This window comes from Chiloscyllium plagiosum, chromosome 8, assembly GCF_004010195.1.
Source record: "Chiloscyllium plagiosum isolate BGI_BamShark_2017 chromosome 8, ASM401019v2, whole genome shotgun sequence".
Lineage (NCBI taxonomy): Eukaryota > Metazoa > Chordata > Chondrichthyes > Orectolobiformes > Hemiscylliidae > Chiloscyllium > Chiloscyllium plagiosum.
In genome coordinates this window covers 43735506-43807594 of record NC_057717.1, presented here as the reverse complement: position 1 = coordinate 43807594, position 72089 = coordinate 43735506, and the positions used below count along the sequence as shown (strand labels likewise).

Genomic DNA, 72089 nt, shown 5'->3' with positions numbered 1-72089 from the left:
CTCTCTGATTTGAAGAGTCGGAGCAAGGAGGTAAATTGCCTCATTGTCCGCAAATGCCTAATATACATCTGTTCATCCAGGTCTCTCTTTTTGTCGTTGAACACATATTGTGCTATTATTTGGCGTCGGTGGTCATATACATCATTCCTGCCACAGTCACTGCTTTTTATTGACTCTCTAGTGTTTAATAAGCAACAGCAGCTGTCGATATTTCACCAATTGGATAATGTTTTATACAGTATTTCCAACTTTTAACATCCTTTGGGAATTATGTCGTCGTTAAAGTTATCATTTGAACCTCTGATCCACAACCTCTCGCAGATTTTAGTGCACCTGTCACTTGTTTTGTTAACGAGGCAGTTGAATACTTTATGTAAAATAGATTAAAGTGGCTTCCTGAACTTCTCTTCGGAACCTTGGAAGAGATAACACAGACAGTGGCGCTCGTGCAGCAAATCAATTTCCGCAGCATATATGCAACCTGTTTAGATGTATATTCACCATCACTATCTAAATGCTCATCAACATCAAATTAATATAAATAATTCTATCAGCTACATAAAAATGAAGCTGCCAGATGTAGCGATTATTAAAACCACACAATGCAGTCTCAATCTCTGGATCACTGCATCTATTTCCTTTAATCTGACCCTTCAGACCCTTACTGACACGATTGGTGTTTCACTATCAGAGCATTGAAGAACATAAGTAAACCAATTGAAAGTATTGGGGTTAGGATCTTCTCAAATTTGTTAAATCCTCTCCACACAGGGTCATTATAATATGCATCTCTATTTGAACAGTACAATGGTACATTGTTAAAGATCTAAGAAATTTCAAATCAAAATTAGATAGGAATATTTTTAAACACAACAGACTGACGGTTGTTGCGAAAACCACAGTTGCAGTTTTGTCAGTGCAGTATTGACGTTGATTTTCTCACAACAAATGGTGACATATCAATCGAAGGTGAAAGTGATGTTGAACCAGACAGAACAGTCTATGAAAACACGGTGCAGGGCAGAGCGAATACGACACATAGGATTGATGTCCAGGAACAATGGTGGGAAGTAATCATTCTTGTTTTTGCTCGGTATGATCTCAATGTTAACGAACAAAACATCTATTGTTGCCAGAGCCTGAGGTAGAGAGTGATGCAGACTGCGATCCCACACCGTCCGCTCGCCAGGATTTCAATTGCCACATCTTTCCAATAACAAGGCACCGAGACGTGAACACAATATTCCAAATGTTGTCTCACCAGGGCTTTATAGAACTACAGCCTAACATCGCGACGCTTAAACTAATCCTCCTGCGAATGAAAGGCAACACACCGCACGCCTTCTTAACATAATTATCAAACAGAATTACAACGTTAAAACGAAGAAATTAATCCAATTTGATACATTGCCAATGCATCATTCAGATAAGAGAATCATGAAGTATAACACAGTGAAATCGCTTCAAATTGTTGAGGCATTTGGGAGCTGTACCTGTTCATCACATGTAGGCATGTGGTCGCTTGAAATTCTCGTGCCCATGAGTGGAGGTAATAAAAAAATTTCCGAAACAATTGAAAACAGAATGTCATTTGCTCAAAGGTTGCGTAATTATCAGTTGAAGTAGGGAAATGAGAACATTTTGCGAGAAGGTAAATAAAACCTTAAAGAATTCTCCATGCTGTGGGAGCAAAACCAAAGACAGCCATTTTTCGACAAGATCAGCGGTCCGGCTATATATTTGGAGGGAGATCAGAGTTAAAATTTCAGATCCAGTAAACGTTCATCAGAACTGAAGAAGACAGGTATTGATCATGAGGGATATCGGAATGGCAGGAATCGTTCGTATGGTTGGAAGAGCTAGAATGGCGATAGAACTGAGTGGAGCATGAAGACAGTCATAGTGCAGTTCATCCAGTGGCATTCTTTATCCTGTGATCACATCAACGTTTGTCATGAGGAATCACGCATAGTGTATTCTGTCATACGTAGTTTCATTCATGGCACAATGATCACCAGGTCTTTGATCAGGAAATAAGATTATACAGCATCACGTCCAAAATGTAAATCATTTCAGTCAGTACAAAGCGTTGCACCACATCGATGCAAATTGATCCTGAAGGATAGTCCACTGAACACACAGACACTGGGATCAGGGGTCACAAACCAATGAGACATACAACTATGGTCCTCATATTAAACTGGTGTCGTAAGCTGAAGTATTATCATTTACTATCATTTGTGAGGCATGCTGTACTTATGCAGTTGATGATAATATTTAAAAACTTCGGATTTCAGAGCCAAACTGTCTGCGTAGATCACAGATTTTATTTTTTCATTTTAGATTTTGATGTCGAGCCAGTCAGTGGGTGTGCTCACAGGAGACTGGAAATCTACGTTCAACAATACAATACAAAAGATCCTACCACAACAATATAAAAAAATATTGCGTGCAAGTGCCTTTTTCTTGAAATAAACACAACGCAAATATCAGGTGGAAAGTTTCAACATTTATACAGTGCAGGCGTACAGGTACATCAACCGAAGTGAAGAGTCAATGTAGTTTTTATGCTGAAGCCTTTTGTTCATCAGATATATTCACAAAAGTTTAACATTTTGTATAATTTACACAAAATCCCAATGCTATTTTCCAATGTCACTCATTGAAGTCTTTAAATAGGTTGCAACTAATTTCATATATGCTTTTTCACCTTGTACGTTTAACAGCGTTGAATGTGTAGGCTTAGCTCATATAAATTCTGCTTTTTAGGACCACTTCTCACTCGTGTGCTTCTGTTTGAATTATCCTGTTTATCTTCGTATTTCTGCATTCTAAATCTCAAGGCAACAACGACTGGTGCAACGTTCTGCTTCGTCTAATACCTACTCATTTATTTACATTCTCCAGATGTTTGCATGCGTCAAATAAATCAAATCTAAATATACTCATGAATCATCAAGAACTGAAATCCGAAATTGAAACAAAAGTCCCATGTACGCTTCCATGTTGTCCTTACAATAACATTTGCTTCTTTTGTTTTGATTGACTAGTGATATATTAAGCGTACAAACACGAACTGGGGAGGCCTTGAAATAGTTGAAGCAACAGAAAATAAGCACACAAACAGCTCAGGGACATCTAAAATGAAACGTTGCTGCAAGTACCGTTATTACTCAAAGTTTAATGGTACAGACTAGGTTAGACATAATTGAACAGGCTGCAAGTTTATCACCACTTACCCGGAAAACGAATTGCGCCTAGGACAATGGAGAATATTTTCCATACAGTTTGAACTGGAAAATGCAATTGTCAGTGTGAACGGAATTGTCCCTTTCAACTTCAGACAATCCCCCTAACTTTGATTGAGTTGGTCGATTTGCAAGGCCTTAATTTTATACCCGCCAGCAGCTCCGCATGGATATTAGTGTTGCAATATCCAAGTGTTGCTTGTCTTGAAAAAAATGGTCAAAAAAAAGATAATCCCCTAATGCAGGATTATGTTTACCGTGAGGAGTGAATTCGAGAAAAAAGAACAACCCTTCATGATAGGACAAAATTAGTCCCATAAGGTTACGAACCAGAAATGGCATCGAGATTAAAACAATGTCAGTGGTCTGTGTATACAGCCATTCCGTACTCGGGACAACGTATTGGATCTTCCATTAATCACTATTGATTGAATGAATTACTACCATCAGAGAATATACTGAGGGCTCTTTACTGAATTCAGGCGAGTCCCGGCTCTCTTAATCTGCAGCAAGTCCGTTGAAAATTTCGCAATGTCATGGTGAGGAAGACAGAATGCCGTCTTTTGCACGGTCTCGTTCAGATCTGCGTTCGGGCAAGGCAACCAATCGCTCGCCTGCAACTCCTACCACCCACACCCCTCACCTCTCCAACATGAGCTTGCTCCCTTCTTTTTACATTTAGAGTTCACTTCGTGTGATTAATTATAGCTTCGCCATTTTCCCAGTATATCATTCTGAATTCTCAACATCTGCTTCGTGTATGTTAGCTTTCCAGCATATTGCTGTTCACTGTTACTAATCTTTGCACGACCTGTCTTCCACAATTAATACCAAGAACAATACAGAGTAGGACAAACTAGAAATTGTGTGATTAAATTTACGGAATCGCAGAGGAAATAATGTGCTGATTGGAGTTACGCACAGGACTCCCAACAGAAGTCAGCTTGTGGAGAAGAAAACAAATCAGTATATAGGAAAAGCATTTATGAAAAACAATATTGCAGTTATCATGGGTGACTTGAACGTGCAGGTGCAGTGGAAAAATCAGTTTGCTGGCCAGGCTAAAGGTATTTTGTGGAGTAAATGTGTGACTACTTTTGGAACAGCTTATAAATACTAAGAAACATGGAATTCTGGATTTGGCATGAGAAATATTGAATTAGGAATTTAAGCTAAAGGAAACCAGAGATGGCAGAGACCATAAGATGATCTCATTCTGTTGGAGACGGGAAAAGATCTCAGATATCACAGCATGACGTTTGAGTAAAAACATCGACAAATATATCATTGTGGAGCGAACTAAAGTATTTTGGAAGCGGAGCTCGGCAGAAGGAAAACGTATAGTACAGCTGTGTTGGAAATTTTGTATACATTAACCCAAAGGAAGAAGAAACAAAATAAGGGAAGGATAAGTCATTCATATCACACAACGGATGTCAGGGGCAGTACAAAATAAATGAAGAAGTTTATATTGTCTTACAGTTTAGTAGGAAGTTACACAATTCGGAAGCTTTCTAAACCAGTATAGGGTAACTGTAACAATAAAAGGGAATAACATGATATGTGAGCAAAAGCTGGTTAGTAGTGGAGAAGAGAATTTCAAGACTTTTAGATATTTTAAAGGAAAGAGAGAGAGAGTGATAAGAGTACGCCACAGGAAAATGAGACTGACGACGTCTTCCTTTGGAAAAAGAAACAGTAGGGCAACTGAACAGGCATACTATTCAGTTTTCATGGTGGAAGACGCCAGCAGCAAAGAGCGGCTTCGAAAGACTGACAGACGGATGCAAGTGCAGGTCAACACTAAACAGAAAGTGATAGTCAGTTAAAATGTCCGAAGGAGAATAAATCCCCATAACTGGACGGATTGATTCACAGAGTTCTAAACGAGATAGCTAAGGAAGTTGTTGAGGCATTGCTAGCGATCTTTTAGGAGTCATTGGAGTGGAGCAGAGTGCCAGATGATTCGAAAAATGACTAACGTAATAACCTTGCTTATGAAGGGATGCAACCAGAAGACAGGAAATAGCGTAGGTTAGCGTGACCTTGGGTTGCTTACATTTCAGAGCCTCTTATTTAGAATAAGATGTGGGAGTACTTGAAATTGCCTGGTGCAATAGAGCTAAGATGTTACGGTTTCAGTGGGGTGTGAAATGTTTGACACGTACATTAGAATTATTTGAGAAAGTGACAAACAAGTTAAATAAAGGACAGCCAGAGGACGCAATCTCTTTGGACTTTGCGAAATCTTTGACAGTGCGCCACACAAGAACCTGCCCTATAAGATAAGATACCATGACGTTCGGGGCAAGATACTCTCCACGTAAATGGTTAGCTTAATGGTTAGCTCAAACGGTTTTAGGCAGAGATGTTTTGGATTTATCTTATAGTTAACTCGCAGGCTCAGCTGCTCGTTAACAAAACAAATTGAATGACTCGGTTCATTGCAAGAGGGCGAGAATGCAACAGCAGAGACTACTGACGACGTTGTTTAAAGCTCTGTTCTGACTGCAATTAAAATGATGTGAGCAGTTTCGGGCCCCATACCTCAGGATTTGCTGGCATTGCAGGGGATCGGGAGGAATATTTGCAACAATTATCCCGTGAATGATGACCTTGTAAAATGAACATTAGCTGAGCACTCTGGGTTTGTACTTGACAGGGTAAAGCAGGCAAGGCAGCGTTCTGATTAAACATTGCCAAACGCTAACAGATTATGACAGAGTCAGAAAGGTATGTATCAATTCGCACAGCCTCGGAATGAAGATAAATACTTCAAATTTGAGATGAGTACAGCTTTCTTCAGCCAGAGCGTGCTCAATCTGTAGAATACATTGTCATGGAGAGTTTTTGGCTTCCAAGTTATTCCATGTATTTTAAACTGAGACAGAGAGGCTCTTGATGATTAAGGGGATTAAAGCAAGAAACCAGGACAATCAAATTGAGAAACACATCAGCCAAGTGGCAGAGCATATAGGAGGGGCCCAGTTAATTAGCTTGCCCTTACGTCTTATGGCCTTATCATCTAAGGTAATTTGCCCACCTAAGTGAACGGCATCACCTTAAAAAAAACTCTCTGAACTTTTAATGACTCATTCATTTTCAGTTATATTGGCAAGCCTTGAACCAAACAGCATTTTCAATGTTGCTCGATCTGTGCTCCATCTGATTTCCTCAGATGCTCGATGCACCTCATTATCTGATGGACTCATGTTTAATGCCTAGGGAAACATAATTAATTATACATCGACTATCTACCTTTATCATTTGCAACCTCATAGTGAATCTTCCACAGAACGCAATACCTACAGTATGGAAGTATAACATTCGGCCCAACAAGACCACATCAATCATCTGACAATCATCCCACCCCGACTCATCCCCTTTCCCGTAACCTTCATTTTCCGATGACTAACATAATAAATACAACTTATCGAAAAGACAGGGAGACTGTCAGAGGTGGCGGGGTTGCCTTGTCAGTTCAGAATGAGATTAAATATATGGCAAAGAATGACACAGGGTCAGATGATGTCTAATGTGTGTGGGTGGAGTTGAGGAAAAACAAGGGCAAAAAAAGGAGTTATGTACACACTTCCTAACAGTGGCCAGGGCCAGGGATGCAAGATATACCAGGAAATAGAGCGTGTCAGAAAGGCAAGGTCATCGTCGTTATGGGCGACTTCAATATGCAGGTGGACTGGGTGAATAATGTTGCTGGTGCTTGCAAACAAAGGGAATTCATGGAATGCTACAGGGTGGCTTTTGGAACAGCTTGTGATGGAGCCCACAGGGGAGCAAGCCATTCTGGCCTTAGTGCTATGTAATGAGCCAGATATCATAAAAGATCAAAAAGTACGGGAACACTTAGGAGGCAGCAATCATAATATGGTAGATTTAAGTCTGCATTTCGAAAGAGAGAAGAATAAATCGGACATAACAGTGTTGCAGTTAAATAAAGGTAATTAGAGGGACATGAGAGAAGAAATGACGAAAATTGACTCGAAGCAGTGATTAGTGGTGAAGACAGTACAGCAGTATGGCAGGAGTTTCTGGATGCAATTGAGGACACATGGACTTTTTTTAAACGGTGAGAAAATTCATAAAGGCAAATTACAAAAAGATCTGGGAGTGGTAGTTTAGGATTATCTAATGATTGATTTGCAGTTTAGTCCGTGATTATGAAAGCAAATGTGACGTTGTCATTCATCTCAAGAGGGTTTGAATATGAAAGCATCGATGTGCTTCTGAGACTTTATAAAACGGTAGTTAGGCCTCATTTAGAATACGCTTTCCAATTTTGATCCCCACCGCTCAGGAAGGACATACTAGCACTGGAGCGAGTCCATCATTACTGAATCAGTTTCTCCCCTCCCCAGCCCAATCTCTTTCTCTCTCTCTCTCTCTCTCTCGCTCTCCTTCACACACGCATGTATGGCAACATCCAACTTTCTGCCTATCTCAGATTTTTTTTACATTTTCGTTTAATCGTTGCTTGTCAGGGAAATGTGCATTCACATTCCAGCACAGTCAATGTTGGAGAGTTTAGGCATGTACATTTTGGTTGTGAGACATAGCCAAAACGAAAAAAAAAACGAATTAAAAATCTGGGCAAAATCTAAATACCTCTGAACTGTTCCAATTGTAATTCAAATAACATTTTAAAGGCAAGGTGTTCATGCCTCTGTATTAGACCATACCTGGGGAAATAAAAAAAGTCTTTAATTTTGCCCAATGCGTTCTGTACAGTAAATCCATTAAATTTGGGACATCCTGAAGCAAGCAACTATAATTACTGCAGGTATGTAATAGCCAATTAAAAAGCAATGTTGAGCATATGAAAGAATCAGGGCCATCTTGAAGCATGTCGTGGACCTCAGAGTGGGTGAAGGGCTTATCAAATTGGCTTTCAATGGTAATAACCCTCGGCCAAGCTAGTTATTTAGCATTATTTTTGTAAAACATATATGCTTTAACGACTCTTTCACTCTCTAGGACATTTTTGAGTACTCACACTAGTATCTTCTGACTGAGTAGTGAACAATGCATCAGCATTTTCCGCGGCGTAGGTGTCCCTGGATTGCTTTCCTCTTTCATTTGGATAAGACAAATGCAGCAAACACCCTCTATATTTCACCGCACAAACAATACCGGCTGGTAAACTCGCAGTGCCAGGTATCACTGCTTTTCTCTTGCTTCAAACTGATTTACCACGGCGCTTCTGCGTTTTCCTCGAGATAGTACACAGAAGCTGGACGCTCTGCTCAGCGAGGCAAGATTTACTTGTCCCCAAATTCAGCCATTCTGCCGGGTGTTTGGAACTCACTGATCCCATCAGAACATGATTGACCTCTGGCGCGAGTATGTATTCTGTAAAACGAATGCAAAGATAAATAAGAGTGGGTGAATCTGTCAATAACTCAAGGTCACCTAAACTTAGTATGTATTCTTTCTTACCAATACCGTCTAGCCACAGCGTCGTTGCATAGATCATGTCGACCCCTACTCTCCTCGTTGATCGATGACTGCAATCTTTCTGCAAACTGTCTTGCCGCAGTATTTTTACTGTAAAAAGCAATAAGCATGTTGCTTCCGGTCCACATTACGCAGCCGGTCAATATTTTAACACTGTCGTTCTCCTCCTTTTTTAAAACAAAAAGAACCCATAAAAACGCCGATCAAACTCAGGGCCTAAGGGGAACCTTAATCAAGCAGATTCGGTGAGGAACTCAAAAAATAGGAACAGGTTCAAGAAAACCTCGTAAATTAGATATCCCCGTCCCCCATACCTTGGCTACGCCAATTGTTGGGGAAAAGGAAATCTCATGTCACATCATTTAAAACAAAGTAATAGGAGACAAGGCCTTGAATAATGAACTCGTGTTTAGTCATGGCCATGCGGAAAAGTCAAATGTATTCCAATGAAACAAAGAGTGTTACAAATTATATTGTATATCACAAAGCTCATTGCTAATTAACTACGCAGCCTCGGCGTAGTCGTTAGGTCGACATCCATTGTCCACTCCTACATTTCTTAAAGTCCACAATACTGAACGTTATTGTATACTGCAGGTTTAGCTGGGCAGAAACAGAAAATGATAAGGACTATGAATGAAAAATACTTCATTATGAAGCAGAACTGTGTCTCAGGGGCCAGAGGAGCAGATAAAATTTGCAACTGGAAGGTCATGTTAACAAAACAATGTTCTCAGTTTTGACTCAACAAAACAGGTCGACATTTTGCTGCAAGTATCATGTGTTAATATGTTTTCCACATATGTTTTGTGTCAATTCCGGTCAAATCTCTTCTGCAGACACGTTACAGTGATAACATGGTTGTCTTTTATAATTCAAACTATTGTTTCTATACTAGTTGACGAGGGGCATCTTCCATGTTGAAGTGACCTCTGTCAAATCCCTTTTACTGCAGCAGGCCTATTTCCCTAAATCCGGAATACTCTGGGTTTGACAGCCTATCCATGCCCTGACCCTATACCTATCAGACCTAAAACGTTTAGAAAATGCGGAATTGGCGGGCTCCGACCTCACGCAGCAAGTCAGGCTGAAGGGAAAGGTCGGACGACTGCCTGAACGTAGATACGGAAGGGAGACAGATTTTTTTTAAAAACAAATTGTCCTGTATTTCGGCACACGTGCATTCCTTGCCTGAATTATTAGCCTCGTCCTTACAGGACATAGATGGCAAGGTAAAACGGCAGACTGGCGGTTTCTAAACCTTCTGTCAAACCTAAATTTCACTCAAACGTCTATTACTCTGCGTCATCCATACCTGAATTAGTGAGCAGTTGTACAGAGAAGGCATGTGCCTAGCAGGATGGAAAATTGCAAAGACTGCTGTCTCGAATTTATTGACATTAAGGTCATGAGGTCGTGCAAAATTTACCAGGACACTCTGCTTGTTTCATTCCTTTGTCTAGTCTTCTGCCCCGTCTGTCAGTTCTTCCAGTGTATATTTGGATGTAACTATTTGCACTATTTGTCTCTGTCTTTATCAGTGCTGCAGCCTGCCTTGCATTTCCAGCTCGGGCACTTAAATGTACATGGGTTCACGGAACTAGAGATCCTGCGAGGACAAGCACACAACAGTAACAGCTCTGCCTCGTCCCATCAGTGAGAAAGGACCACAGCCACTGATTTTGTCACGGAAAACATATACGTAAAACGTGTGCTTCAAGACTACGGTAGGAGATTCTCTTTTTACAACTGGTTCACCGGCAGACACAGTTTTAAAGGAGACACGGAACAGCAGATATGTAATCTGCTTTTGCGGGGCTATCTACATGAGGGCCTATGGGAACTGGGAAAATGAGGGAACAGTGAAAATTGATAACATTAATTATTGGACCGCGACAGTTACGGGTGGGCATTGACATCCCGCTTGAGAAATTGCCTAAGTCCTACACTGCCTGGAGAAGTTTATGAATTTTTCCATGGGGCACCAGACCCATAACTTTAAAGAGTGCCATGATGCCTCAGACACAACTTTTTCATTGGAATCCCTGCCCACTGCCCTGTGCTGTAAAGTCTCCCTTGTTGAGAAGGTGTTGCTGGAAAAGCAAAATAGGCAGCATTGGATGAGCAAAGAAATCGACTTTTCAGTCCAGAAACCTCGATGTATTACCCCACTACAGGTCAACGCTTCGAACCCAACTCGAACTCCAGGTCCTAAATCCCACCCATGCTGTGTCTTCACCTTTCGCTCAGACCTCGTCCTCACTGAGGATGAATGTTTAGTCCTCAGTAAATCCTCACCCTTATCCCTCTACTGACCTTGAACGTTTCTTCCACTGCCTCTACCTCCGTGAGTATCTTTTACAAGCAAGACATGCACCGGCTCACTGAGGACACTTTCTCCCACCACCAACACACCACATTAGCGAGAAACACTGCGCTGGCCTGCGACCCGCCCTTGACCTCATCATTTCACCAACCACCTAAATCTGTCCAACCGCGTCACCCTCTCCAACCTCGCTCCCTCACAACAAGCAGCACTACACTCCCTCCGCTGCAGCCCCAACTTCACTATCAAACCAACGGACAAATGGGGTGCAGTGGCAGTTTGGTGCATAGACCTCTAAACCACTGAATCCAGGCGCCAATTTGAAGAAACCTCTACTTATCGTCCCCCTTGACCATGACCCCACCTCCCCATCACCAAACTATCAACTCCCAGACCATACACAAGCTCATTATCTCAGGGGATCTCCCACCCACATTTTCCAAGCCAATTTTCAGTACCCTGGCGCTGCCCGATTCTATCTCCTAACCAATGACAAAACAGACCTAGAGATCAATTTAGTGCCTGCGCTAAGGAAGACCACTGGATAAAAAAATTGCTGGGCAACCTCTAGCCAGCAACGACCAAATTTGTTTAATGTCCCCCAGCCATCTCACACACAGCAACATTGGATCGCTCCACGGTGGCAGCCTCAACAGGCCGCCAACACTATGGCTGAGCCATTTCCCCGGGCTCGAAAAGCCTCGGCCTACCACGTAGAGGAAATTATGCAGGCTGCCCCCATATGCCTCTCCCAGTCCGTGTCGGAAAACTCAAGAATGAGCGTGGAATTGGACGGAGTGGACTTTTCGTTTAAGTCTTGGTTGACTCCAAGACCACCAACTCATCTCTGCCTTCCTCTGTGGCACTTTCCCTAGTTCGCAAACGTGTTGCATCATGAGTGTCACTGGAGTACCCATTTTACAGCCACAAAGTAAACCTGTCAATTTTAGCAAAGATTCCGTCACTGTTCCGGATACAGCGATATTATGTGCATCGTGGTCTGGCAACCTGTGTAAATTAAATGCGAGCATTCATTGCTCTCCCCAAACTTTCACCCTAAAACTCCCTGACGCACATTATTCCATGATTCAGGCTGCCGTTCACCAAAGCCCAGTGTCCTATACCCCAACCACGTAGTGATCACGATCGCAAGCATTTGTCCATGCTGTCCTTGAATCCCTCATTTCCCTCTTGCCGATGGCCTCTCCAACCCCTACTGTATACTTCCTCCGCTGAGAGATATTGACAGACAGCTTCTTTTGTCCATTTAATTACACTGCCTCAGGCCCGCAGCAGCAGACATCATATTACAGTGCTCTTTTGGATTCCCGACTCGCTCTGACATTCTCGTTGGCGCTGACTGGACTGCATTTAGTGTAATGACAAGAATTTGCAGCAGAAATCCAGCTCAATGAAGAGCAGAATGCTCTGTTCTGTCACGACCGATCATAGAATCCGCATGTTCCTCTCATTGTCAAGATCAGTCGCCCCCCAAGGACTTAGGATCTATTTCAGAACTGCTACTACAATTACAACTGGTATTTGCGGCCCTCGACCCTGCCAGTGCTCCCTCAGTTCAGATTGTCCATGCCGCACAGAATGAGTTCTGCGCAGTCTGCACTCTGATATGGGTGCTGGCCACCTTCAACAAACAGAGACCAGCTACCGCCCCCTCTTACGAAGAATCCCTGCTGCTGACCAACTTTCCAGCGTCGGTTAAGACACAGCGCTCCAATCATGCAGACGAAGTGCTATCTGCCCCACCACATGCCATAACGCTCAATCAGGGAAATGTCCTGCCGTTAGGACAGCAATAACAACTGTCACCGGCGGCAACAGTGGGAGTCAAACCAGTCATTGCTTCCGTCTTGAAATAGGGCCTACGACCGGTGCCTTCAAAACTCCTATTCTGCCTCTCCCGAAAACCACAAGGTGAGGGAAATAGTGGTTAGTTCAGGACCTAAGGACAATCAATTGTATCGCTCTTCTCTGCTCTCCGGTGGTCCCTGCAACTAACATCATTCTTACTAGTATCCCTGCCTCAGATACTTGCTTCTCTGTAATCGACTACTTTCACCCTTTTTATCCATGAATTCGTCCCGAGAGCGAGGACCTTTTCACATTTACTTATGGTGGCCACCAGTATACATGAACGCGACTGTCGTACACCAGATGCTTCCAACCCTCCACGTGCCGTGCCAAAGCAAGCTCCTGCTGTAGGTTGACGATTTATTAATGGTCGTTACCTCCACTGAATGATACAGACAAGGCATTGTTACCTTGTCTCACTGCTTGGCTCAGGGTAGACACCGAGTCTGCATGGAGAAAATGCAAATCTGGCAGGAGAAAATAGAATACCTGGGATATGAACTGCCGCGTGGAATCAGAGCACTGTCCCAGGAGCAGGCGACAGCTATCCCTAAGCTCTCCCCACCTGACAAATGGACTCAGCTGACGGCTTTTCTGGAGTTGATTCAGTTTTGCAGGCACTGAATTCCTGATCACCGTGCCATTGTTGCACCCATAAGCGTGACATGCTCACCATAGCACCACCAAAGGTGCACTGAATGCCTACGATGGAACAGGCACTCACAGACCTCAAGTACCAGCTAATCTCCGTTCATGCTCTGGGGGTTCCTGATTATACACAGCCATTTCACCTATATGTCACGCAGAAAGAGGGATATGTGTCCCCCATCTTAACACAGGCTCATTGGGATCTCCTGTGCCCTATAGCTTTGTACATTAGCCAACAGCTGTAAGGGGAATACAGTTCTGTTTGAGAGCTGTGGCGAATACTGGGGTACAGATAGAGAAAGCCAGCCCAATTGTGCTGTACAATGCATGCACTGTTTTGGTTCCCCATTCGGTCCCCCCTGCAGTCTTACTCAGCAGTAACACAACATTTCATAGCCACTCCGCGAACAGGTTCCGACGTCGTATGACACCCTTCGACCAACCAAACCCTTCAGTGTGCCCCTGCCTTAAAACATTTATTCCTGTCACCCAGAATCTCTAAAGACACCCATGATTGATTAGACTGAGTGCAGCAGGCTGTCACCCCGGGCCCTGAACTCTCTGAGACTCCATGAAATAAGCCTGACCTGTTCTTCTTGACAGATTGATCTTCTTTCAGACCCTCAGGCCATCAGACACTGGCAGGGTACGCAGTCTGCATTCCCTGTGAAACCCTCCTCTCTGCCGCGCTACCGGACAGGATACCTACACAAGCTGCGGCAGTGTTCGTCCAAGCCAGAGTCTGTATTATCGCTGAAAGCACTTCAGCCAACATTTATGCGAACTCCAGGTATACCTTCGTATCGTCCACGACTTTGGCACTAGTTGGAAGCACCGAAGATTTATTAACTCAACAGGGAAGCCATTACACCGCACTCAGTTAATTATCATAGCGGTAAAAGCCATTCTCCTAGTCTCTGCCACTGCTTTTATATAGGGCACTGCCAACATCGTTACCAGTGACTCCATCACTCGCGGAGATTCCTCCGGTGACACAGCGGCTTGAGAACTTACTTTCAACTCCACTACATACATCTTACAGACCCACAGGATACAGAAAGCTCCAGAATCACCTTGACGTCGTTGACACAGCATGACCAGCCAAACAAGCTGCTCTACCGGTTGAAATGGACAGCTGGATCCGCGTCGGAGCTTGGGAATCACACTTTCAACAACTAATGATGCACTGTAAGGCGGTATTATCTATCCCAAGGCGTAATTCGATGTACTAGACCAGGCAACGCAGGGCATTGAACACACAGGTAAGAGAGGGATGATACATGCAGGCAAGCAATCTCAGTACACGCTGGGATCTGCAGCCGTGGCCCCAGACCTACTGTCACGCTATGTCATTCGGCTCCAAAATAATGCTGGCAAGCCTATAGACAAGTATGACCACTTACGTATACGAGAGCGACATTTGACCCATCTACAAATCGATTTTTTTTTCACATGCCCGCTAGGCAAGGCTTATACATGTTTTGGTGATTATCGGTATGTTTCTCATGAGGGTGGAAGCATTCACCACGAAAAAGGATAACACCAGGGCAGTGCGTAAATATCTGATGAAATATGTTATTCCCAGATTCAGAGTCGTGGTTAACATTTAAATGGACAAAGGGAGCAATTTCTAGCCAATATCACAACTGGCATCAGCGATTTTCTGGGAATACCATGCTAACAATACATTCCAAATCAGCACCCACCATCAGGTGAAACGAATGAATGGCACGCTTAAATCTACCCTTACAAAAATTAGCCAGGAAACAGATCTGCGCCGGCCAGGTGCCTTGCGAAAGCTCTTTTTGCAATACATGTCAAAGTAAACAAGAGCACGGGCCTCACGCACTTCGAGGTTCTTATGGGAAGACCTATGCAGACAGTGACCAGGCCCACAAAACTCTCCACAGGTACAGCGCTACTCCTAACGCAAGAGGCTCTTCTGGATTACGTTTGAGCTATTCGTAGGGTCATTAATCTTAACCATGAATTTGGAAAGACAGGGATGTCCACACTCCACCATTAGTCACTTCATCCATTCCATCCTGGGGTGTACGTAATGATCAGTTCACTGGACACAGATTCTCTCTCTGAGTTGGAAAGCCCTCTAGGTGGTGCAACTGACAACCGGGACAACTATCGAACTGAAGGGAAGAACAGATTGGATGCTGGGACCGACTGCACACGAGCTCCACCTCCAAACTGCAAAAACCAGGAAGCACATCCAACGATAGCTTCACTCATCGAGGAACGCTCCAGTTGACCACCGGAATTCTCATTATCTTTGTACTCACCCTGATCATCCTGCCACGGGATGAATGGAAGCGGGGACATGGAGCGAGATACCTTACAATTCGCGAGTTACGGCTCAAGCAGACTAGCTGTTGGGTTTCTGCTCATGCCTCCATGCACTCCCAGAGGGTATTCCCCTGAGACCCATCCCTTCAATGAATCAGACATGGCTGAATGGCGGCTGGAACGTGACTACTCCCCTGCAGTAACCACTGTCAGCTTATTACCGCGAATGGTAAGTTAAAGGCTTAAATTTTCGGCCCGCAGGAAATCCGCAGGGTACAAATTTAAGGGATGTTTCTATGCCTTATGCAATTATTCCAATGAACCCCCTGCCCTGTTCTTCACAGACACGAAAGAACAGGGAGCAGCCATCAGATCTGCCATCCTCAAAAGCAGCTATCCATCCAGATGGAATGCTGCCTGGCGCCAGTGCACTAACTCTTTGCACCTCACTCCCGCAGCAAGTCGTCCACAGGTGAAGGCAGTATACTAATCCTTCACATCCTCAACGTTACCAGGCAAGTCACCACACCTGGACTGAGACCGAGACCGACAACTTGAGAATTCATAATGGTACCTATTCGTGTTGTGACCACACAGCCTACCTTCACTTGCATTATCCGCGACCACGAGCTGCTATGTTGAGATGTGGTCCCGTCCCATCTGGATGTCATTCCTAGTCTTCTCCTTTCACGACGCCAACATCTTGCAGGAAGTGAACTCTCACCAATTTTGACCAGGTTCTTTCTACCTTTCACCCACATATGCAACCATTCGATTCGAAATCAATCCAACAGCTGGCTACCACCTTGGAGGAGGCAGCCAACGACCAGATGAACGCTGGAGCTATTCCCATCCCACTGTGACCCGACCAAACAGGTTGGTCCAGGATTATTTGCTTGTCCCGAAAGTGGGCGTCTGCACTCTCATCGGTTCCATTGCTGCACTTACATTCCCGACCACAGTTACCACATCAGTAATCTAGCCCGGTCTATCCAACAGACTAGCTCTGCACTGCTCAAAGAAAAATCAAACTGGGACCTCTGGATCTGGGCAAGCTCCAGGCGGTTTTCCTGGGGCACAGCCTTGCTACAGGGACTCACACTTCTCATTACTATCATTGTCGTTATCGCGGTTAATACCATGCTATTAAAAAGTGTCATTGGCGGTTGTGATCCATGCTGCTACCCCTGCTCACTTAGCATCCACCAATGAAGGCCCACCACGACAATAAATTCGCCTCCGACACGGAATATAAGGCGTCAGACTCAAACTCCGAAAACAACCCCACAGATTCTATCCGTACCGCGCCAGACAAACCTCAGGTTTTGGCAACAACCCCCTTATCCTCAACCCCAATCTCATCAGTTCCCAGACAAAAAGGGAAAAAAGGAATTGTTTTACAAAATGATAAACTATTTGCCTGTCCACTACTTGTTTACAGAAGCAATGTCTGTTATTAACAAAACACAACATGCCCATAATACCTCAATTTGACCAAAACAAGCTCAAGAACAAAACGGCAAAACAAGACATTTTCTAAACAGCTTCCAGACTCAAGAAGCACACTCCTCAGATGATCTGACAATAAAATTTCTACCTCACAATAGCATCGCCACTACCGAAGGAATGCGATGGCATTCCCAGTCTCCTCAAGTAATGAATCACACAAAGCCTAACGAGAGTGACTGGCACCCAGAGAAGATTGCACATCACCTGCAGACGCATTGAAACAAGGTTACCTGCACTGTCAGAGGAATGGAACCTCCTCTTACAATTACATTTATTTTCCATTGAATATAATTTAATTCATATTGTCCAGGAATTAACAATACACGACTGGAACACGACTGCAACACTGTAAACATCTGTTTGTATTTGGAGCTTGGGGAAGAGAATCCTGGGCGTAACTGTTCAGTGCGTCTGTGCTATACCAGTCCTGCCAATTTATCTTGCCCATGATTTCCTGACAAATAAAACAGTATTCGTCAATTTCACAAGGTCTGCATGTGACCTCTATTTGTAATTGGACGATTCTCCAAAAGGAGTGTTTTGCCATAATTAAAATGCTCAGTTTTCCTGCTGATCTGTGCAGTGTTAATCAATGAATGAAATTACATTTTCGCATTTGCCGTAACTGAATCTCATCGTGAGATTCCCAGTCTACAGTCTGGGCAGATCAAACTGTTTCCAGGAGGGTTTCCGGTTCGACTCTGTTCAAGTAAACGTTATTCTCCCCAATAACCCCATTACATGTATTCATTAACTGTGCTGGTGACAGAAAACACAGACTTCTCAAATGTTCTGTATGTTTAAGAGCAACATGTTAGTACAATAGATTTCATAGCATTCAATGCAATCCTTTAGGTAAAAAGCAAATATATTCCTCTGGAACAAACGTTTCTGGAATTGATTGCTGGCAGTGTTTATTGTATTGTTGGACATCAGCAGTACATGCACAAGCTGGAGAATATACTCGCGCTGAAATTTACAATGGTTATATGTATCAATCATACAATGCCATTGATTTTATATGAAGCAATACAAATGTGCAGTAACTGTTATTATTTCACTTTTTAATGTTTGCAGCGGACAGTTAAAGCAATTTGTTGAATGAGTCAGCATTTGCAGAAATGTTCCGGTAATTCTTTCCGGTGGGTTTGATGAATCTCTGGTTTATCAGTTGGCTCCTTTCACGATAGGGTAGAACACATTGCTGGCAATTCGACAATGATTCCCTCTATCCTTAGCCATTTTGATGTAACCGGCTTCACCCCAGTTTGTTCCCCAACTAGAATTAAAAAAAAGATAGATTGATGTTGGAATCAAACTCTGGTAAAAGAGGCATGTTTGGAGAAACAGGTGTTTTAACTCTGCGATATGGATGAAATGGTTTTAGGGACCGGATTCTGGATTGAACTCAGCTAGATGAGTTGGAAAAATAATTTACATCAGACAGCAAAGAATCAATTGCGAGTTTTTGCATCAATTGCTAATCTATACAGTAAGTATGGACTCAACACAACATTTTAAATGACATGATGTGAGATCCGTTTCGGGGATAGATCTCCAGCCGGAGCAGATAGTTAGGGAAGAGGGTATAGGGATGAGTGAGAGCAGTAAATGTGGTCTCCTGGGGATTGCCTGCTTGACTTATGGAGGGGAAGATTTTCCCAGAGTTTTTACCATCATCCTTCAGAGATTACCTGCCACAGAGAGACTTTATGTGGAGAGGATGAGTTGATTTGTGTATAGGTTACCCAGTGTCTTCTGAACTGCAAGGTTAGTCCAGCCTTCACATTTTTTTCCAAATAGGGTTAACCTTTCTAAATCACATCCCCAGCTTCACCAACCTTTCCCACCACCCATTGCACTCTGATACTAATTTCCTTATCGAACCATAATGTTGTGTTTTTTATAAGTTACACACATGCTGTTTCCTCTGGGAAATCATGTCGAATTATGTGTGTGTGGTTGTGCGTGTGCATCTGTGTCTTTCTGTCTGTGTGTGTGTGTGAGTGTGTATGTGTGTGTGTGTGAGAGAGAGAGTAGGACTGTGAGTGTAAGAGTGTGTGCATGTGTGTGTATACTCGCTAGACCACAAGACTTGTTTAAGCAAACATTTTGTATCCAATCAGGCCTGAAATTTTTCACCAGTAATGTGACTACTTCTTCCAAACCTGCCTGCAGTGATTGTAATGATGGCAGTTAGCGAGGCGTCATATAATGGCTCGCTAAAAAAAGACATATGGTGGCGGTAGAAGGGAAACATTCATTCTGGTTACTCGTGAAGCACCACCAGGATCCGTTTTGGATCCACTGTTGTTAGTCGTTTGCATAAATGACCTAAATGAGACCACAAAAAGGATGAAGTAGTAAACAAGCAAATGACATTAAGATCTCCAGAGTTGCAGATACTGACGAAGGCTGGGTGGATTACAGAGAGACGAGATAAGCTGCAGAGCTGTGTTGAAAGATGGCAAATGCAGTTTAATGCGAAAAAGTGAGAGGTGATTAACTTTGTAAGGATTTCAATGTAATGGCCTAATGATCCAATGCTCGGTAGACGAACACAGAAATTTCTGTGTCGAGGTACATCGATCCGGCAAAATTGCCTCCCAGTTGATTAGATTGTTTAGAAGACAGACGGCGTATTAGCGTTTATTGGGAAAGCGATTGAGATTTGGAATCATGAGATCATGCTGCAAGTCGTAGAAACTTCTGGTGCAGCCACATTCGGCAATTTGCGTCCAGTTCTGGTTACCCCATTATAGGAGGGATGTGGTTGCGTTAGAAAGGGTTGAGATGAGATTTACTGGGAAATCGTCTGGTATGGAGAGAAGGTTTTATGAGGAAGAGTTGACGGACTTGCCTCAGTTTTCTTTAGACAGATAAAGTTTGAGAGGTGAATTAATTGAGACGCATAAGATAATTAGAAGTTTAGATAGGTTGGATTTTGAGAGCCTTTTCACTCGAATATCGATAGCTAACATGACGGGTCATAGCTTTAAATTGAGAGGAGATAGACACAGGGCAGTTGTCAGAGTTAGTTTCTTTTTTACTCATAGTGTAGTCGGGGCGGGGAGCGTGCCTGCAACAGTCATAGCATCGCTAAATTTAAGAATATTTAAATGGTCACTGGTCAGTCACATGAATGAGAATGCAATAGTGTCGGTTAGAAGGGCTTCAGATTGATTCCACACGTCTGCCCAATATCGCGGTGTGGAAGGGCATATGCTGAGCTGTAATGTTATATGTTCTATGTTACAGAATTGGGGTTGTTAATCCGGTCCAATCAGTGAGCCCTGGTGACAGGTGAGAATGTTAAGTGATTTGATCTGTTTCCTCGTTTCCGTGTGAACTAGTTGCAATGTTGGTTTTAGAGTTTGGCTTTGCTGCCTGGTTACCCTGTAAATTGTTTTTTCTCTAGTGTACAGCTGTTAATTTTAACCATATGCTTGTAATTTGTATTGGTTATTTTTTTAAAGCATTGCGAGTTTCAGGGATAATGACATTCTGATGCCTACCTCGAAACGAAGCAATATTTCATCAAGAACTTTGCACATGTAAGTGCAGGGTCACTTGGTGACGGGATACTGTTCTCTGGAGTTTTTGAGATGTGATCCCAGACAGCACTACCATTAACCATTCACATTCAGGAACACACAGTGTTATGTGTTCGTTGAATAGATGCACAGCTTGCAGCATAGAAAAAGAAAATTCACTCTATGCCCCTGTCCCTTGAACGGCTCTGATCAATTGTTCATTGTTTCACAGTATACAGACCTGTTTTTAACCAGCCAGTAGTTCATTCCATCCTCAATCCCAAATCCAACAACCAGCACTGCATCGGTTACAGGGCCATTGCAATTATCATCATAATAAACGCCTGAAAGGAGACACATATTGAAAGCATTTTCTGCAAAATATTTAATAAGTGTTACCTTTGATTAATACACAATGTAACGTAATCATTAACGGCCTTGAAATCGTCAGTCCACATGGCACGCCATTACCTCTGTTGACTTTAATCAATGTTTCCCAAAGCCATAACCTCAGCCTTTCCCACTTTCTCTCGACTGATCCTTCAGAGTCATAGAGTTCTAAAGCATAAAAATATTTCGATACTTCGATCTAATTCGTCCATAAAGACCACATATACTAACCAATCTAATCCTATTTTCCATCATTTAGCCAATATCCTTGTCAACCCTTCCTATTCGTGTACCCATCCAGAGGACACTTTTAATGTTGTAAATGTATCACACACCATCACTTCTTCTGGCATCTCATTCCAGACACGGACCACGATCAGTGTGAAAACATTGCCTCTCTGGTCTCTTTTAAATTTTTCCACTCCCAACTTAAACGTATTGTCTCTAGTTTTGGACTCCACTCCTTTTTGCCCTACCCATGCCCATTATTATTTATAACCCTCTACCAGCTCACCCTTCAGTTAATGTTGTACCAGCAAACAAAGCTCCAGCCTATTCAGCCTTACCTAATCCCTCAAACGCTTCAATCCTTGCTAAATCCTTGTCAATATTTTCTGAATCGTTTCAAATTTAACAATTTGATTTATAGCAGAAAGACAGACTTTAACGTAATATTCTAAAAGTGGCCTCACCAATGTCTTATGCAGTTGAAACAGGCATCCCAATTGCTATCAATGCACTGACGAATAGTACCTTCACTACCCTGACTACATGTGACTTCAATATCAAGGAACTATGCACCCAGTTCAAAAGCACACCTTTGTTCAAAAGCACACCCCAAGGTCCTACCATTAACTGGGCACATTTCTTTACTTTAGTTAATTATCGCATTTCCATTCATGTTGGCGCTGGACCACCATCGCTTTTCTTATTTAAACTGCTTGTTTCACCCAATCACAGATTACACGTTTTCCCATTGAAAGTCCGACCTCGAGTATATGCTTCCAATTGTTTTGTAATATCGCTGTTGTCTGTGTACGATGATTGCTCTTTTATCCAGCTGAGGGTATTTTAGAACATAGAACATAGAACAGCACAGAACAGGCCCTTCGGCGCACGATGTTGTGCCGAACATTTGTCCTAGCTTAAGCACCCATCCATGCACCTATCCAATTGCCGCTTAAAGTTCACCAATGATTCTGACTCTGCCACTCCCACATGTAGCGCATTCCATGCCCCCACCACTCTCTGGGTAAAGAACCTACCCCTGACATCCCCCTATACCTTCCACCCTTCACCTTAAATGTATGTCCCTTTGTAACACTCTGTTGCACCCGGGGAAAAAGTCTCTGGGGAAGTTGAAATCGGCCATTACTATTACCCTTGAATACTACCAGACGTTTGCAGAACACACTGACCATGGTCCCTGACCGCATGGAACAGCAATTTGGGTACGATATGTGTGATAACACTTTCTGTTAACGCAATACTTCCTGCACCTGGTTTGCGAAAGGCGCACCACACTGCATTTTCCAGTTTGTCTCCAAGTTCTGGGTTGTACTGTAGAAGTGTTTAGTAATTTGTAATGTTGATGAAATCATTAACGAATTGGACCTGCACACAGAGACGATCTCTATCATGATCACAAGGAACCTGTGCAAGTGACGTTCTCCCTGTTCAGGCCACAGCATTTGCAATTTTTCTTGAGGTGACACATGAATAAAAACAGATGCTGATTAAAGAGATGGAGCATAGGGTGAAGGGTTATTGGCAGGAGGCCAAGTAATTTTGACTCGAATGTCGATGTCTTCCTCTTACCCAGGAACAGTGAGTGTGACCTCTTTATTTTACAAAAACGCCGCTCACAGAAATATGCCACTATTCAATAGCAGCCTTGCAACCTGAAAGCAGGCAGAGCGTGGCACTGCCAGTCGTTGTAAAATTGATTACGGCTCTGAGATTATTTTCATGAGAAGATCGATTCAGTCCGGTGCAGACTCCATGCCTGGCATCTCCCAGTTTACTGCCGTGTCAAGGAGGTGAGAAACGCTGTTTATAGCAGCAGAAGGAGGCACATTGTGGCCCCTCAGAGCAGACAGAATGAGTTAGAGTTAGCATGTGGCATTGCCAGGTAATATACCACCCCGTGTGCAACGGAACCATCTCTCAATTGTGGCCTTGAAGGAGACAGCTCCCTGCTCCCTCTGCCTTCTCAATATCTGGCTGGAGAGACTCTTATTCTAAAGAAGGAACTCCACCTTTCTTGTTCTGTTCACATACTGCATCCAGTTCTGCAGCGTTGTCTCAGAAAACCTGTGGACTGCTTTCTGGCCTGTTACAACATTTCCATTTTTATTTCTGCTCAGAGTCTCTGCCTGAGTTCGAACCTCTGCTGCATTATTGGGGGCAGGATTGTCTTTCAGGTGTGCAGACTGCTTTAGGTTTTGCGAGCCTCAGGTGTCCTTGGGCCCAGTGCTGACATGTGCAGTTACTCAGCAGCACATTAGCACCGTTACACCTCACTATCTGTTCTAATATTGGCAGCACGTTTAGAGCTGGCTGTAATACTTCGAAAGAGAGCTGGTCCCTTTCCCATCAGCATTCCTGAGCTCGGTTTTCAGGCAGGTCCAGCTTTAAATCAATATCTGACAGCACTGACAGTTGGAACTGAGGGGGTTGGGAGGGGTGGTGAATATTGGATTGGGGCAAGGGCGAGGCGTATGGTGCATTGTAAACTGTATTGTGACATTAACACAAAAATTAACAGTAAATGTGTTTGTAGATGTATGATTTATAATACCTTTCCTTGAATAGTTGATAAATCTGATTGATAGACATCATCCGAAGCTCTGGTTCTTGCCTTCTTCATAAAATTGGAAGGATTTCAGACTTGCATCAATCAAAGCAGACATTGGTCCTATCTCTCTCACTGCTTGTTCCAATCCTGCCTCGCCTCCGGAAACTCGTTTCATGTTCATGATTTTAGCAGCAGGTTTATCTGGCTGAAATCTGCACCATCCCTCCTAAATGTTAAAGTAAATGTTCAATTGAAATACTCATTATGATCAGTATAAAGCTATATCGCTTAACCCTTTTCTGCATTCCGAATTTGGCAGCCAGTTTATTTCACTAAATCTGCGATATTTGTTCAAACTTTAAAAAAGTCATCATTAGCATGAAAACAAATGTTTGTTCCAACTCATCCGCTCCAACCATATATCCTGACAGATTGCAGTTCCATTTGCGAGCATTTGACCCTAAACCCTTCCAATCCATGTACCCATCTCGGTCCCTTTTAAATGTTGCAATTATACCAACCTCCACAACTTCATCTTGCAGTTCTTCTATGCACGCATGAACTTCGATGCGAAAAAGTTACAAATCAGATACTTTTTTTTTGTTTTGTATCAAAGGTAACATGCATTGCTCAATGCATTCTAAACATTCGGCACTTAGACCAGACAAAGGTATCGCAAATGATTAAAATTGTGGGTACATGGAGAATATTGTACCTTTCCTTGACAGCTCAATATCCTAATCAAGCTCTCCCTCTGATTATCTCATACTGAAACTACATTTTAAAAGTGTTGAGCCTCTTCAGAGTTTTCGGTATACTCATGTGAAAGTTGTGATCATACACGGATGAATTAAGTTCATATCGTGCAGATAGACCTTTCTAAAACTAATTAATATTTACAGAATTTCAGTCCTTGGCTTACAACTCATTTGTTTTAGTGTCAGTTCCTTTTCAAGTTTTTCCCCTTTAATTTTAAGTCCATGCTCTCTAGTTTTGGACTCCCATACTCTGGCTAAATGATCGTGACTTTTCACCTTATCCGTGCCCTTCATGATTTTATAAACCCTGATAAGGTTACCCCTCAGCCTCTGTTCCACCGTTGGGCGAAAACCCCAGCCTATTCAGCCTCACTCGCTAACTAAAACCCAATCCCAGCAAACTCCTCGTCTATCTTTTCTGCACCATGTCAAACTTAACAACTTCGTCCATGTAATAGTATAAACAAACCTGTATGCAGTAGTCCAAAAGTGGCCTCACTAATGTCAATGAGAACCGCAATGTAGCATCCCAATTCCTGTATCAATGCTCTGATCAATGAAGGTAACTGTGCCAAGTGCCTCCTTCACCATCCTATCTACCCTCGGCTCCACTTGCAAGAAAACATGCACCTGCACCTCTAGCACTCTCTGCAGAATCTTGCATGCTGGAAATGAATGAACATGTATATTGTCAAAAATATGACGATTATCTCCGTGTTTAAACGAAAATTGGAAAATTATAAATGCGGTGTCTATTGCAGAGTGTTCCTACTCTCTGATCGAGTGAAGATTCTGGCCAATAATTTTCAGTTACTTCTCAACATTGTTGCAGTTATTTCAGCTTCACGACACAGGGCAGGACCTGATGCCATCTTTCGGGGTGAGATTGATACTGGGAGGGATATTCAAATGGTTGGATATGTGTAGCAGGAGGGAAGGCCACGTTCCCCCAGATTTAAATCCAAGGCGTATTAGAATATAGGTGTGGCAGACTGTGTTAGCTTGTGTTACTCATTCACACTTGGCTTGGAGAAGGTAATGATGAGCTGCCTTCCAAAATAATTGCAGAAGTTTTGATAGGTACAATGTTGTTCGAGAGGGAGTTCAAGACTTTTGACCCAGAATCAATGAAGTAATGAAAATATATTTCAGAGGCGGGATGGTGAGTGATTCACAGGGATGGGGCATGGGTTGGTATTACTTGTATCTGCTGCTTTAGTCAACCATGACGGAAGTGGCCATGGGTTTCGAAAGTTCTGTCTAAAGACACTCAGATACGTTTTGAAGAGGAACTTGCAGATAGTACACATTGTGACCACTTTACGATGACAGTGGAGGAAATGAGCATATGTGGATTCGGTGCCAGACAAATGGCCTGAATGTCCTGAACGGTATCAAACATACTAAATGTCAAAACACAAAAATAAAACAGTGCAGCCCAGTAGAGGTCATTTGAACCTCGATGTTAAGCCGAAAATTGATCTTAATATAAGTTCAATGTAACGAGAAATCCCTCAAATTACTGCTGTCCATGTGCTTGTCCAGCAGACAGGTAAATGCTCCTAATGTCTCTGCCTCTACTACCAAAGCTGGCAGTGCACTCCACACACCATCCACTCTCTGCATAAATGCTCTACCTCTGACATCTCCTCTATGCTTTCTCGAATCACCTTTAACTTATGAACCCTCGTGACAGCTTTTTACCTGAGGAACCGTTTCTATTTATCGCTTTCTCTATGCCTCTCATTACTTTATACAACTCGATGAAGTCACCTCTCTTCTTTTTTTCTCTCCTGTTTGAAAAGCACTAACTCAGTCAACATCTCTTCACAAGGCTGTGCTCCAATCCAGGCAGAATCTTGTTTAATCTCCTCTGCATCGTCTCTAAAGCATGAACATCCTTCGTCTAATAAGGCAATCAGAACTGCATATAATATCCCAAGTGTAGTCTAAAAAACTAGGGTTTAATAGAGCTGCAGCAAAATATTGCGACTCTTAAACTCGACGCCCCATTAGTGAAATTCATTACAACGTACGTCTTCTTAATCAGCCTACCAAGTTGACTGGCAACGTTGAGGGATCTATGTACGTGGATCCCAAGAGCCGCCATTCCACCACATTGCCAAAAACCCTGTCTTTATCTCTGTTTTCAGCATTCAATTTGGAAATTCCAAAATGAATCCCTTCACATTTATCCCAATGGAACTCCCTCTGCCACTTCTCAGCCCAGGTCGGCATCCTGCCAATGACTTTTCTAGCCTACCGCGCTCGACACCATCTACAATACCACCGACATTCGGATCATCAAAACATTTGCTGACCCAGAATCCACTTCTTTATCCAAGTCACTTATAAATATGAAAAGCGGTGGCCCAAGGACAGATCCCTGCAGGAGACCACTGGTCTCCGACCTTTACATGGAAGACTTTCCATCCACGAACATTTTCTGCCTTCTTTTGGCCCGCCAATTCTGTATACAGTTAGCAAAATTTCCATGAATCTCATACTTCCTAAATTCTTGATTGAGCCTACCGTGGGGAAACTTACCAAATGCCTTACTGGAATTCTATGGGCCACATCCTCTGCTCGACCTTCATCAACCGGTCCCGATACATCCTCAAAGAACTCAATAAGGATAGTGAGGACCTGCGCCTCAAGAAGACCATGTTGATTATCCTTTTTCAAAATATATTTTTCTCAATCGTCTAAAATCCTAACGATCAGAATCCTTCCCAGTACCTTGCTGACCACTGATGTGAAATAATCTGGTCTGTAATTTCCAGGGATTTCCTTATTTCCTTTCTTGAACAGAGGGACAAAATTCACCTACCTCCAAACATCCGGTACTACTCCTGTGAATAGATTGGATGCAAAGATTGCTGCGCCTGCGGCGCAGAAATCGCATTCCTCACTTCTCGTAGTAAGCCTGGATATATCTGGTCCGGTCCTGTGGACTTGCCTATCGTGATGCTACCTAGAATTTCCACCGTATCCACGTTTTTAATATCAATCTGTTCAGGCCTATTAATCTGGTCCCGGTATTCTATCTGTCAACAAGGTCCCGCTCTCTGATGTATATGGAAGCACAAATCTCACGTAGAGCCTGTCCTGTCTCGCCAGGCTCTGTGCTCAAGATCCGTCCACGAGCTTTGATCAGGCTTAACCCCTTCTTAGATCATTCTCTTATTCTTTCCATGTATGTATATCGCCTTTAGGGTTTTAACAATCCTTCCCGACAAGGCTTTTGCGTGCACCATACCAGTTCTCCTCAGTCCATTTATGTGCCTTTTCCTTCCTGCCCTATAATTCTCTATATTTGTTACAGACCCAGCTCTTCTGCTCTTGTCATCCATCGCTGCTTTAGGGAACTATTCTGTGCCTGTCTCACTGGGCCAAAGTTGTCCAACACTTGCAGCAAATGCATCTTAAAGAGCCTTCAAATTTCTGCTGTACATTTCTGCAGAATAATTATTCCCAATTTGTACTTCTCAGCTCCTGTCTAATACAAATAAAATATCCCATTCCCAAATTAAATTCCTTCTCATACTGTATGTTCCTGTTCTTCTCCATGGCTCCAGAAAAGGTTATGCATTTATGGTCACTGTCACTGAAATGTTTTCCTAGAGATCTGATACCTGGCCTGGCTCATTGCCGAGCACCAAATCCAACACGGCCTCCCTCCAGTCGACATATCTACATATTGAGCCAGGAATCCTTCCTGCACATACCTGACAAAATCGTCTCCATTCAGACCATTTTCAACACGGATGTTCCAATCAATATTGAGGAAGTTCAAATCACCCACAACAACAGCTCTGTTTCATCTGCACGATTCCTTGATCTACTGTCCAACCTGTTCTTCCATCTCTCTGCTGCTAATGCGGGGTCTAAAGAAGGTACCCAATAAAATGACTACTCCTTTCCTAGTTACCGGAGACACACTAATCAAGGTAAGTGGAAATATTCCATCACACTCCTGCCTTGCGTTTCGTTGATGGAATGGCTTCAGGGATGTTGATGGTGTGAGATACTCGAATGGCAATACCATTGCATATTAAAGAGTGATGGTTGAATCATGTCTCTTGTTGGATTGCGTCATTGGTGAGAACTGTATTTGTTGTTTGTCTTCTTAAGTGCAGATATTATCCACACCTTGCTGCATTGTCCACAGATTGTTTCAAAATGTGATAAAAAGCAAATGATGCTGATCGTCGTTTAGATAGTCCCCCTGCAGACATTATGGATGGAAAACCATTGACGAAGCAGCTTAAGATGGTTGTGCCAAGAAGAGTACACAGAAGACCTGCAAAAGATACATCCTGAGCAGAAAGACATCAAATAATTGCAAACACCTTCCATTGTTTTCTTTATGACGACAACCAATGGAAACTTTTCTCCCAATTCCCGTCACTCCAGTGTTTTTGGGGTCCTTGATGTCACATCATGTCTTGATGGAAAGGGGTGTCATTCTCACTTTAACTCTGGAGAGCTGTTCGTTTATCCAACAGGGGGTCAAAGACGTAATGAATCGCGAGCTGACTAATTCTGATGGAGCCCAAACTGAGGTTGCCAAATTGGCAATTGACAGTACTTAGCAGTTCCAATGCCCATGGAATTCTTTCAGTGGCGAGTGAGGTGCTCAACATGAGAGGATTACTAGAAAATGTGCTCAGAGAGGATTGTGGATTCCTGGCGTGGGAAATATCAAGCACCAGTTGAGGAAGGGCACAGCTGCTGCGATCCGACCTTACTGCACCACACCCAACCCCAGCGAAACATACACCTGCAAAAAGCTGTGTTATAATAGTAACCGCTCTGGTTCTCACTCAATCACTTGCTGTTGTTCTGTTACCCAGGAACGATACCAGCCCTCGGGTTGTTGTTGTACAGGAAGTTGCTGCCTTTTTGTTGAAAAGGGCCACTGGTCTCTGCCTGGTAATAACCGCTCCTTAGGCCTTGCATCTGGACAACGCCCTTATGTTGTCCAGCTCAGTGCGTGTGTGACAATACATCCATTGGGGTTACATGAGAAGAGGGGACACTGTTAATGTTGAGTCGCTAGCCAGTGAGTGAGAGACCACCACCTCCATAAAGCATGGTCATATAATAAGTTTAGCTTAGAGTAACGCCCAGTCACCAGATTATATACGCCTGTCACATGGAGAGTGTGCTCTTTTCATTCAGTTTTTTTCTTCTGCCAATAAAATGCTGGCTTGCAGAGAGCAGAGTGCATGGTCACACAATGAACTCAAACTTTGTGTTGCTTGTGGGCTCAGGTTACCTCAGGAAAAATCATACAGTGTCGACGTAATCCCCCCAAAAAATCACATCTCTGCTGGATAATAACGCACAAGTCAGCGACAAGGAGCCCGAACATGAGTGTGTGGTGGAGATGGGGAAAGGATTTGAAAAATGCACTGAAAACAAGGTGAAGTTGTGTGACACTGATACAACCAGCTGGGATTTGGACGGAAAAGGCCGATCCCAATCGTATTCCATTAAACAAGGACAATTGTGAAGTGAAGAATTATCACCAGGCAACAACGGCTTCTGGAGGAGCAACATTAGACGTAAAGCAACTTCGGGACAAAAAGTCTCCTGAGTACAGATTCAATCCAAGTTGCGTGAATAGCACCACAGCATACAAAATTTCAAACCAGCAAAGTTGCATGTTAAATGACATTCCTGAAGAGTAAACACCCCACTTAACAAAGGACCATATTCACACAGAGACCTACCATCGACATCGACAAATGACTTGCATATCAACTCTAAGCTTTCTCACCAAACGTTAATAACTTTTAATAGCTCACACTGAAAACTTATTTTTTTTTCAAGTAAATTTACAGCTTATATTAAAGTGACTGACCAGCTTGATGAGGTACGTGGGAGAAGCAGACAGACTGAAATAGTTACCTCTATTCTTGACCCTGCAATGCTGTCAATCGCGATATTCATACGTTAACTGTTGTACTGGATGGCTAGATTAGATACCCTACAGTGTAGAAACAGGCCCTTCGGCCCAACTAGTTCACACTGACCATCCGAAGAGTAACCCACCCAGACCCATTTCCCTCTGACTAATGCACCTAACATGACGTGCAATTTAGCATGGCCAATTCACCTGACCTGCACATCTTTAGATTGCAGGAGGAAACCTGAGCACCCGGAAAAAAAACCCACCCAGACACTGGGAGAACGTGCAAAGTCCGCATAGACAGTCGCCCGAGGCTGGATTCGAAACTGAAACCCTGGTGCTGTGATGCAGCAGTGCTTACCACGGAGTCACCGTGCCGCCCCGATCTGAAAGGTCGAACGTGTTGAATGATCTGTTGATTCAGCTAACTGCCACTTACACATGCCATCTCACAGAATCATAGAACCTCAAAGTGTTGAAACAGCCCACTTGGCCCTACTCTATCCTTGTAACCCTGCAGCTCCCATGTCTAACTGGCCTAACCTAAAATTCCCTGCGCACTATTGTTAGTTTAACATTGCCAAACCTCCTAACCTCCACATCTTTAAACTGTGGTAATGGTGAGTAGCAATGCACAGGATTGTTCTGTTAACTCCTCAGACACATTGCCTGAGGGTAGAAGGTGTTAAATCGAGATTTAGGAGATCATTCCAAGATAAGGGAAAAATGAGAGAGAGAGCTGACAACTGATATTGTCTCAGCCTTCTTAATGCTGGTTGCACAGTGACTCTGGCAGAAAGTTGATAGCCGATTCTCAGGGAAGGATTGACGCAAATTCAGGATGGCAGCTCCCATTTGAATAGCGCTGGACTCCATAGTTTAACACATTGAAAAAAGTAAAAAAAAATCGTGTTTGTCAGAAGCACATTAATGAATTCGATTTGATGGTTTTATTATAACGTGTATCCTGTTACAATATGCAGCGAACTGTGTTGTATAGTGTAGAGACGCTGCAGAACCATCTGAAAACACATGTATAATCAAAACATAAAACATAAAGACAAAAAAGAACCAAATGAATATGTCCAAATGCATAGTCCTTGTTAAGTGTTCCATCATGGGCCTAGTGGCCAAGCATGCGTCCCTTTCTCTATCACCGCTGGAATGAAAGTCGCCTAATCTTTGTCAGCATTTCGGCTCCATTGATGCCATGTTCACAATGAGTTCTCGTTGGACATTACCAAAGTAGCAGTACACAGGAAAGTTCTGTTTACTAATACTGCTAAACAGGGCATTGTTCAAAACACGACTCTGTCGTCACCATGAGGTTGCTGTCGACATCGTTGTCTAATACTGCTCACTGCTGATGCAGATGGATTTTGTACAGGTTCCAAACGCACCTGCATTGCTGCGTCCATGAATCTGTGCTGGATACAGATCCTGACAGGAACCCAAACTCAGCTCCCTGCCTCCAAGAAACTGTGATGGACACAGTAATAACAGGAACCAAACTCATCTTTTCTGCCTCCATGAATCTGTGCTGGGTACAGACACTGACAGACATGGAAATACATCTCCACCTTACCTCCATGAATCTGTGCTGCATAGTCTCTGACAGCAGACAAACACACTTTCACCCTTCCTACATGAATCTGCACCGGATACACGCACTGACAGAATCCAAAGTCGACTGCATTCTGACTCCAAGACTGTATGCTGGATACATGTACTTCCAGGAACCCATACTCATCTGCAATGCTATTTTTGTGAAACTGAGCTGAATACAGACGCTGCCAGGAGCCCAGACTCACCACCGCCTGAGCAGCCATTTTTGGCATTCGGACAGTAGTCATCAGGAACCCAAATACTCTCGGCTACCACCTTCGTGCTTCCATGCTGCTAGACTCGCTCACAAATGTCGCAGCTCTATACAAGAGGTAACTAAAACAAAACAGAAGTAAAAGCACAAGCGAAAAAAAAGGGGCAGATGAAATGAAATAAAACGAAATATTGGTGACTCCCTACTCCACCACGATCTTCCTAGAATTTTAGCTGATTTACCTTTTCTGTGTAAGGGTACGTTTCAGCAGAGTTGATGCCATTATGTTTCATCACATAATCAAAGGCGCTCCATACGGCTCCATCAAAGCATCCGAAACTTTGTCTGTCACAATCAATAAGGTTCTGTTCACTGAGAGAAACCAGGTTTCCATGTCTTTTTGCCCACTGTCCTTCAATGGCACCAGTTGTACTGAAAGCCCAGGAAGCTTGGCATTGACCCTAGTTTTGAAGAAATACAACCACACTAAATTATACTGGCGTAAAAACAATGCCCACTTTCCATCTACTCTCATTTGGAGCGCAGTCACACACTGATACTCTTCGTCTAACTGTTTGCTCAGGTTTCTCAGACTTCAACGTTATCATTGCGTAGCTGAGGGCCTGGGCTCGGAGAACACTGCCGGAATTGCTCTTTGGTTCACCAGCATCGTGACAGCCGAATCATTTTATAAGCAAAAAGGGATGGAGTCAGTGACTCAGTAATTCAACACGGTCTCTAATCCATCTTAAATATAATGTTGACACCACTCTCTCTAGGTATTAAGGATCTTTTGCGATTTTTTTAACTTCAACCAACTCCTCAATAAGCCTCATTTCAAGGGGAATGAAATATACAAATATTGACATCAAACTAGCAATGTGACTGTGATATGAAGGTTGGTGCTGGGGAAAGTGGAAATGTTGGACGGGTGTAGGTTTCAATGTTCTCCCGACAGTGAAGTCAAACCACTTTGTAGGTGAAAAACAATGGAGATCGTAACAGAGCCAGCTCGATGCACTCAATTGTAACTAGAACAATGATTATTCCTCTATCCTGTTAAATCCATACACAACTCTGAGCCATGTTTAGTTGCCCTTTCAATGAAGCCACGTAGGGAGCGCCTTGCCTTTCCACCCGTGTTTGTTCTTGAGTTATATAGCACATTAATTACAAACTGCATTCTCCAAGTCTACAATTTTCTCCAAACCAGGCAATCAGTCTTTTTTGCTTATGAATAGCATCTCACTCCATCTATCTGTTTTTGATGAGTGATGAAATGAGCTTCTCCAGAGGCAGTGATGTGCTTGAATTGATTTAATATAATTTAGACACTATTCTCCCTGTGGGTATTCAGGATCACTTTTGAAATTTGATAACTTCAACCAACTCCTCAATAAGCCTAATTTCAAGGGGATTTGATTTGATTGATGTATTGTCACGTGTCGCTAAGAACGGCGGAAAACGTTATTTATGAGCAATAAAGGCACATGACAGTACGCAAGGACGTACAGATTAAACTGACTTGGACAGAGGCATGCAGGTCACTTTACACAGGGTCGGCACCAGACAAGGTTAAATTTAATAAGATCAATATGATTTGAGGCTAGAAAGTCTAATAACAGCTGGGGAAGAACTGCTTCTGTGCCTTAAGGTGGATGTGTTCAAGCTTCGATATCTACTTTGAAACTTTATTGCTGGAACAGCACAGCAGGTCAGGCAGCATCCAGGGAACAGGAGATTCGACGTTTCGGGCACAGGCCCTTCTTCAGGAATGTGCCCGAAACGTCGAATCTCCTGTTCCCTGGATGCTGCCTGACCTGCTGTGCTGTTCCAGCAATAAAGTTTCAACTTTGATCTCCAGCATCTGCAGACCTCACTTTCTCCTTCGATATCTACTGCCTGACGGAATAGGCCGTAGGAGTTCATTACCGGGGTGGTGTGGGTCGTTGATGATGTTGACAGCCTTTTTGTGGAAACGAGGTATTGAAGAGGAACTCATAGATGTATTACTCACTTTCATTATGATCTGGGTTGTGTACACAACCTTCTGTACTTTTCGAAGTTTGTGTGAAGATATGTAGCTCGGGTGCTCGTTGTGGTTCTGTTCGCCGAGTTGGGAATTTGTGTTGCAGACGTTTCTCTCCTGTTGAGGTGACATCCTCAGTGCTTGGGAGTCTCTGGGAAGCACTTCTGTGTTGTTTCGTACGGCATTTAAAGTGGTTTGTATCTGCTGCTTCCGGTTGTCAGTTCCAGCTGTCCACTGCAGTGGCCGGTATATTGGGTCCAGGTCGATGTGTTTGTTGATAGAATCTATGGATGAGTGCCATGCCTCTAGGAATTCCCTGGCTGTTCTGTGTTTGGCTTGTGCTTTACTAGTAGTGTTGTCCCAGTCGAACTCATGTTGGTTGTCATCTGCGTGTGTGGCTACGAAGGATAGCTGGTCGTGTCGTTTCGTGGCTTGTTGGTGTTCATGGATGCAGATCGTTAGCTGTCTTCCTGTTTGTCCAATATAGTGTTTTGTGCAGTCTTTGCATGGGATTTTGTATACTACGTTGGTTTTGCTTATGCTGGGTATCGGTTCCTTTGTCCTGGTGAGTTGTTGTCTGAGAGTGGATGTTGGTTTGTGTGCTGTTATGAGTCCTAGTGGTTGTAGTAGTCTGGCTGTCAGTTCAGAAATGTTCTTGATGTATGGGAACATGACTCGTCCTTTCGGTTGTGGCATGTTCTCATCCTTTGTCCTTCGCTTAGGCATCTGTTGATGAAAACGTGGCGGGAACCGTTTTTGGCGAATACCTTGTAGAGGTGTTCTTCTCCCTCTTTCGGCAGTTCTGGAGTGCTGCAATGTGTTGTAGCCCTTTTGAACAATGTCTTGATACAAATTCTAGTTATTTCTTATGATCCTGAGCTTTGCAGTTGCCATACCTGCCCATTCGGCACTCGGATAGTATATGGTCAATGGTGCATATGTCGAAGTTATTGAAGGTCTTTATGAACATCCCAAATTTCCTGACGTCTCTGAGGAAGAAGTGGCGTTGCTGTACATTCTTAATCGGAACAACCACGTGGTATATGCAGGCAAGATTGTCCATTACGGTCAGTCCAAGGATTTTGACGTTCCCGATCCTCTCAAACTCAGTTCCGCTGATGCAGATGCAAGCTTGTCCTCCTCCTTTCTTTCTGAAGTCAACGATCAGTTATTTAATTTTCCTGACGTTGGGACAGAGAGAGAGGTTGTTTTCATTGTTCCATGTCAACAATCCCTCTATCTCCATTGTGTCTTCTCAGTCATCGTTTTTTAATGTAACTTCTATTGCAGTGAACTTATCAGCGAACATATAGATGTTCTTCATCTGGAATGTGGCAACGCATTCATGGGTGTTCAGGGAATACAGCAGCGGGCTCAGCACGCATCATTGGGGGAGGCAAGTGCTGAGAATTATTCGGGAGAAGGTGAAGTTGCCTATCTTCACTCGTTGTTGTCTATGGGTCAAACAGCTGAAGATCCAGTTGCAGAGGATAGAGACATGACTAAGGTCACGGAGTTTTGAGATCATTGTGGAAAGCATAATAGCTCTGTTGAAGGCAGACCTACAGTAAGTGAGCCGGAGTCTGACAAAAGTGCCCTTGTTGTCCAGATGTTCCAGAGATGAGTGCAGGGCTAGATATATTACACCCACTGTGGACCTGTTACGTCAATAGGTAAATTGTAAGTGACTGAGGCAGGCCATGAGAGTGGAATTGATGCGGACCATAACTAGACTCTTGAAGCACTTTATGATTATTGCAATCAGGCCACTGGACGATACTGATTAAGAAACATCGCATGACGTTTTTTCATTTCCTTTTGTGATGGTGATTCCTTGAAGTAAGTTAGGACTTCGGCTTGTAGAAAGGAAAATTTGAAGATGTTGGCAAACAACTCTGCCAGCCGGTTTACACAGGAGATGAATGCCCCGTGGGGACAATGTTTGTGTCCATCCTCCTCCTTGGGGTGATCCCCAGGAAGACTGATGTGACTTCTACAGCAGTAAACAACGATTTGCAGCAAAAGGGGATTATTTGATTTTGAAATGCCTTGTTAATTGTACTCCTTGTCTCATTATTCATTTTCCTCTCTTAAGAAATTCACACATTGAGTTGGCTATGAAGGACAAATGACATAGCTATCAGAGAGGGAGCTTGAAAATGCAGTTTCCGATTTATTTCAAACGATCGTGGTGTCATATCAGAATGAATAGCATCTCAGGGCAAGATGCACAGGTTCCAGCTGTATGAATCCCTTGTTCATGGACATTGACATCAGGCATTTGCTACTTCACGATTACCTTGATAAGACTTCCCTTCCACACTTGCTGCGAGCTATGTAAGTACAATAGTGAAATGAATGGTCCATCAGCAACTGGCATTGGAAGTTTGTTGCAGGGAGAGTTACCCAACTGACAGATTAGATCCAAAGTACATTCAAGGAACATCAAGGGCCGATTCAGATCCCAGTCCAGGAGATTGATCATAATCTGGTGTGGGGGGTGAGGTTTGTGTTGCTGTCCTTACTTCTGCCAACCAGAGACTGGGTCTCATATGTCCTGTGCCTGCAAACTGACCAGTCCGGGCAGTTGGAACTTTTGTCACACAAAGAAGATTTTTCTTTTAATTCTCCAGGCCTGAGGGCTGTGTGTTGGGATGTCTGGGGAATTGCAGTTGTGAAGCGAGGATAGGTGACAACAGTATCTGCAATGGTGAATAAAATGCATCTTGGATGGGAAGGAGTCATGTGATAGGAGCTTCGTTCATGGTCACAATCAGCCTGCATTCCTTAAAGTCTCAATACAGGGAGAGAATATTTCACACAGATCCCTGCTATATGGGTCGACCTCTGAACCCCGGGCCATCTTAATGCATTTGCTCCTTGCATGTCACACACCTCCGGGCCCCAGATATAGCTGACGAACTCATTCACACTAACGTCAGGGACCGAGATAGGGAATGTACTGTGCATTGTCACCCTTGCTACCGAAGCTCATTTTCTTTGTCTCCGTGCAACTCTGATTAAGCATATTCTGGTTACTATGTTGGACGCGAAGGAGCGCATTAATTGGTGCAGCTTGTTAACACTTGAGGGATTTGTTCAGTCCTCCTCAGAGCGTTTGTGTTTGGCAGAGGGAGCTCCGACTATACAGAGCTGAAAGAGGCAGTCAAAGATGGAGATGGAGGGCTTAACCACCTCTGAGACATCCTGCATCTCGGTCTTCGGAGTGACCTGTGAGTGGATCCTCTTCCAGCTGGGCACTGCCCCTGTTCCTTGTGAGGTATTAGAGGACCTGGACGACAGACCAGAGGACCAGTGGGCAACGGCGTACATCTGTGTGCCCATAGTCAGCCGACCCTGAGGATGCGGGGCCTGTTTCTTCATAGTAACTGCCAACCTGTCCCTGGAATTTGAATGATTCACTGCTTGAGATATCTGAGTCCCTACAGAGTATCCACATTCCTGCTGTCCTTCAAGCCTACAACCATGACTGCTGCACCTGCTGCTCCCTGGTCTGTGCAAATGATTGCAAACACTACAGTATCCTCTCCTGCCAGTTTCTGGTCTCTGACAAGCCTCTAAGTGCTCTGGGAACTGTCACACTGAAATGCTCAACAGATACTGTTCCCACCGTCTCTAACTCTCACATTCCCACGGAGCTGATGGAGGGTTCTGGAAGCAGTCTTCGTGATATTTCCGCTGAGACCGAAGTACTTTCATACTCTGAGAACGAGGAGGTGTCTTCTTTCCCTGCATAGCTGGAGGAAATGTTAACTGTTCCACAGAACACGACAGAAACGATGTTGGCCCAGTGGATTGACATCGTGCACAATGAATGAAACTGACAGAGAGTTAACAAAGCAGATGGAGTGGAACGAAAAGTGATAATTACTTGCTCACTGAAATCTGGATGTCTCATGAATTCTGGTAGAAACAGGAGTCACTCCTTATAGGAGCTGAGGTCTCTGATATCAGACATCTCTCCACCAATCCAGAGTTTCATGTCCTGTGGCGCTCTCTCGTCTCCTGGAATGAGAGCCAGGGAGAGATTGAGTGAAATGGTTATGGATTGGTTGGCTGTTGATGTTCATATAGTTCGGGTGGTCTTCCGAGGTGATGAGGTGGGATTCCAGATGTGATGCCGGTTTGTAAGATGAGGAAGCTGTCAGTGACAGAGCATGAATCTGGGTAGGAATTGTGTGCTGGGGCTGTGATAGAGTGAGTTGGAAGGATAGTGGTCGATGGACACAGAGGTTGTGACGCTGACTATTCTTATGGGACTGTTGGCTGTTTGTCTGTAACATTGATATGGTTGTTACTGTTTTGGCAATCTTGGACCAGACAGCCAGATACTACCATGATGATGCCTCCTTGGGTAAAAAACAGTTCACCTTCACCCTGCCCATTCGACCAGGATCTGCTCCCTTTTATAGAATTGCAAGGCCACCTTCCCTTCTCGAACATCTTCAAAAGCTTTCCAGTCTGAGCAGGAGAGCTTTCGCACGCTAGTGCTCTACTCCGTGCACATCGGCTTTTTCATGATGGTTCATTTTCCAGGATAGGAATCTCGCTTGAGGTCTCTATGGAATTGCTCCAGGAAGAAAGTGTGGCACGTGTGAGCTCAAATCGAACATGCAATATTTGTATCTGCGTTGAAGTAACGAACGAGCTGGCTTTTATATATGCAGTGCAAAATCTCAGTGGGCCTCATGGCATTATCTTTCCAAACACTCGGTGCAACTCACACTTAGTGAAATACTGTATGATCCGGCCTTTTCTCACTCCCATTTGTACACAACACTTTACACTCCAACTAGCAAACTCTACCCTCCTGTAGACGATGTAGAAATCAGCCTTGTCCATATCAAGAGAATGATTGAGAACGGTGCAAGGCTCAACAGAACTGAAGTGTGATTGTGATTTTAAAAGTTGTTTTGTAGACTAGACTGTCGAGAAATATTTAAGTAAGACTGGACATTGAATCACAAGAAAGCTTGAAAATGCAACTTGGAACATTGGCATCGTTGATTTGTGCCAGTTTGGGGCTGAACTTGTATTTATTATATTCGGAATTGTACTGGTAGAGTTCAATTTGACAATTTATTCCAACCTTTTTAATTTGTTTTTGGAGTAAAATATCTCTAGATGTTAAGAGTAAAAGAATACACATTACAATTGAAATACGCACCATGCTCCCATACCTCACGATAATCAACACAAAGAAACAACTGCAACAAGGAAGCCGGAGAATCAATTTCAGTTTAAAAGGATCTACTGAAACAGAACCTTGCCTAACATTTCCTACAAGCTGATCATAACATCAAACATATTTGATAAATTATTGGCTGCATTTAAAATATCTTGAGGATTTATTCTGATTTTTACCTGGTTTTTCACTGGAGTAACTAAACCTTCTCTCCGCCAGTCAACTGTTGCAGTTCTCACTTCATTATTACTTTCATCAGATTGACTTCCTGCTGATTCATCCGCTTCCGTTTCAGTCGAGTGTACAGCTTCGATTTGGGGAAGTCCGTTCTTGAGCTTATTGAACTCTTCATTAGTCTAGAAATTAAAACACGTTGGTGAAATGATTGACTTTTACTGATTGTTATGTAGAAGCCGAGGACAATAACCTCACGGAACTACATTCCACATATTCACTGAGTTTAGCACAAAGTGAGGTGAAAGCAATGATGGCACTCGTTCCTCATGGTTAATCTTAGACGGAATAAAAGAGCAGCAGGCAAATAAGGGACCATCCATTCATTCCCAATCCAGTATAAAGGTGAGTGAGAAGCCTCAAGCTGCTCAACTATCCCTGTTCGATCCTTCACCAAAACAAATGGCAGCAAGTTTTTACATGGGTCTCTTTGTAAATAACAATTCGATAATCATCTCTCATCGTCAAACTCTGACAGAACAATTTTACCGTGAAAGGAGTACGTTCAGTATCCTCAGATTGGCGGCATTTTTTTAGATTAGATTACTTACAGTGTAGAAACAGGCCCTTCGGCCCAACAAGTCCACACCGACCCGCCGAAGTGTAACCCACCCAGACCCATTCTCCTACATTTACCCCTTCACCTATCACTACGGGCAATTTAGCGTGGCCAATTCACCTAACCTGCACATTTTTGGATTGTGAGAGGAAACCGGAGCACCCGAAGGAAACCCACGCAGACACGGGGAGAATGTGCAAACTCCAAACAGAGAGCCGGCTGAGGCGGGAATTGAACTCGGGTCTCTGGCGCTGTGAAGCATTTATTGGTGTCTGAAATGACCTGTCCCAATCAGGAGGAACTCAAATTCCTTCACCGGCCTGACATGATTCCTGGTTCCAGGTGAGATGCAGGTTGGTTTAGAATTGGCCTCATGACCCGTGGATCATTATATTTAGACTAGGAATACAGAGAGTTCATATTTCTTAAGGTACTGGATTGTAACGGTTAGACAAGGACAAGATTTGATGCTATGCATCATGAAAAATCATAACATTAGCAACTGTTGATGTCTGCATATTGCATTGACATTAAAGGCTGGTATTGAATAATGCGGTGTCTCTTTTTGATGAGTAGGGATGAGTGCATGTTGGTTTGAAAGAGGATTGAACATGTCCCATCCTCTGATTGATGGGCGTGGCCATAGGTAAATGCAAAAGGCCCAGTTGCACCTGATTTTTGCGGGAAATATGGAACATTTCTTTTTCAAATCCTACTCTGACCCCTGCTGCGGTTCTGTCTCTGATCCATTGTTTGTTGCTTCCTATTCTCACCCAGAATTAGAAATATTTATTTTCAATTTTACTTCCAATTTTCACACTTCTCCCATCTTTCACTGGAGCACATGAATATCTTACTTTCCTTGCTTTACTTCAGTGTTCCCATTTCTGCGGCTAAGCCTTCCACAGTCTCACACTGTTACCATGAAATTTCGTCTCCTCACACCCTGCTACCTGGAAAGATTCCATTCCATTCTCCAACGTCTCCACCTGGACTGCATCTTCATCGGTGTCACCAACCAACGGAGTGTTTGTAACGTCTCCGTTGTTCCTTACCTAAGGACTCCTCTCAATGTAATTGACAGACCTTTCAGCTGCGTCCGACCCAGTGTGTGAACTTGTTTCCGCCCCATAAGGACACAGGAAATAGCAACAGGGGTAGACTGGTGGCCCCTCCGCCCTGCTCTATCATTCCATTATGGTTGACCCAACACTGCCCATGTCCACGTTCCTTCATTTTCATTGTAACTCTTGATTCCCCTACAGACCAAGAATCTTCTTCAGACGTAGGCATACATATGGACTCACTCCCCACGGCTCTCTGTGAAAAGGAGTTCCAAAGTCACTCACGCTCAAGAGAGAAGGGATTCCCCCTCATCTTGAATTTAAATTGGTGTCCCTTTATGCTGAGTCGATGATGTTTGAATATAGCCTCTGTCATTAGAACATTCATCATCTGTGCATTCACTCTGTCAAGCCCATGAAGAATCCTCAGCATTTCAAAGGAATCACCTTTCATTTTGCTAAACCCCAGTGAGCAAAGTCCTTACCTGTTTTGATTTTATTCGTAAGACAATCTTTGTGTAGTTATTCCCCTCCATCCCAGAACAAAGATAGGATAATTTGTGTCCTCACTTTTGATCAGCCCATTCTCTGTTTTCTGTTTAGCTAATAAATCCTCTACTACTGCCAATATATTACTCACTATACCATGAGCTCTTATTTTGAGTAGCAACAGTAGATGTAGCACTGCATAACATGTCTTTTGAAATTACAAATAAACAGAATCTATCGGGTTTCCTGTGGTAATGAGATATATGTTCACTTATTAATATTTGCGTATATTTTGGTCCAGCAAGTTATTTGAAAGGCAAAAAGAACATTTGCCTTTAATTCAGAGAAAAGACAGTATCAAAGTGGGGAAATTTCGTTGCGATTGGACAAGGCCACTGTCAGACCACATAGAGAGGACCATGTGATTCACAATGATTTCACTCGTTACGAAGGACTAGTTGGAAAGACTTTTGGAGCAGGGTCATCAGAACTATTACTGGGAAGAAAGGAGCTATCACAAGACAAACATTTTTACAGGCTAAGCCTACTTCTCACTGAAAATTGAGAGAATGCATGCTGATCTTACTGAAATAAATAAAATTCTGAGGAGATTGGCAGGGCTGATGGTGAGAGATGTTTTTCTTGATGGTGGGGGGGGGGGGTGGGAGGTGATTTCAGAACCAAGGCCTGGGCCAGAAATTTATCTTTGTTCACATATTCTTTACTTATCAACACATCTTAATTCTGTGATCTGCCTGTCATGTTCGCACGACAATGCTTTACATTGGTTTTGGCACACGTCACAAAAAAAAAATTCAATCCCATTCAATTCAATTTGACTCATTTCAATTCAATTCAATTTAATTCAATTCTATTCTATTCTATTTAATTTTTTAAAATCCTTTCAATTCAATTCAATTCATGATATGCTGATGTAATGCTGATGTCATCAGTCACAAGTTTTTGAGATGCCAAGGTCAGGAGAAAGTACCAACTGTCCTGATTAGCAGAAATATAGAGAGAATGATCATGTGTTTTAATACGTCAGGAAAATAGGTTAGTTTAACTACTGTGGGATAACGTTTACTGAGTGTAAGTTAGGGCTGAACCAGACGTCCAGCAGACTCAAGAAGGATAGTCTAGTCTCAAGTAGCACCCTCGAAAACAAAGAATGCAACTCAGGCACCCAGCCATCGTAATGGATAGCATCCATGAGGACTCAACAACACAAGAGTTGTATCAATCGTGCGAGTGCCATCCATCGAGGCAATTTAAGCCTGGGAGCGTTGTTTAATACAATTCAGTTATAAAGAAACTGAACATGGAGGTGAGAAGGAATTGTCGAATTCGGAGTGTTGTTAGTCCTTAGAGTTCTCTTCCCCAATGAGAAATGGAGACTTGAGTTATTGAATATATTCAAATTTGAGAGAGACAGATTTTTGATATCCAAAGGAGTTACGGGTTATGGAAACCTGGAGTGAGAAAGAAGGAATCAACAAATTGGAGGAAGGGCAAGTCCGATCAGTCATTGAGCATATTAAATAAAAGAGTGAGCTTGCCGGACCAAATGGCCAATTGCTGCTCCTGTTGCTTAATATAACCTTATGCCAATTTTACAATTTCACTAAGACTAACATCTATTAGATCCCAGACGATACATCTGTACAGACCAGATCTCCAAGCTGGTTCATTCCCACGGTAGATGTATGTTTCCCTAATGAGTGCTGCAGATTGTGTTCTTCGATGTTTCGCACACTGTTCGCCCATATCAGTCTCCTGTAGCTCTCCTCATCCTGAATGAAGACATCAATTCAATCAGATTCCAGCATCTTTCATTCATAATATTACACAAAAGCATTAAAAATCCCTATGTAAAACCTGAAATAACATTTTGCTGTCGTTGTTCATCGTCCCACCCAGATCTCTAAAGTATTAGTCAAATTCCTCCCAAACCCCCTCAAAAAAGCGCACCCACGTCAAAACATGTCGAGTGGCCAGTCTGAGAGATTGATGCTGAAAGTGAAATAAGAGTAAAACAGCTGACCAAGAGGATGGTTTGATCGACCGTCAGCGATGATGTTGAAAGTGGATACGCTCTCTCTACCGCCATCTGCCCCTAATCTGCAGTAAGATTAGCCGAGTGGCAGGCATGGACTTCAACTGGCCACGTCCTTGTGAAACAACTGAGGCCAATACGTGGGCAATTACTATCTATTTATGTACCTCCTTTCCCTGTTGTAGGAGAGACCTGCATTAAGAAGCCACCATAGTAAGGTGGGTGTGGGTGAAGAGATATATCATTGAATGGCCCCTGGCGCTGATCAGAAGGCTCCCCATCCCTCAGTCTCCAAGATGCCCACTTACAATTGCCTCTTCAACACGTAGAATGGATCTCAATATTCTCGAGCCAGTTTTGCGGTCTTTGTTATAACTCCAACCGGACTCCAGTGGGACCCCAGTAAATTAAGTTACACCTAACCCCTGATTTTTAACTTTGTGTTTGGTCAGTTCTCTACTAGAGTTCGAGACTTGGAGAATATCCATGGAATTTCAGGATCAATATGTTCTCAATGTCACTTCGCACATCAAGTGCATCTCATTTATGGCAACTATAAAAATTCAATGTCAATCTCTGTCAAATGTGTGCAGTCCTTTTCCATTCTGAGTGTGCTGAGAATATGCATACAGGTTCTCCTTTTACCTTGGAGTAATGCTTCTTATGTTGTGATTTCCAGTTCTTCCAATCTCCAACCAATTTTGAATCAAATGTGTCTGCTGAGGCTGCAGCCAGAATAGATACCGCCACACAGCCCAGAACCAGACAGGGCTTCATGATGGACAATCTAATAAGCAAAACGAGTGTGTTTTAAACAGGGAGGGGATAATTTTCAAATTAGCTGTGTCCTTAATCTGAGAAGGAACAATACAAATAAAACAAACACTAAAATATAAACACCATATCCAATGCTGGGACATTAATGTAATTCACATCCATGCGACATCGTCTATGGATTGGAATCTTCCTGCATTAGGTCTACCAAATGAATAACGCATAAAATTTAAAACAAATTATTGAAAAGAACAATGGAAACATGAATGCTCTAGAAATTGTCCCCGGTTGATGAAAGTGCTTTGAATCACGGCCCACTGTATCACTAAGTCAACAACTCATGACGTGACGATTATATTGCATTTAACCTTTCTTTAAGCAATGATCCCTTAGAAGGTATGACTGTGGGGTTAGCGACAGGAAATAAAGGAATGGTGAAAATATTATTTCAGTATCTTCTGTCACCTTAGACGATGCAAAAAAATGCGAAGAATGCGAGATGAAAAAGGAAAAAATTGAAAAAAATCCAATCAAAACGGAAAGATACAGGGGAAAAATCAAAGTGAAAGAACTCGTACGTCTCCAGTAAATAGAGAGAAATAATTGCTCGCAAATTTAATGTGTGCAACATTTCAAACAAATGGATTTTGCATGTCACAATAAAAATGGGTATGACATAAAAATCGTTTCCCACATGTGGTTCTAATATGCTCAAGGCAGGGGCTATTCAACTGGTTATTCAAGAGTCCTTCATTTTTAAGATGTATACGAATAAAGCGAAGAGACATTATCCAGCTCGTTTGGTAAGGCTGAATGTAAAAAGGGAAAGTTTAACGAGAGGCAAGTTTTCTTTTACACCGAGGGCAGTACATGCCTGGAAAATGCTGTGGTGGAGTGGCTAGAGGTAGATGCAATATCAACGTTTCGAGTAATTTAGACACACTCATGAACGGGCAGTAAATGGAGCGTCATAGACCATGTCAAATCAGATGAGATTCAATTAGAATGGCATCATGATCGACACAAAGATGGTTGGCTGAAGGGCCAGTTTATTTATCGTACTATTTATGTGTAAAACCATCAGATATCAGTAATATAGTGAGAAATGATTTTGTGAATGATTATCAATGGTGATGAGAAAGGAAAATAAATGTCTGGTGGGTCTGATTCCTGTGTTTCTGAAGTGCGTAGTAGAGAGCGCACATCAATGTATCGTGGAATTTTGTAAGAAAGGTACCGAATTAGTCATAATTTCACTTTTCACGTAGATTGATTGAATCTAATTGACAAAGACAGCCTTGTGGTTGAATTCATGGGGTGTAATTAGAAGATTTTTTCGAATGACACCTTCTCGAACCAAATGGAGAACAAACTATTTTTGTCTTGGTATGTATGTATAGAGACAGGATCATCACTGACAATACAGTGAAGGATTCGTTCGACAAAAGTGGTCACAGCTTTCTGGAATTCCATGTGCAATGTCAAATAGAAAATCTTGAAAAACTAAAAAAAGGTCAATCACAAGAATATGATGACAGCGTTGACATCAGTGGGAGATTGAAAATAAGGTGAGAGGTAAGAGGCTGGATATAAGGTTAAGCTAATACTTAAGCATTCTTATCAAGGAACTATTTCATGATACAGATTGTAGGGGAAAAATACAGCATTTGTGGCTAACTATCAAATCAAAGAATAGTATAAAGAATGCGATCATAATCTGTTCAAACATCGATTAGGAGATTTCAAAAAAGATAGAAACTGTCAAAGGATGACAAACAATCGTCAAATAAATAGAATATGAATGGTAATGAGAAATAAAAAGAAAATAAAACGAATGCAAGGCCTTTTATACTTATTTAAAAGAAAATGATTGTTCAAATATTTAAATGACGAGAGTTTGCCACAGATCATGGGAACAACGAAAGTAGCTGAGAGTTTAAGTAAACATCCAGTTTCACATTAAACAAAAAAAAAATGAAAATCAAGGGGAAAGGGAGAGAACTACTGGATCAGTGAAGACACAATTACTCAGAAAATGAATGAGATTAAAGTCTGACATTAACCTGGAACTGACTGATTGGAATTAAAAGTTTTAAATACAGTTTCTGCAGTGATAATGGGTACAATATTTGAAATAGTATTGCAGTTCAGGAATTGTTTTCGGTGATGGAAATTTGTAAACATAGCAATTCACAGCAAATTGGAAGTTTTAAGCAAATTAGGAAACGTGATGTTATTGGATAAAATAAAACAAAGAACAACGGCCAACACAGCACAGTAACAGGCCTACCGGCCCTCCAAGCCTGCGTCGACACATATTGCCCATCACTAATAAATTATCTTCACTTACAGGATGCATGACCCTCAAACTCATTTCCAATTCTCGTATTCATCCAGGTACTTCTTGAATACTGCTATTGCGTCTGCTTCCACCAAATCTTCAGGAACGTGTTCCAGACACTCATCACACTTTGAGAAAAACTTGCCTCTTTAAAATGCACCCCCACTACACATGTATCCACAATTACTGACCCCGCCACCGTCGAGGTAAAACACCTCATACTTATCACTCGATCTAAGCCATTCAAAATCCTCTTATCTATCAGTCACCTCACAGATTCCTGTGTTCATTTGAAAGTAAACCCAGTAGATGAGATATATAACATGGGATATCGAACATTGTAGCACAGCACCGTCCCTTCGGCCCTCGTTGGCCGATCTGTGGAACAAATCTGAAGCCTAATCTGATTTGAAGACTATTCCAAATCCAACTGTACGTACGCCAAATGACCTAAACCTTGGTGAATCTACTGCTGTTGCAGGCAGTGAGTTGCACGCCCTTACTAATCTCTTTGCAAAGAAACTACGTCTTACATTTGTCCTATATCTACCACCCCACAATATAAAAGAGGTCCCCTCCTGTTAGCCATACGAGAAGAAAAGACTGTCAGTCTACTCCCTGTCTAACTCTCTGATTATCCCTTATGTCTCAATTAATTCACCTCTCAAACTTCTTCTCTCTGACCAAAACATCCTTATGTTCCTCAGCATTTCCTCATAAGACTTGCGCTCCGTACCAGTCACGATCCATGTGAATCTCCTCTGAACCCCTTTCAAAGCTTCCACATTCTTCCTCCAATTCGGTGAGCAGAACTGTATGCAATATTTAAAGTGCGGCCACATCAGAGCTTTATTCGGCTACAAAATGACATCGTGACTCCGAAACTCAATAACCCTACCAATAAAAGCTAACTCACCGTATGCCTTATTAAAAACGTTTTCAACCTAGGTGGCTCTTTTCAGGGCGTTCTGGACTCTGGACTTAGAAAATGAGATCTCTCTGTTCACCTATACTAATAAGAATCTTACCATTAGTCCTGTAGTCTTTATTCCAGTTGCCCCTTACAAACTGAATCACCTTTCACTTCTACGCATTCAACTATATTTGGCACATCAACCCAGCTGTGCAGGTTACCTATATCCCTCAGTAACCTGCAACATCATGAGCTCTACCCACCGACTTTAGTTTCAGCTGAAAATTTACTATCACATCTTTGTACGTCTTCATCCAGGTCATGTATAAAAATTAGAAACAGCAGGGCCCCAAAACAGATCCTAGTGTTACACCACGAGCACTGAACTCAAGTATAAACATTTCCCATCAACACCATCCTCTGTCTTAATTCAGCGAGCCAATTTCTGATCCAAACCGCTAAATTAACTTGCATCTCATGTGAAACAGGCGACCGTGGCAAAACGTATCAAATGCCTGACTGTAATTCATGCACAACACATTAACCGCTTTACCCATATCTTCGTCTTTGGTCAAAAGCTCATAGAAATTATTGAGGCATGAACCTCCCCTGCACAAAACCATGTTTACTATCCATAATCAACGGATTCTTCTCCAGATGATTATAAATCCTGTCACTTATAACCTTTTCCAATACTTCACTCATAACCGAAGTAAGGTTCACTGGTCTATCTCTACGCTCCTTCTTAAACAAGGGGAGAACATTTGCTATCCTCCAGTCTTCTGGCACTATTGGTGCAGCCAACGACCACACAATGATCAAAGCCAAAATCTCTGAAATCTCCTCCCTGTCTTCCGAGGAAGTCCGTGTATAAATCCCATCTTTCACATGGAACATACCTACGTTCATACTTTCCAGAATTGTAATCACATCTTAATTGTGAACCTCAATCCTGACTCGGCTCTTGAGCTTTGTTTCAGTATTGTCATCGACAGACGTTCGCCATAGCTGAAATGCACACATCCGTCCCCCGTCCCATGCTAGCCAACATGTTGATAAAACTTTTCTGAACTCTTTCATTATCCTTCTGATAGTGTGGTGGACAGAACTGTGAACAGTAAGATTAGTGTGGTGTTAAATAAACGTGCATAAAACTGAAGCAGTATTTCTTAACGCTCTTTCCATTGGAGGCAATCATGTGAAAAAACGTTTCTTTCAATAATTTATGTATCTACGCTGGCGCCTTACATGATCTGTGGACCCACAAACCCGGATCCCTCTCCGTATCAATCGTCTTAAGGGTTCTGCCACTCACTACATAATTTTGACCGGTACTTGACCTTCCTTAATACATCAACTGACTTTTTTGGTACTCAACTCCATCTGCCATTTTTCTGCATTTTCCTCCCACTGATATATATTCTGCTTTATCATCTGAAGATGATCCTCACTGCCCAGAAAACCACCAATCCTAGTCGTCTACAAATTTACTAATTAGACCAGCCATGTTATCCTCCAACTCATTTATGTTGATCACAAACAATAAAGGTCAATGCAGATCCCTGTGAAATATCGCGAGTCAGAACCTTCCATTCCGAAAGGCCTCCTGGCACCGCAACCATTTTCAACGCTGACTAAACAAGTTCTGTACCTATATTGACAGCTTACCCCTGACGCAGTGTGATATCACCTTTTCAACCAGTCTGCCATGAGGGACGTTATCAAAGCTTTTAATTAAGTCCATGTCGACAGAATTAACCACGTTTCCCTCACCAATTATCTTTGTGACCCTTTAAAAATCGATGAAGTTAGTAATGTGCAGTCTATCACTCATAAGTCCACTTGCTTCCAAATGTTTAGAGATCTTGTTTCTGAGAACCTTTTCCAATCGTGAGGTTGGCAGCCCTGTAATTTCTGTAAAGATCCATGTGACCGTCCTTAAATAATGGGATTGCAATGGCTATTCTCCAGTCTGTTGGAACCTCACCTGTGGCTTCACCTGGTGGAATTCATTACAACATAAGTATTACATAAAGTCAGCAAATGCCTGAGGACCATAGGTTTCCTCTTTCTCGTTGTAGACATTTGACATACCATGGTTTAACCTATAGGTAACGATATCTCAGGAACGGACAGATGTTGAGAATCTGGAATAGCTCTGTTAACCGTAGGCGATATGCAAAGTAAAAAATAGCAGCACATTAAAATATCATACTATGAACCATGTCAGTCAAAATGGGTTTTAGCAAAGAAATTGCATTTGTTCAATTAATTTTGAGGATATAACCATAGATTGAAATCTTCATTGTGTTTAGGATCTGTATTATGTTTAGATGTCTAAGAATGTTCAAAATGTTAAGAGATAAATGAAGTAAGAGCTCATACTATCGTAGTTGTATCTGAGCGGAAATGGAAACCTGGTTAACTAATCAGAGCCAGAGATTTGGGATGATCAGTAATTTCCAATTTGACAAATTGTAATGCGTGGAGTGCTGCAGAGTTTGAACACAGGACATTATTTGCATATCATCTATAGCACTGACACAATGAATGAACAGTGTATTTGACAGCCACATCTGTAGAAATATCATTTGCAATGCAAATTGGGAAGAGGCTGCAAAGTGTTCGTAAAGACACATAAATAATTTCGTGGGAGGCAAATAATTCGCAGATGAAATAAAATCTGGCAAAGTGGCCGGTTCTCCATTTAGTTGGGAAACCAGGAATGCAGAATGTTATGCAGAATGCACAAACCAAACATCCCACTCAGACCCATAGTATCACTACCAGGGACACCATCACACAAACTGGCGAAAGAACTACAGCTAAAACTGAAACACCTGATCAGGAAACCAGACACTCTATGCAATCAACACAGGAATTCTTGGACATCATCAGAAATATACACATAGACAAGGAAGAAATCATGGTCTTATTCGATGTAACGGCACTGTGCACCTCTATCGACAAAACCCTAGCCAGAGAAAATAGCCAACCTGCTGGACATACAGAACAGACAAAAGGACGTTGAATCTATCAACAAAGACGGCAAACTCAAACTACTGGACCTGTGCCTCACAACACACTTCACATTCAACAACTAAATATATGAACAAACCTCACAACACACTTCACATTCAACAACTAAATATATGAACAAATCAATGGCACACCAATGGCTCAATCATCTCTGGACTCATAGCAGAAGCGGTAATGCAAAGATTAGAACAAACAGTCTTACCGCAGATTCAACTCAAACTCTGGTCAGATATGTGGATGACACCTTTGTCATAATTAAAAACGCAGAAATAGAGAACACACACCGGATCATTAACGCCACACTCACAGGAATCCGATTCACTGGGGAGGAAGTGAAGGACAACCAACTCCCATTCTTAGACGTGATGGTACAGAGAACACCGAACGGAGAATACACCACTAAGGTATACAGAAAAGCCACACACACAGACCAAGTCCTGAACTATGAAAGCAACCACACCAACACATACAAAACAAGTTGCATCAAGACACTATTCAAAAATGTCACAACACGCTGCAGTACAACAGAACTGCAAAAAGAGGAAGAAGAACACCTCTACAATGTATTCGCCAAAAACAGATACCCTCGCAATTTCATCAACAGATGCCTATGGGAAAGACAACGGAACCAGAACATGCCACAACCCAAAAGATTGACCACACTACCATACATCAAGAGCATTTCTGAACTGACAGCCAGACTACTGCGACCACAAGGCCTCATACCAGCACACAAATCAACAACCAGTCTCAGACAACAACTCACCAGAACGAAGGACCCGATACCAGCATGAGCAAAACCAATATAGTGTACAAAATCCCATGCAAGGACTGGACAAAACATGACACAGCACAAACAGGAAGGCAGCTAACGGTCCGTATCCATGAACACCAACTAGCCACGAAACGACACGACCAGCTATCCTTAGTAGCCACACACGCAGATGGCAAGCAAAATGAATTCGACTGGGACAACACTACTATTATAGGAGAAGCCAAACAGCGAACAGCCAGTGAATTCCTAAAGGCATGGCACTCATCCACAGATTCAATCAATAAGCAATTACCTGGACCCAATATACCGACCACTGCAACGAACGGCTGGAACTGACAACCGGAAGTGGCAGATTCAAACCACTTCAAATGCCGGAGGAAAGATCACAGATGTTCTTAACAGGAGGCTCCCAAGCACTGAGGATGTCACCTAGACGGGACGAAACGTCTGCAACACAAATTCCCAGCTCGGCGAACAAAACCACAACAACGAGCACCCGAGCTACAAATCTTCTCACAAACGTTGAAAGATATTAGAAGATATTAGGTAGAGAATAGAATGTAGTAGGGCTGTGGGATGTAGAGCAGACACAAAAGGTCTGACAGCATCTGTGGAGTGAGAAACAGAGTTTATGTTCTGGTTTGACATTTTCAGAACTGAAAAGGCCTGGAGCTCCTTACCGTGAAACATGCAGCAACACGATTAAATGCATTGCATAAACTCGACAATTATTTGTCCATTCTGCACCTTTTATTAAAAAAATCTCATAATTTATTGTTTCCTTTCTTGATGTTGACTACTTCGGAGTTATCCTCAAATTTAGAAATTGCGCTTTTAATTCCAAAGTACAATCTGTTAAACTAAAACTTGAGTGAATTGGCAATCAACCTATTGTTTAATTCTTATGTCCCGAAGGAGCTCCTCATTTCAGGCACAGACCTCTGAATCAAACATTCTGCAGAATATAGTTTCAAACAGAGTTTATTGTCACTGCACAAGGCTGTGGTGGAGGTCCAAGGCATGCCCCTTTTTGCCTCACTGCTTCTGCTTTCTCGTATTTTCAGGGTACACAAATCCCAAAGATACAGAGACAGAGGTATATGCAATGCGTGCATGAAGTCTTAAGTTGGCATATAATGAGGGGCTGGAGAGGAAGTTCAGATGGAAGGTGGGTTTGAGGGATTGGCTGGCTGTTAGGATAGAGATCGGTTGGGGATGGCTAAGAGTGTATAGTTTCAAGCATCGAATATCAGGTTGAAAAATGACGAGAAAAGCTGGGAACTACAGCATTTGGTGGTTTTTGACGGGTTAGGATTTTGACTTCAGGGGACAATTTCCTTACAGGGTGTAATTGTGTTGTTTGAATGGAAGGGATAGGGCGGGTGCTGCTGCAGTCAGCTGCAAGAAGGAATAGTTCTGTTGAGTGGGGTGGTTTTGTAATTTGGCAGATGAATCCAAATTTAGGGGTGCAGTGGACAGCGAAGTTTTCTCACAGTTAAATGGGACCTTGATCAAATGTCCCAATGGGTCGAAGAATGACATATTGAGTTTAATTTCGATAAATGTGATGTGTTGCATTTTGTGAAGGCAATCAAGGCATATTTATACAGTAAATAACATGCCTTGGGGAGAGGTTTTGAACAAACAGACCGATGGTTGCAAATGCATTGTTCCTTGAAAGTTCCTTTAAAGAGACAGCATGATCAAATAATCACAGAGATGTACAACATGGAAACGGTCAATTCGTCGGTGCTGACCAGATATCCTCAATTAATCTAGTCCCATTTGCCAGCACTGACAAATATTCCACTGAACCCTTCCAATGCATATACCCAATCAGATATCTTTTAATAGTTCCACCTTTACCAGCCACCGCCAGTTTTATTTGTGTTTCATGATTGCATTCAGATATACACTACACTATTACAACCAATAGACAACCCTCCCACGAAATATTTTCTGTCCATTAGTATTTCACATGGTTTGTTGTCTTCATCTGCGTCAACACCGTATCATGATTTCCCTGACCAATATCGTTCATCAGTGTTGCATGCATTCAATCCTTTTCCAACAGTGCCACAATACCTCCTTTCCTCTTTTGTTTGGCCACTCTGCAGTCATGTATTCGTAAGCACAACCACACCCTACCCGTTTATATGTATTTGAACAACTGATTAATTTACTTTACTGCGAATAAACACAAAGGATTTACATTTGTCTTTCGATTTTATTTTTTATCTTTTCATCCGTTTTGCTTTACTTTGGACAATGGTCGATTTTCGTTCCCCATGGAATTTCAGTCTTCCACTTTTATGAACAACTGTTAAAATTGAAACTTATCTTCTTGATTTTGTACAAAGCTCCTCACAATAATTGTGCCGGAAATCTTCCTTGATCTGGATGTGTCATTGCTACGTATATCGAGAGTGTGGAGCTGGAAAAGCACAACCCGTTAGTGGGCATTCGAAGAGCTGAAGAACCGTCGTTTCAGGCAGAAACCGCTCATCAGGAAGGGCTGACACGTTCTGCTTTTCCAGCAGGTTGATTCCTGAAGAAGGGCCTGTGCCCGAAACGTCGAATCTCCTGTTCCCTGGATGCTGCCTGACCTGCTGTGCTGTTCCAGCAATAAAGTTTCAACACTGCTTTTCCAGCACTACACTCTCGACTCTGGAAGCCAGCATCTGCAGTCCTCACTTTCTCGTGTTTTGTACTAAAATGCCAAATTAAAATGACGTGATCCTACCCCCTCCCCCTGTCATTATAAGTTTATCTTCTGCAATGAGCAGCCGTCACAATCCTTCCAATGGCTGGGCAAGATTCTTTTCAGAACTCTTGTTCAGTCCTGCAGAAACAAAATGTAAATAGGCCTCACTATACAGTCTCCTAATTCTACTTTTCACTATTCTACTCTAGAAGTGAATGGCTTACTCTATTTTGGTGCAGTAACCAATCAGTTCATCCATCCTGCAGTCCTCAAACTCTTCTAAATAAGCTGGAAGTAAAAATCATCCGATGGACAACAGCAAAGGCTTTGTCACGTGCACCTCCTGGTTCCACAGACCTAAGACAGCTACACCCGCCATTCCCTCAAGATTGAACAAATTTGGAGAAAGTTTCCTAAAGACTGTGAAAACACCTCATATAAAATATACAAGTACATTGAAACATCACTGGTGCCCCGCAGTGTCTTCATATTTGTCAGTAGATCACAAACTCGAAAATGAAATCCTTCAGAATTACTTATCCTTTACCCAATAAATCTCATAAATCCCACAATATGGAGTCAGCACACATCAGCTGTGTTGCCATTATCATATCATGAAATTTGAATTTTGTAAATTACTTTATTCCTAATAAACTTGCTGCCCTCACTGAGAAATATTAATGCTCTTAAACTTAACAAATCATAAGGGAAACCATACAATTACGGAAATATATCCTGGACTTTCAAAGAAAAAGCAAGTGAGCAAAATATCACTATTCAATCAATGACCCATTTCTCTGAGATGCCATGTTATTTTTCTTAACTCCATGTTTTTGGGGTTTGGATGTGGTCACAGAGCTGACTTTCCGCTGGCTTTCTGAGAGTTAATTTTCAAGTCCTTATCAGTTGGAGGGAGACAGGTTAATAAAAGAAAGTAGTGTTTAAAATCCCTCACTCACCAAGTCTCAAGTTTCCACGCTGTATCAGATGTGCTACATACCTGCAGTAGAGGACTATAGATTAAAATATTGGGAGACAAAAATAGATCCATGGGTTCATTCCAATCTTCATTGCTGTGTTTGCTGAATCTATACCTTGATTGAGCAGTAGTGATAACTAACTAGTTGTTGTGTTTGCATTATGTTTCTACATTACAATTCCCCACAATGTCTCTGGCTCTACCCGTTATACAATATCCTTTAATTGAGTGATCCACCTTCGATACAGACAACTGCAGAGATGTAGCAGTGGTAGAGAACATAAGCGGACTATGTCACCTGGGATTCTCCCACAAACCAAAGTGCCATTCATGAAAGCCAGCAGTTCTCCACCACTCAGTGTGGCCAGATGAATGTTTTCTAATTTAAAAAGTGACAGCAATGATCTCTGTCAGACCTAACAAGCTGTCAATGTGAAGAGCAACTGAGCTAAAGAACAAAGATTAATGAAAAATTAAACAATGAAAACCAAATTCTGCAAGAAGTGAACAGAGAGATAAAAGAGGTTTGATACTCCACTCGGTTGAACCTGAGAATATTCAAATTTTAATGTAATCACTATAATTTGTGAGATATTTTCAATCTATGAATAAATCCACCCAAGACACACATGTTCTGAAGAAAGGTCACTGAATTCAAAGCATTACTTTTGATTTCTCTCCATATATGCTGGCAGATTTCCTGAGGCTTTTCCAGCACTTTCCATTTGTGTTTCACTGCAAACTGTATTCACTTTTTTCTCTAACAGAATCTCTTCGTGTAATGCCACAGGATTTTAAAAAGCGTAAGCTTCACTTTGAGCTGACTTGATATTTCTGCTCCAGACAAGAATAACATGAAATTTTCAGCAAAATATGCCTTTCAAAAATATACTTTTCATACAGATGAAAACCTAAACTTCGTTTGATTTTTTTCCTTGCAAAGGAACTTGTTAAACAACATGCTGAATACTTTGAATGTCCAAGACTGATCTGCGGTGCAGTGCTGCAAATACAGACACAGTAGAACCTAACAATTCTATTCTGAGACTGTGCGACTGCAGTTCAGTCAAGCTCATCTTGAGAAAGTTAACGTTATTTTACCACAACCCGAAAACGTATCAATGCATCGACTCCAGGCTACTCAATGTCAACCAGAGCTTGTGTAATCATATGGGTTGCAGAGTGTTTATGTCACCGCTGAGAGTATGAATGTAAATAAGTTTGAAAGGGAACAGTAATCATTGATTGTGCGGAGGCACTGTCATTATAATATATCTTCGTCTATTCTGGAGGCCTAAACTGCTGATGAAATAATTGTTGATTTTATCTAGTTTTAATCAGGGCATTTTTTTAACTTTGCATCATGGTATGTTTCCGTGTATCAGTCTTCATTCCATAAAACCGCATAAATACTGTAACTGTAAAAGCAGGACAGAGATCAGTAATATTACAACAAAAAATGCACCCCTTGAGTCCCTAAAATCTATCCCTGATGTAAGAGGCACAAGTCCGTCTTATGATGAAACATTCCCCACTTGTCCGGACAGGTGCAGCTCCAATGATATTTGCGAAAAAAAAAATCAGAAGGTGCTGGGAATATGCAGGTCTGGCAGCATCTGTATAGTGAAATCAGTGTTCAGGTTTTGTGTCCGGTGACACTTTTTCAGAATCCACGAATAGTCGATAATTTGCGACCATCCATGCAAATGCAGCCTTCATATTACTCAACATATCCACAAATATGTTAGCCTTCCGCCACCGATAGTTAGCACAGGCAATATGTACTGACAGGACACCTTCCAAACTCGACAGACACTTCAATTTAGAAGGACACGGGCAGAAGATATAGAGGGATAACATCACTTTCACGTTCCCGTACAAACCACTCAACAATCTGACTTGGAAATGTAGCGCTGCTACTTCAATGTCAGTGAGTCCAAAACCTGCATTACTCTCCCGAATAGCATTGTGCATTTACCAAGCTCATTACCACCTCCTCAAATTTAAAGATAAATGGGCAATAAACACCAATCAAATCAATAAGTGCTAAATCCTCTGAATGTGTAAAAAGGACAACTCGACCGAGACCTGATGTTCACTGTACATGAAAATGTTGGGTTAACGGGAAATTAAACAGACACTCTTCCTAATGTAACACCTCACTGAATGAGCACTGAATCCTGAATCCTATTATTTCACCTGAACACAATTGAGTCAACCTGAGACGCGACCTCCCTCAGATATAAACATCCACCCTGATCCAATCAAATCTACCTTGAACAAAAAGACTCAAAGCAGGAAATATTTCAAAAAAGTCGACAATAATTAATGGCGTTAAAAATTGACAACCATCAAGGAAAATATGGACGTTGTCTCACTACTTTAACCATCTGAAAGTTGTCTATTCAAGAGGATAGGCCTAAATCTTTTGTCTACGTATGTTAATCATTCTCAGCTGGTACAGAAGAGGAATAGCAGGATTTGGAACTCCTTCACCTCCCAGATCAGAAAAAAATGACATAGAGCAGACTGAGGCAAAAAGTCAGAAAATCAACCCAAATGTCGGAGGCAGTTAAATAAGGTCATCACACAATTCCTGTCTATCATGGCTAAATACTCTTCAAAAGACAAAACTCAATGATATAATCCCAAGTGCAATATGTAGCAGTATATTCTATTCGTATGTGACCTGGTCCATCTGTCTACACATTACTGAAGTCCAAAAGGAAAATACTCCCTTGCATCAGTAAACTGACCTTTGAGTGATCTTTTCCATCTAGGTACAGCTCTCCGTCAAACAATTTGAGTTCTAAGTTTGTGTCTGTGGTCCGAATTCATATAGACTCAGCTTCCAACATAGACACATCCGTCAATTCTCTGATTGACAATAGAACACATTAACTTATAAACGAGCTCAAATCATGATGTGGACGGGTTGGTTCTGGACTGGGGCGGACCAAGTTAAAAATCACGCAACATCAGGTTAAAGTTGGACATGTTTGTTAGTCTGTAAACTGGTGTTGTGTGCTCTTTAACTATGTTCAAATCAGCTTGTGCAAATCATTTGGAGAGTTGCTTAAGAATTTTCCAACATCTCAAATTTTAAAAGAACATTATGTTCCAAAGTGATCATATGATGCGTCCTCTTTTTATTAACATTTTTAACATTCACACATGATTGAACTCATATAATTTTGAAACTGGCCTTTTGGACCAGCATATCCACAATGACGCTTTGAAGAGTAACACACACAGACGAATCCGGCTGGCACTCTTCATTTTATCCCCGACTAATGCAATTAAAGGACACATTAATGAACTCTATTGCCAACTTAGCATGGGCACATTTTTAGATTGTGGGAGAAAACCTGAGCAACTGGTGTAAACCCACACCGACACGGGGACAATGTGCAAACTCCACACAGACAGTCATTCGAAGCCGGAATTCAACCTGGTCCTTGGCGCAGAGAGGCAGCAGTGCTAACCACTGAGCCACCACGCTATCCCAAAAGCCGCTGCTAATGAGGGAGGATCGTTAGCAATCCAAAGGGGAGACTGATGAAATTTAAACTAACTGTCAGCATCAAACATGAGTTTCATGGATCCGAAAGTGGAATAAATCTCTTTCTACCCGCCCTCAACCTCCAAGTACAGCCCGCTGTGGATAGGAGCGATTTACCAGCATCAGTATGAACTCGCCATGCTGCAGTAATGAGGAGAAAGCAAGCTTGTATTGAACAATAAACAACTTTCCATGCTTTCCAAAATAATCTTCCAACTTTTGGCGCAATGTCGGCAAGGCAACCAATTGTCACCGTTTCCAAATTACCAGTAAAAAAAAACAACCACATAGCTATTCAGATCCCATTTTCCAGCATTTCCTCCGTAATCTTGTAAGCCTTGGCATTATAAGTATAAAGTGAAAACAAGAATGGCTTTCAAATGAGCCCTTAAACTGAACCCTCAAACTGACCAATAACCAAACAACATTTCTGGAAACTTTCACGTGAGGAATTTACTCCTGGGCGTACCAGGGTGCTGGAGAATGGGAATGAGAGAAAAAAGGAAACCTTACTGGATGGAAGCATGATGGAGGACAAAATAGCAGATATCTTTGGTCATGGAAGAAAAAAACAGACAATTTATCGGAATGGTATATTTTCCGAATCCCACGTGTGCAAACTTTGCATTAGCACTTTCTACCCTTAATTCTAAGAAGCCATTGGGGATAAGGGACCAATGTTTGGGAGAAGATTTGTAGCTCAGGTGCTCGTTGTTGTGGTTCTGTTCACCGAGCTGGGAATTTGTGTCGCAGAAGTTTCGTCCCCTGTCTGGATGACATCCTCAGTGCTTGGGAGCCTCCTGTGTAGCGCTTCTGTGATGTTTCATCCTGCATTTATAGTGATTTGTTGTCAGTTCCAGCTTCCGGTTGTCAGTTCCAGGTTTCCGCTGCAGTGGCCGGTATATTGGGTCCATCATGACCAGCTACCCTTAGTAGCCACACACTCAGATGACAAGAAACATGAGTTCGACTGGACCAACACGACTATTATTGGACAATGCCAAAAGAGAACAGCCAGGGAATTCCTAGAGGCATGGCACCCACCCACAGATCCAATCAATAAGCACATCAACATGGACCCAATATATCGACCACTGCAGTGGACAGCTGGAACTGACAACCGGAAGCAGCAGATACAATCACTATAAATGCAGGAGGAAACATCACGGAAGCGCGTCACAGGAGGCTCCCAAGCACTGAGGATGTCACCGAGACAGAGGCGAAACGCCTGCAACACAAGTTCCCAGCTCGGCGAACAGAACCACAACAATAAGGGAGCAAAATTTGCGTTCATCCTCTTACCTATACTTGGATGTCACAATAAGATTGGATTGGTTCGCTAATATTTTAATTGATGCACAATTCTATCAGGGGCAACAAGCAAACAGATTTCACTTGTATCTTTTTTATTTGTCCATCTAACTAAGATTTTGTAACTAGTTACATTGTAGCTTAAAGGGCGATCTGAAGTTTGAGCATAGCAAACTTTTCACTGTACTCTTGTATCCCTGTAACTGTGGAAACGTGAAAATAAAATTTTCTTCAATTGGATTTTGGTTTTGCTTATTTGTTTTCAAAGCATGCAATATCGATCTAATGACCCCGTTTCATGTTGTGTGATTTACGTTCTGCTCAGCACCAGCTCTGCCTGTTGCCATTCTAAGGAGCGAGCAGATCAGAGCTAGTTTGCACGGAAGGGTGAGTAACACTCGACATAGATTTAATCTTTCTGTGTCATGGACATTATTGGAAATGCCACCATTTACTGCCCATCCCTAATGGCTTCAACGGATTGCATGCTTTCAGATGGCAATAAGGAGTTGTTTCTGTGGACCTGAAGTTACACCCAACCAGTCCAGCGAAAAAAATCATCCATTTTCTTTCATTCGCAGATGTATTTTCACAATAAACGTTACATTTATGATCATCACTAATGAGACTCGCTTTGCAGAAGTAATTTCAGGAATAGTCTTATGACAGATTGAACTGAAATTCCATCTGTTATAGAAGTGGGATTTGAATCCATGTTCCCAATGGAAAATGTTGGACTGCGGTGGCCACAATTTTAAGGGTACCACCCGAGCTTTCTGGTTAATCAAAATGTAGGACGAGAGAACTTTGTGATTGTCAGAGCTGCATTTTTGAGATAGTTTCCAAGGCTAGATTTGATTTCCTCTTTTTTTTTAGAACAGTAATTACTGTTTTATAAATTTTTGCATTGTTTTCTTCGGTTAGCAAACGAATATCAAAACAAACGTAGACGTTGCTGGAAATTTTAATCAGAAATCGCAGCATCAGAGTTAAAGTTCCATAACGGGTGACCCTTCTTCAGGATTCCATACCTTAGTAGAAGATCAAAGCAAGGTACTTCAAAAACAAAGAGGGATCAGTGGCCACGTCATTGGTGAAATATAAAAGATCATTTCGTGTTGCTCTGTCAAAATCAGTGATTTCACTGCCTAATAACATTGTGGCTTTCCTTGCAGCACATAGACTGCAGTGATTCAAGCTCATTGCCACCTACTTAAGGGTAACTAGGCCTGTGTACAGCTGACTAACCAGGCAGTGAATTTTCAGAGCTGCCTACCTCTGCTATTTGTTTGACATATCTCTGGACAACCGATTTAAGTCTAAGAAAGATAAAAAGTGATATTCACAGTTGACCTTGAAGAAACTCATGATGTGGGGCTCCTCATAGTGGGGAAACTGTGAAGGCGTTATTTAGCTAATCATTCTCGGTTTGTTTGTAAATCTTAAATACTGAGTAGAGTTTTCTTTAAGAAGACCTTCATTTCGTGCTGGAATTGGCAAAAATGATTTCCCAATCTGTAAGCGTCAAGATTACAACTGAAAGAAATGTTCCTAATCGGTCCATCGTTGAATTTATGTATGCAAGTGGGCACATGTGTTTGGCCTCATTATCACAAGGTCTTTAGACAATATGTTCGTAGTATATCGGAACATAAGTAGGCTCTTCAGATAATCAGATCTGCTGCAGAATTCAATCATGTCTGGGATGTTTCTCGACCCGAATGTCCTGATACCATCACTTAACCCATGATGCCCTTGCGAATCACAGACCGACCTACTGTGTTCTTCACTCCACTTACCCTCCACAGCCTTCTCCGGAAATAGCTTCCACAGATTCACCACTGTCTTCCTGCAGAATATCCTCCTCTCTCTGTACTAAAATGTCATCTCTTCAACCTTAGGCTGTGCGTTCGGGTCGGCATCTCGCCAACTCGTCGAAAATTATTCACCATGTCAACTTTATTCATGTCTCTCAGTTTTCTGTAACTTGGAATGAGATTCTCTATCATCCTTATAAACTGAATTGTGCATGTCCCAGATACACCAAATCTTGTCATTTGATATGCCCTTCACTCATGCCATCATTTCTGTGAACCTCCTGAGAACGATCGACAATGTCAACATGTCGTTTCTTAGATAGAGACACAAAACTGCTCACAATATTTAATTTGCTGTCAGACCTTGGCTTATACAGCCTCGGCAGTGAAACTCTGCTTTTACGTTTGTCATTGCCGACAGGAATGGTGCCAGAATATTGGAGGATAACAGATGCTGTCCCCTTGTTCAAGAAGGAGAGTGGAGACAAGATAAATAATTACAGATTAGTGAGCCTTACTACTGTTCTCCGTAAAGTGTTAGAAAATGATTCTGAGATTTCGAGATTGGATTTATAAATACTTACAGCAGAATAAATTTAAAAATCACACAACGCTAGGTTATAGTCCAACAGGTTTAATTGGAAGCACACTAGCTTTCGGATCATCGCTCCTTCATCAGGTGATCGTGGCGCGCTCAATCCTAACACTCAGAATTTATAGCAAACATTTACAGTGTGATATAACTGAAATTATACAATGAAAAATTGATTGTCTGTTAAGCCTTTCTTCTCTAAGTATACAGTGATAGTTTCACTTCATTCATGTGTAAATTACGAAATCCTTTTTTTAAAGTTGCATTCGCAGGTTAGCTGTTAACAATGGTGATAGCTGGACAATATGCTGAAGGTGTTATCCCCCTGTGTTTTCTGTCTATACCATGATGTTTACATTGATTGTAATCTAAAATGTGTGAGAACGGAGTTTTACATGAATTCATGCAGAGTTTGAGCTCAGAATTCTACATGAATGCATGCAGTTTTTTGAGCAATGTACAATGTACCCCTGCAAGGATAATTTCACCCCACAAAATATATATGTTCATGTGAGTCTTTGTCTCTATCTGGTTTGGGGTTGTGAGTGTGAGAAAGTGTATGTGTGTGTGTAGTGATTGCTGAGTATCTTAAGTCTGTGAGGGGGTGCATGTGTGAGTGTGGGTGTGTGTGTCTGTAAGGGTGTGTGGGGGTGTCTGTGTGTGGACCTCTGTATATGTGTCCTGTGTACTTGTGTATAGGAATGCCTGTTTGTGTGTGAGAGAGACACTGTGTGTGCAGGAGTTTCTGTGTGTGTATATAGTGCAATTGTGGTCACCTGTAATGTGACATGAACCGAAGATCTCGGTTGAGGCCCTCCTCAACAGTCGACGTGAGGTAGGGAGAGTCAAGACGGTTTAATGAAGGTAAAGTCGTGCTACACAACCCTTATTGAGTTCTTTGAGTTGTTGAGCAAGCAGGTGAATGAGAGTAAAACGGTTGATAAGGTCGATATGAATTTCAGTCAGATAGTTGATAAGGTTCCCCACGGTAGGGTATTGCACAAGATACAGAGACATGGGATTGGGGTGACTTAGTGGTTGGGATTAGAAGTTGATTAGCTAAAAGAAGACAGAGGATGCGAGTTGATGGAAATTGTTCATCCCGCCGTTCAGCTGCTAGTTTTCTACCTTAGAGGTCAGTTTTGGACCCACGGTTTGTCATTTTTATGAATAGCTCAGATGAGGGTGTAGAAGAATGGATTAGTTAATTTTGCGAATACACTATGATTGCTGGAATAGTGGATACTGCTGAAGGATGCTGAAGGTTTCACAGGCGCATAGGTAAGCTGTGGAGCTGGTTGGAGAGGTAGAAATGTGGTTTAACGCTGAAATGTATGTGGTGATTCACTTTGAAAGGAGCAAGAGGAATAAATACTACTGGGCTAATGGTCAGATTCTTTGTTGTGGAGATAAGCAGCGAGATCTCGGTGTCCATGCAAAGAGATCCTCAAATGTAACCCCCATTTGGATGTAACTGGCAAGTGTGCTTACCCTGAATTTCGTATAGTGTTGGAGGGATAGTGTTTCGGCACCAGGAGATTATGCTGCAACTGTACAAATGTCTGGTATGGATCCATATGGAGTACTGACTACAATTCTGGTAATCGCATTGTACGAAGGATTTGGAAGCTTTGGAAAGCATTCAGAGGAGATTTACTTGGATGTTTCCTGGTATGGACAGCAGATCGTATGAGGAAAAGTTGAGAGATGTGATACTGTTACAGGTAAGTAGGTTGATAGGTGACTTCATGGAGACATACAATATAATCAGAGTCCTAGTTAGGGTGGACAGTGAGAGCTTTTTTGCTCAGGTGCTGATGACTAGCGAGATGGGACGGAGCTTGAAAACAAAAGGGGACAGGTATAGGACAGATGTCAGAGGTAGCTTCTTTACTCAGAGTGTAGTAGGGGCGTTGGGCACATTACCTGGAACAATCGTAAAATCGCCAACTCAAAGGACATTGAATTGTCATTGGATAAACATTTGGATTGAAATAGACTAGTATGCGATGGATGGTCTTCAGGTTTGCTCAACAGTTCTGCGCAACGGGGGCCGAAATTCCTGGACTGTTTGATGTTCTATGTTCTATTCTAGCCATCTCAAATTGAATGCTAACGTTGCATTTGCTTTTTGAATTATGAAGTCGTCTTGAATGTTAAGATGACAACAGCAGTCACTAGGATCCTAGTCTTCTATTCTTCCTCCCGACGTGCACAGCTTCACACTTTCCAACAGTGATTTCCATCTGCCACTTTTTGCCCACTCACCTCGGCTGTCTAAGTCCACCGACAGCCTTCTGCTTCTTGAACACGACATATCCTTCCACCGATCTTTTTATCATTTATGAATTCAGGTACATTGCTTTCGTTCCAAAAAACCCATCTCTAAATTTTTGTTTTACGTGAGCAAATCGCCGCAACATGTGAGAGAGGAAGCAGTATGGGTCTGATTGATTTTGTTGCGACTACGGCAGAGGCATAATCAAATTCATCAATTTGGATATTTTCAAGATATAACAGAGTTCGAAGTTTTGAAAAGATTTGCCTTTTTTGTGTCCAAGACAGTACGTACTTTACATTCTAAATCGGTGTTCTGAAGGTAGTATGGATCTTGCAGTATATCCTAGTATCGAGGCTTACTTCTGGATTACCTTCCAGATTCCTTCCAGTTATTACATTGGTAAGTACATGAATTATTGGCGAGGTATAGGCCAGCGAAATGAGACTAATTTAGTTTGGGAATACAATCAGCATACAGCGGTTGGACCGAAGTGTCTCTTTCCTTGTTGTATGACTCTCTGACTTTTGTTACATTTTGTGAACGATGATGTCAGAAACTATTCCGTTAGCATTGTTTTTAGAGAAGTGCTCAGTCAATCAAATATATAAACATAATTAAAAGGTTCAGATTTTTTCCTAAATCCCATGATAAACATACATTCTTGATGCAACGCAGGGTATGTTATAGCTTGGAGATCAGGTTCTGAAAATAAGAAAAATTCTGTCACAGAATGGAATCGTACATTCCTTTGAGATTTGAACATTCTTTTTGATGATGTGACCAATTCCAGTTGGTTATCTTTCAGAAGTCTCTTGCAAACTAGAGTAACCAATAAGACATTATCTCAGTAATGATCGAACAGATCGTAGATGCTGAATGGTCTCCGTCTACGCCTGTGTTGTTACATGGGCTTATTTGCGAATGTTGTAAACATGACAGTGGATAGGTACTCAACAGTAGGACGACGAGGAACTAGTTCAATGCGGACACTCAAGCGTAAACTTCTACAAAACCTTCCCAGTTCTGACACTCTTTGTATAGACAATGCAAATTCATCAACATCGTGACGAAAGAGAATATATAATGTAAAAATTACATGTTAGATCTGTGTTCCTGTAAAACATTTACTGCCCTTACCAGTGATGACACTGAGTGATATATAGTTCAGAAACAAAATGGAAAATAAATGTAGTAATCTTTTACATTACAAAAAAAGTTCTGTTGTTCATTCTTGTTGATTGGGGGAATTGGATATTTTAGTATACTAAAATAATCGCTGTTATCACGTTTCCTTACTATAGGTCTCATTATGTGGACCTTCCAGGAAGACTGTGTCTACATAATGTTGGAGGCTACTTGTAGCTTGGTGGAGCTACACTCAGAGGTCACTCCAAGTTCAATTTGCTGAAATGATGCTTCTGACTCATTCCTTCTGATCTTCAATGGTTAATTGGGAGGCAAGGGTGTAATCAATGCTCATTTGCAGTGGTCTGTTCACATTTATAAAAGCATAAACTCTCCAGTGTCAGTATTTTGGAGAAGTGATTACAATTATTTTAAACCACTAGCTAAATGGGCTCTTCTTCCATGTTCTGTTTTAGTACTTGCCCTGAGATGTAGACGATGATGGTAATGTCAGTATATATCACCCACTCCATACCAATTCGAGAAAGTGGTCCAGAGCCTTCTATGGAACCTGCTGCAGTTCTTGTGGTGTGGTTGATCCCGCAATGGTCTTCAGGCTTTCCGAGACAATGATAAAGACAAAAGAGCAGTAATATATTTCCAGGATAGTGTGGAATTTGGAGGAGAATGTGGATGTGTGGAATGTACATAAGACACTGCAGCTCTCGTCCCATCGGTGTTAGAGTTTGAAGGGGTAGCCTTGGTGATTTGCTTCAGATCGTCCTGTAGGCCGTAGGCACTGCAGCTGCAGGGTAGTAGATACTGCAGGAGAAACAGAATCTAGAATCAAGAACAGCAATCATTTGAACTGCTCTGTGCTGGACAGTCTTGTGTTGTTGCGGCTGTGACAACAGCGCGCGTGTCGTTTATTCCACCACAGACCTGACTGAAAGCTTGTTGGTTTTACGGAGTTTCTAAAGGGTCAAGAGTTGGGACATTTGTCTCAGATTACCCAGCTTCTGTCCTGTGTCTATAATCATTTTTAAAGTCCAGCTGCTTCAGTCCAGCTTCTGGTCAGTGGGGAACAATATAAGCTGGTGTATGTGAGTGTTCTGATGGTTCTCTGATCAGACAAGTAAACCTCGATGGAAGGTACATATCCATGAAGTTGTATGTTGAGGAGGAGGAGAGAAGTTGACACTGGAATTGCCTAGATGCATGAGTTATCCCTCTGGATTGGAAAATTGCAAATGTTACTCTGCTTTTAAAGGAGGGTAAAAGATGAAAAGCAGGGAACAACAGACCGGTTCACTTAGCATCTTTGATGGGCTAACTATCATAGCCTCTTTCAAGGATGGTGAATTTAAGTGAGGAGGAAGCTCAGAAAATTCAAGTTCCTAAAGGTGCAGTTACCTTATCATTAACTTTCTCAAATTAAAAAAAAGTGATCGGATCTCGAAATTGCAGTCTTCAGGGCGCTTGTTGTTTGGTTTTGCTTTTCATCAGAAAACCAAGCCACAGGAATTACGTTTATTTTCCAAATAAGATCTTCCATAAAAAGGCATGACGAAGTGAAGGTGGGAATAACGGAAGGGCAGTCACTGGGTAATGAAGATCATTGTTCAGAGTTGGTAGACACTAGGTAGAATAAAGTATTTACCCCCAGTCAGTATACATCTTTCATCTGTTTCTGAGGTTTGCATGTGATGTATGTTCCCATTGACATTGTCATTGTACAAACTAATCAGAACACATTTGCAAAATTAATGGAAGAGAGGAGATAAAGTCTAACCAGTGAAATGCAGTCTTCATTCACCACGATGCGATGTTCTGTTGCTCATGTTTTCATCACGGTAAAATATGCGAATCTTTTTCATTTTGTTCCGGTAACACTTGCCGTGTTACTCTCGCAGACTGCAAGATGAATACGATTTTGCTTTGTGTGTCAGAGGAAGGAGAATTTGCAATTTCTCCGCTATGAATTGGGTAGGTAAAATCTAACCGAATAAATGTATTTCAGATTTCACACAGGGATTTGTTTCATTCTTTGAATGAATGATACTGCATTCTGGTTGGTTTAAGGTCTTTATTCAGGATGACGACAGCCATAGGGGAACGATGTGAGAGGACAATGTGAAACATATCAAACAGCACAAATTGATGCACTTGATTGTGGAACACACATTTAATGCAGGATTGAACCTGCATGGAAATCTGGTTGTAAAATAATGTAAGGTGTTGGATCTATTCGATGCTGGATATTATGGCATACTTACTGGATGAGATGCGATCTGATCAATTTTCACATGAAAGCTCTTTTTAACAAAGGACCATAGCTACTTCACCAATATGAATTTCTTCCAAAACTGATTCTCATTTCCACTTCACAGCCATTTTTGTTCTGTTTGCTCTTGCTTTTACATTTAGACTTCTACCTTAGTCTAAATGTTCCACCTGTACCAAACCAGGCAATAATTTCAAACTGCCGAAACTGCTCAACACGCCAGCTGCCTGAATTTCTTCCTGGACTCAGCTTCGAGCGATGACTAAAATTCTGAGCCCTGTTCAATGGCAATGGCAACTTTAACATCATATCATATCCTTAAAATCATTCGCAACTGAGTAGAAGCAAACTGGATTGTGAAATCAGTTTAAGTACTATATGAAGAATGTTTCACTTCAGTTCAAAATGGCACTTCCATGATCCCTTTTAATAAAGAGTTATGACTCATTGAAAACCATTGCAGAAGCACTCTCCATTCTGGCAGAGTTTGCGAACATCACACAATGAATGTGGAATAGACAATTTGAAACCAAACAAATCTTTTAATAACAACTACAGCACAGAGTAATCTGAAGTAGGAACACTGCCCAACTTCTAATGACAAATACAGTGAAAAGCTTTCTTTCTCGCCACACCTGTCACTGCTGCTTTGAACTATGGCTTTGATAACCCCCATAAATCCGTGACAATATGTCTCTGTGAGACTATTGATCCTCCACCTGAACGCTGTCCGTTTAACAGTCAATCATTTCATTAATGACTGCCCAAGCGTTTGCCCTTTAGACCACTGAAAAATGTAATAAATTCCTGAATGGATTTTTTCAAGTTGAAACTGATAATTCGACAGAAGGAAAAGATGATAAAAAGCGATGTTTTTGATGAAGATTTTGATGATATTGAAACTAATGAAGCAGAACAAAGTGATGATATGAACCTGCAAGTGTCGACTGGAACAAAATAAAAGGTTCCTGCATTGAAAAGCAGGTACCAAGCAACATGTAGCGGTCTCTTAATTCTTACGTTTGGGAGTTAAGTCTGAAAAAGTCTTAAAATTATCATGGGCTTCCCTACACGTGTAAAAAAAGGTTAATTTAAAGTTTTGTCCAATTTCCAGTCAAGTAGGACCAGAGTAAAACCTGACTTTCCATCATCTTCAATTAAAATCTCAGCCACTGCGAAAGTACACAAGGCTAAAATTAATGAAATCTAAAGCAAATTGTAGAATTTCTAACTTGAAATCAAATGGGACAGTAATCAAAGCAGAACTAAAAGGAAACAGTAAAATTTCCAACGTGGTAAAACATTACATTGAAGATAGTAGTTAACACCCAAGGTGTGGATAAAAAGCACAATGGCGTTCTTAGCAGAGATAATGCATTGCAAGGAAAGCGAGCCAAGCAATTTTCAAGGTATCCTACTCTAGTCAGGTCATTTGCAACGGTTGGTGTGCACGCTGTTGGTGCTAAAGACAGAACACACCAGCACATTCCTGAGTCTTAGCTTAGGTGCAGCTACAGAGAATATTGCTCACTTTTCACTTTGCAGAGTGTGCAGCGCAATACCCTCACACATGCGTTTCCATGTAGTTTCTATTTCTCACGTCTCATTTCCTTACTAGTGTATTTGTACTTGTAAGTTCTGGTTTTGATCTGTGGTGCATTTCTCAACAGAATAACATTTCATTTCTTAGGTACTCTTGCAGAAGAAGTAGCATCTTGTTATTGATCCATAGCGTTTTTTGGGAGACTGTTAAATTGCTGAATGCCCATCAGCTTTAAAGTGAAAAAAGTGCTTTCATCCTTGCCTGCTGCACCTTCTCACAGTCTGTATGCTGGAGGATTCCTTCTTGCCAGCCATGCCCTGAATAAATGAACATTGACCTTGCCCTTGTGGAGTCACTCCGAGCCAACCTCCAGTGGTTTTGCAATCAGACTGTTTTTGGTAGGAACGAAGAGACAGCAAAGTTATCAGAATCGCCTGGACTGGAGACATTACTTTGCTTTCTCTCTGTGGATGCTGTCTGACCACAATGATATTCATCTTTTTTTCTTCTTTTTCAATAATGAACCAATATATTTTTGAAATAAATGTCAATGGTATCATGATCATCGAAGAATAAGGATCCATTTAAGGGTCATAATTGCTGCCGAAGAACTCGAGAAAACATGAAGAAAATTAGTGACTATCCTTGGTTCAAACCTGGTGTAAGTTGAAATGATGATTTTATTTCCACATCAGAACGTTTTACTCTCATTGTATCTCTGTCACTCTCAGGCACAATGTGTTGCTTTCTGGGCTTTCGGTGTGACTGGTGCAATTGAGAGACAAAGAACAATCGCCTGTCAAAGTCTGGTTTCTCTCAGAGTACAGAGCTTGCTTGATTGTGAAGGTGGAAATAAAACATGCGCCTTTCAAATGTGACAAGAAACGACATTAAATCTTACTCATACAAAACAGAGGTAAATCGCTGTTTTATGTGTTTAAAATTTCCAGATAAAACACGTTTTCTGTACTCATGTGTTTGGTCGTGAAGCCCAACGCTCGTCAAATGGAAGTGTTCAGCCTGTACTGGGATCAATCCTTCCCTGAGAATCTGCTCCCAGGTTTCTGCCTGTATCACTGCACAAGCACCGTTAAGAAGGCTGAGAGAATATCACCTTTCAGCCGCCTATATCCTGAACTAATCTCATACATCTCCACACAACTCTATCTTGTGTTATGACTGGATAACAGGCCACAGGGTGAATAAAGGCAGGAAGGAGGTCTCAGGCTGCACAGTGTGTATGATTGACTGGTGGGCGGATCTTAGCAGAGCCTCTGTCCATTCCAAATATCTGGTCCATCTATTATGTAAACAGCCTCCTCCAGCTTCAGGAAGCAACATCACACAATTTGCTTGTTGTGCTCTCTGCATGGGTTTATGCCTGTAGCAGAGCAGGGAGACTATAAAGTGATCAATGACTGCTGACCTAAAAGCCTCAATTGCAGGCAGATTAGAAAAAAATACATTCATGCACTGGCCATCACTGACTTGTTCAAGGTATCGTCAGGATTAACAATTGTCACCGTCCTATCCAATTAGCTCCTACCTCCCTTGTCCTTCATCCTCGCTGGAGCATTGATGTTCTGTACTCTCATCAGTAGATCTTTAAACAATTCCCACTTATTAAGTACGCACTTTCTTGATAACAACTCATCCCAAACAATAATCCGTATCTCCTGTCTAATGCTGATGTAATTTTCCCTCCCCCAGTTTAGTTTCTTGCCACAAGTCCTGAATTACCCTTAATCACAGCTGCATTTATACTTTAAGATGAATTTGTGATCACTGTTCCCAAAATGTTCTCCCGCTGAAAGATCACTCACCTCCT

General features: G+C 42.1%; 1 protein-coding gene across 2 annotated transcripts; it reads right to left on the bottom strand.

The window, feature by feature from the left end:
* Positions 1-18262: 18262 nt before the first annotated feature.
* On the bottom strand, positions 18263-58637 carry LOC122552129 (procathepsin L-like). 2 transcript variants are annotated; one of them, XM_043694621.1, is made up of 8 exons: positions 58503-58633; positions 44867-45008; positions 43836-43958; positions 39999-40175; positions 32827-33045; positions 24154-24316; positions 21145-21247; positions 18263-18649 (listed from the first exon to the last, which is right to left on the bottom strand). In XM_043694621.1, exons 1-8 carry the CDS (start codon positions 58520-58522, stop codon positions 18538-18540), a joined length of 1059 nt encoding a protein of 352 aa, XP_043550556.1. In that variant the 5' UTR covers positions 58523-58633; the 3' UTR covers positions 18263-18537. The 2 variants fall into 2 exon arrangements, with proteins under 2 accessions (XP_043550556.1, XP_043550557.1); XM_043694622.1 differs by lacking the exon at positions 18263-18649 and having other exon boundaries at positions 21195-21247; positions 24094-24316; positions 58503-58637.
* Positions 58638-72089: the final 13452 nt, after the last annotated feature.

Excerpts from the sequence above, each read along its gene's own strand:
- LOC122552129 (XM_043694621.1), bottom strand. The coding sequence starts at position 58,522 with ATGGAAAAGATCACTCAAAG. Across the intron at positions 33,046-39,998 it reads TTACTCCAGTGAAAAACCAG|GGTCAATGCCAAGCTTCCTG; the intron begins GTAAAAATCAGA and ends CTTCAAAACTAG. Across the intron at positions 24,317-32,826 it reads CGTACCCTTACACAGAAAAG|GAGGGATGGTGCAGATTTCA; the intron begins GTAAATCAGCTA and ends TTTAACATTTAG.